At 30.9% G+C, this 72,089-nt stretch overlaps 7 protein-coding genes across 10 annotated transcripts; 4 read left to right on the top strand and 3 right to left on the bottom strand.

Moving 5' to 3' along the window:
• Positions 1-5,076: 5,076 nt before the first annotated feature.
• Positions 5,077-10,698, top strand: LOC114407082 (diaminopimelate decarboxylase 1, chloroplastic-like). Its single transcript, XM_028370046.1, has 8 exons — positions 5,077-5,652; positions 5,780-5,954; positions 7,046-7,195; positions 7,413-7,574; positions 8,689-8,874; positions 9,468-9,590; positions 9,727-9,816; positions 10,445-10,698. The coding sequence occupies exons 1-8, from the start codon at positions 5,153-5,155 to the stop codon at positions 10,523-10,525; spliced, it is 1,467 nt and encodes a 488-aa protein (XP_028225847.1). The 5' UTR covers positions 5,077-5,152; the 3' UTR covers positions 10,526-10,698.
• A 9,190-nt stretch (positions 10,699-19,888) lies between these two features.
• Positions 19,889-21,238, bottom strand: LOC114407081. The gene has a single exon (XM_028370045.1). The coding sequence runs from the start codon at positions 20,782-20,784 to the stop codon at positions 20,233-20,235; it is 552 nt and encodes a 183-aa protein (XP_028225846.1). The 5' UTR covers positions 20,785-21,238; the 3' UTR covers positions 19,889-20,232.
• A 16,438-nt stretch (positions 21,239-37,676) lies between these two features.
• On the top strand, positions 37,677-39,472 carry LOC114407080 (aquaporin PIP2-7-like). Its single transcript, XM_028370043.1, has 4 exons — positions 37,677-38,032; positions 38,239-38,534; positions 38,671-38,811; positions 39,112-39,472. The coding sequence occupies exons 1-4, from the start codon at positions 37,729-37,731 to the stop codon at positions 39,229-39,231; spliced, it is 861 nt and encodes a 286-aa protein (XP_028225844.1). The 5' UTR covers positions 37,677-37,728; the 3' UTR covers positions 39,232-39,472.
• Positions 39,473-43,310: 3,838 nt separating this feature from the next.
• Positions 43,311-45,463, top strand: LOC114407079 (V-type proton ATPase subunit G-like). Its single transcript, XM_028370042.1, has 4 exons — positions 43,311-43,456; positions 44,388-44,476; positions 44,744-44,844; positions 44,985-45,463. Exons 2-4 carry the CDS (start codon positions 44,389-44,391, stop codon positions 45,126-45,128), a joined length of 333 nt encoding a protein of 110 aa, XP_028225843.1. The 5' UTR covers positions 43,311-43,456; position 44,388; the 3' UTR covers positions 45,129-45,463.
• Positions 45,464-53,722: 8,259 nt separating this feature from the next.
• LOC114407078 (putative serine/threonine-protein kinase) lies at positions 53,723-56,460 on the bottom strand. Of its 4 annotated transcripts, XM_028370040.1 has the most exons (7): positions 56,147-56,460; positions 55,902-56,061; positions 55,557-55,773; positions 55,191-55,428; positions 54,942-55,089; positions 54,458-54,767; positions 53,723-54,053 (listed from the first exon to the last, which is right to left on the bottom strand). In XM_028370040.1, coding segments are annotated over exons 1-7 (1,326 nt in total). In that variant the 5' UTR covers positions 56,398-56,460; the 3' UTR covers positions 53,723-54,051. The 4 variants fall into 4 exon arrangements, with proteins under 4 accessions (XP_028225841.1, XP_028225840.1, XP_028225839.1 ...); XM_028370039.1 differs by lacking the exon at positions 53,723-54,053 and having other exon boundaries at positions 54,160-54,767; positions 55,557-55,767; XM_028370038.1 differs by lacking the exon at positions 53,723-54,053 and having other exon boundaries at positions 54,160-54,767; positions 56,147-56,459.
• A 4,860-nt stretch (positions 56,461-61,320) lies between these two features.
• Positions 61,321-64,782, top strand: LOC114407077 (probable E3 ubiquitin-protein ligase LOG2). Its single transcript, XM_028370037.1, has 3 exons — positions 61,321-62,266; positions 63,638-64,115; positions 64,393-64,782. The coding sequence occupies exons 1-3, from the start codon at positions 61,812-61,814 to the stop codon at positions 64,483-64,485; spliced, it is 1,026 nt and encodes a 341-aa protein (XP_028225838.1). The 5' UTR covers positions 61,321-61,811; the 3' UTR covers positions 64,486-64,782.
• A 1,367-nt stretch (positions 64,783-66,149) lies between these two features.
• On the bottom strand, positions 66,150-68,215 carry LOC114407076. Its single transcript, XM_028370035.1, has one exon. It carries the CDS (start codon positions 67,784-67,786, stop codon positions 66,404-66,406), a length of 1,383 nt encoding a protein of 460 aa, XP_028225836.1. The 5' UTR covers positions 67,787-68,215; the 3' UTR covers positions 66,150-66,403.
• Between the last annotated feature and the right edge of the window lie 3,874 nt (positions 68,216-72,089).

Here is a 72,089-nt window from a genome sequence, read left to right as displayed (position 1 = left end):
GATTCAAAGATAAAGTTAAAGGGGGTCATGTGGCACATGCATCCGAAGACATTATGATGGCCATCTTTGGTCCCCGGTTTCGTCTAACAATTGCCGGTGGTTGGAACAATTGCTTTGTACATTTGGGGCTATTGGCTCTCTGAGATATCTCCAGAAGTTTTTGAGTGGTTGTGTAGTAGTAGTCATGAATTCTTCTCATGGATATTCCTTTGAAATGATGTTAAAAGTTTGTATATGGCATTGCAAAGAGGTATTAAAACCAACAGCTCACATCAAGGTCACATATAACACCTTTCTTGGGTGAATATGGGATATCCTGACCTAGGAGACAATAACTAATCCTTCAAGATACTTATATTTATTTAAGGAACTGATTACTTTCAACAGATGTTTTAGTACACACAATGACACAACCTCACCCGACAGATGTTTCACATATAACACCTTTGATTCCTTCAGAAGTTGTTGGTTGTTACTTGAATTATCTTAAGGAAAAAAAATGTCTCCATCAACATGGTGTGTGACATGATTATCAGTCAACTTGCCTAGTAAGAATAGGCCAGAAATCCAATTCTTAAACTCTAAAAAAACATTTGTTCAGAAAAGTTACTCTTTATTTAAATAAATCTTAGTACCGTACTTGACTTTCAATTGAAGGATATCTTGGATTAAAAAGAAAAATGCCTCCATCATTATCTAACAGAATAAAAGGAGGGAGGAGTTGACAAAGTAATGTATTGAATAAATTCCCATTGTATGGCCTCTCTCTCCCCACCTTCCCCGGGGACGTTCAAATCCAAAATGTTTGAAAATGAAGGATGAAAACAATGTCATAATAGATGGAGGAAAAAGTTACGTGGTAGTACATGAGGACTGGGAAAGCTCTTTATCTTTAACCAAAGAGTAAAAAAAAGGGAAAAAGATAGGGTCATGGGAAAAGCTCCTTTCTAAGTGTTCAGTCAACTTGTTTAAATTAAAGAGCTAGTCTTGGTTATTGACTATAATATACACGGTTGACTGTGCATTATGTAGTGCTAGTTTTGGCAAACATCTACGTCTAGGACCACTACCTTGTGAAAGCAGCTATCACGGAATATTTTATTGTTATGTTAGGTAACATGGTTTGCATATTATGGTTCAACGTTTGTTTTCAGTTTTCTCAAGTTAAAAAGGACACTCATTACATTGCCAAATTTCCATTGTAACGATCGACAACAATTTCTTAAACCGTGTCTGTTGGATAAGGAAAAATTTGATATCAAATGATTTTATTGGCAAGTTTCACCATATACAGAAATTTAACTTTGCATGTGCAAAAGCATTAATCTAAATTATGTCGACAATTATCCTTCTTTTTCATAAGTCCTTTTCTTTTAACCGACAATGGGGCCCTTTTTTTTGTTTTCAATAAAGAAAAGGTATATGTTATCAAGAGTGTCTTAATCATGACCTTGGCGCTCTTCATAATATTTGTACCCAAAATTGGTGCCAATGTGAAGACCAAGTTTAATGACATTAATTAGCCCATATGCCTGGGCACTTTTGTTCTTTAAAATTGCATATAAAGTTCTTAAAATTATCATGAACCTATGATTGGCTTTTTTTTATTTAAAGGAAAATCATCTTAAAAGGCTAATACATACAACAATGTCATAACAACTTTATCGCTAATTACTTAACTGATAACAGGACAAGAGAGTAAAGAAATTTTATGATTCATTTACTTCTACAAACAACTTTTCTTATCAAACACTAAGCATGCATGAAAAGTAAGATCAACGTGAAAGAGAAGTCAGCAAAAATGTTTGAACTAAAGTTGTCTTAGTTTTACATAAATTTTGATTCACATATCCTGAATAAAATGAGGAGAAATTGTTAGGTGGAGATAAATCTAACATCTCATCCTTCCCGCACAACTAATAAAAAAATTACAATTAATAAATAAAATTAAATCAATCCAACCTGTAAAATAAAAAAATAGTATTTAAAACAAATAATCAAAACCCACGATTTTCCCTCTAATATTTTACATTTACCCTATCTCTTTCCTTTTATTTCTCTATATTTCAAAAGTTCTACCATGTCTTGTGCTTCTCTATTTTTAAAGATTAACACCGTAATACTTTGCCTTCAACGGAGACTATTTTTTTCTCTTTTACTTTTTGGTTCAGTAAACACATATAAAATAAATAAAAAATCACATGAATATTATAATAAAAATAAAACCAATACATATGATTATTATACCTTATAAGATCTATAAATATATTTCAGTCAAAATAAAAAAAAAATCTATAAATATATGAAAATTCTTCTATTTATTATTTATTCATAATTTCGTAAACTAAATATTTTTTATCATATTAAGATAATAATTCTTTTTGGCAAAATAACTTTGTAATTAACTTACAGAATAAAATAGCTTATAGCATAGATATTTCATTCCCTATCATAACTCATAAGCTTATTTTTAAAAAATTATTATCATTTTTAACATGACTAACTCACGTAAATTTTAAATGTCACATTTTGTTTATTTATTTGTTTTAAATGTCAAATTTAATCAGAAAAATTTCAAATTTATTATGTGACAATGATTTTGATATAGAAACAAAAGGAAGGAGAACCAGTTACCTAAAAATAGTGAAGAGGAAATTGGGGATTTTATTTATTTGTTAAAATGTTAGTTTCTTTGTTTTATTGGTTGGATTTTTTCATCTAATAGCTGTAAATGTTTGATTGGTTGTGTATAAGAATGAGGTGTTGGGTTTGTGCCCGTGCAATAATTTTTCTAAAATGAGAGAGATCATTTATGGCAATAAAGTAAAGAAATATCTTAAGTGCAAGTGTCTTAAGAATATGCTATACTTTATTAAATATTTTTAATTGTTTATAGAAATAAGTATTAAATCATTGATGTATTTTAATGTAATAATTATTGAAAAAATGTATTTATATTTTTAATTAGTGTCATAAAAATATTTTGTTAGTATTAAAAAAAAGAGAAAGAAAAGTTACCAACCTCTTGTTTTATTATATCACATAAAAAAAAATCACGTTCAAAAAATGGTTCAACTAATAAAGTTGAACTTAGGATGAACTTTTAGGTCTTAAAAGTTTGAACTCATAGAAAAACACTTGTTGACAAAGAATAGCTTCAATATCCCAACCAAATCAAAGTAATGTTAAACAAATCTATTCACGTGAAAAAATCAGACATGAAGGAAAGAAAATATATGTAGCCCACTTTCGGGGCATACGTAAATCTTGATATGTTTAACCACTTTCAACACCAAAACAACACTCTTAAATATTAATCATAATAAAATTATAGAAGTGTAATAGTAAGGCATTTTCAAAATCACTCTTCTTAATATATATTTTGAAGAAAAGAAAGAGAAGGAAAAACCAAAAGGGAAACTAATATGCATTCCTGTTCATTTAATCAAAATAAAAAAGGGTTAAATAGGCTGGCAAAATCAACATGTTCATTTAGGGTAGCAAAATCAACATGTTCATTTAGGCTATAAGAAAAATAATAATAATACACTCTCTAACATATTTAGTTGAAATTTATTAAAAATTATAAATTTTTTAAGTTTTATTTTTCATTTAATAATTCTCTCTCTTAATTTTATAGTTTGCAACAACTTTCAACTAATGAAAGTGTGTTAAATAGGGGTGGGTAAGCGGCCCGATCCGCCCCGCGTAAGACCCGCTCATATAAGCTCGCATTAGTAGTGGACTGGTCTAATCTGCCCCGCTTCTTACACAGACCAAATAAATTGGTCCGCCCCCGCCCTGTGGACCCCGCGGGTCAAATGAGCTGGTCCGCGGGCCTAGTTTTAAAAGAATTTTAATTTTAATAAAAATATAATACAATCAAATTAAGTTCAATGCAAATATAAATAAAATCTCAATAATTAGTCAATTACATCAATAAAATAAATAATGTCTTAACAAAAGAAAATCCAAGCAATAAATCTAAAATATGAAATTTAAACATCTCCAACAACAAATGATTTCATATTTGAAGTAGTTTGAACCTTCTCTATCTCCATATCTTCATCTTCTTTTTCCTAAAACTCGAAATAATAATAAATATTAGAATGAAATCAAGTTAAGTGATTAAAAGACAATAATTATTACATATTATTTACCCTGCATATCAAATACTAGAAACCAATTTTTAGTATATATTGTCAACAAGAAGCCTAGTTCGATATTTGTTAAGCACACGCGAGGAGAAAAAATATTTTTAGCCTGCTGCAACTACTAAATATGATATGAGCTATTTTTTATAATAAAAATACATTGAAATATCTTTAAAAATATTTATTTAACAATTATTTTTGGTTTAAATGATAAGAATTTATATTTTTATTATTTATGACTTTCAGATATGAAAATATGATAGATTAAAAGAGAAAAAGATCGAAAAAATATCAAAAAAGAAGATTTTTAGCAGGTTATCACTTATCTTTTTTATCTTAATCTTTTATTTTTGTTATCTTTTATTTTTCTTATCTTATCCTTTTTTATCTTTATCATCTTTTAATTTAAATATTTTATTTTTATCTTTATATCTTTATCTTATCTAATATATTTCTTTATTTATTATTTTAAAAAAAAAGTTTAAAGTGAAAAAGAGAAAATCAAACCTAATATAATTGGATCAGGATCACACAAATTAAACCTAATGCAGGTTGCGGACCCGCGGGCCAAACCCGCATAGTCCGCGGGTTAAGTGGGACGGACAAAAAAATATGACATAACCATGGACCGTTTAAAAAAATTGGTCCGTAACCTGCGCGGACCGCGAACCCCACAGGTCAGTACATGAATCTGGGCTCATTTACCTACCCCTAATGTTAAAAGAATGTGTTAAATACTTTTCTCTAGAATGTAAATATTGGACCAGAAAAAATTCTATAAAGAATGTAAACATTTAGGTCGTGTTTTTTTGCATGACATTTTTTTACATGACTTGAACACTACAGTTTGGGCTTTCTAATGGACCAAAAAGTATCCTCTGAAGCCCAAATTCTAAATTGCTAAAAACAAAAACACAAATTAGAACATGGACGAGGGTTTTGACTTGTGATTTTCCTTCAACACAGTCGGCAAAATCTTTCACCACCAACACACAGCCATGGCAGGCTCTCACCTTCTTTCTCACTCACCCTCCCTTCCCAAAACCTATAACTACTCCTTAAACCAAAACCCTTTATCCCAAAATCTTTTTTTTCCACCCCTCAAATTCAAAAGCACCACAAAACCGCGTGTTCTCAGAGCTGTTCTCTCCCAAAACGCTGCAAAAACCGCGGTAGAGGACACAAAGAACGCTCATTTTCAGCATTGTTTCACCAAATCCGAAGATGGGTATCTGTACTGTGAGGGCCTCAAGGTGCATGACATCATGGAATCTGTTGAGAGAAGACCTTTCTATTTGTACAGCAAGCCCCAGATAACTAGGAACGTTGAAGCCTATAAGGATGCATTGGAAGGGTTGAGTTCTATAATTGGTTATGCCATTAAGGCTAACAACAATTTGAAGATATTGGAACATTTGAGGCACTTGGGTTGTGGTGCTGTGCTTGTTAGTGGGAATGAGCTTAGGTTGGCTCTTCGTGCTGGCTTTGATCCCACGAGGTTTAACAATCTCACTCAACCATGAATTTGTTTTTTGTGTTCTTTTCCACCCACGTTGCATATTGTTTTGCTGTTTTTTTTTTTTTTTTTGTATTTTCTGTTGTTAATAATTTTATGTGATTCTTAGGTGTATCTTTAATGGGAATGGGAAAATCTTGGAGGATTTGGTCTTGGCTGCCCAAGAAGGTGTGTTTGTCAACATTGATAGTGAGTTTGACTTGGAAAACATTACAGAGGCTGCAAAAAGGGCTGGAAAGAAGGTCAATGTTTTACTTCGGATTAACCCTGATGTTGATCCACAGGTATGTTGTTGTACAAGTTTTCTACATGAGTAGCCAAGTTTGGACTCATGCATCTTGTAATTCACTTAGAGGATAAAGGCTTTTGTTCATATTGCTAACTAGTAAGCAGCTGAGGTGTGCACAGATCCAAAGAGGCTTCCAAGGAAGAAATTAATTGTTTTTTTTTTTGAAAAAATATGCATTTTCTCTTATAGGATTAGTGGGGCTAAAATAAGTTTTCAGCTTTATAATAAACTGAAAATTGTCCTTATAGTATGTTTCGATGTCTGTTTAGAGAACTGGAACTGACGTTAAAGCCTATCCAATGTGAGACAAGCCTTTTCATTTTGTTGTATTGGAAATTGTGCTGTCAATAAACCAAGCACACACTAACACATTCATCTAAGTTCTACTTGATGCATTGCTCAGGGCATTTGATTGAATACAACTTTGCAATATTTCAACAATCAACAACGTTCACAAGCAGTTACATATTCCATAATTTCCATTCGTATGATATCTTCCTTCCACTGACATTATAAAATCCTCCATGTTATTAATTATAGTGGTTTCGCTCCCTCTTCCTGCATTTACCTTCATTGTCACTAAAACTTTACTTTACAAGTTGTGATTGACTGGTTAGTGCACAACTCACCTGATAGGTCCCTAGTGCAGGATGCGGCCCAAGTAAATAAGCCCAAAGTGTGGAGAGTGTATGTGAGAAAGAATAGGAGAGCGGAGAGACAATGATGAGGTGGCAATGAGAGAAAGAGAGTGAGGATGGATGGTGAGGTATTCTGTTATAGAGGGACGTGGGGTGAGTGAGGGGATTTTTATGATTGTGCGTATCATTCTGTTAGGCAGAGAATACATCCATTCTATGAGAGGAGCTAGGCTTTGTGGGTAGTAGGTATTCCCCTACTGCTATTCCTCTTATTTCATCCTTTCCTTTTTCTCTATTTATTCTTATTTCTGTTCATCTATAAATCTGGTCTGCATCATCACCATTGCTAAACTTGAGACCTCTAGATTTTGTAGCTCTCATGTGCATAGCTGTTTATATTATGTTTTATTATTTGGAATATTTAAACTTTTATCTTTGTCGTGGTTAGGTTCATCCTTATGTTGCCACTGGGAATAAGAACTCTAAATTTGGCATTAGAAATGAAAAGCTGCAGTGGTTTTTAGATGCAGTGAAGGAGCATCCTAATGAGCTCAAACTTGTAGGGGCCCACTGTCATCTTGGTTCAACAATTACCAAGGTCAGATGGAAATTCTTTACTTTTTCTGTTGCTTCTTTTTTGCTTTGCTACTTTGAGATATACCTTTTTTTTTTCAATTTATGTTTTCTTGCTTTATTATGCGTTCAATGTTTCTTAGCTCAATTTGTAGTTCTGCACTACTTTATGTTGATTCTCAATCTTTATCTAAATATAAATGTTGAAATAATTGTTGCATTCTTTTTTCTTTCTTTTTCAGGTAGACATTTTCAGGGATGCAGCCACCATTATGATCAACTACATTGACCAAATCCGAGATCAGGGTTTTGAAGTTGATTACTTAAATATTGGTGGAGGACTTGGGATAGATTATTATCATTCTGGTGCCATTCTTCCTACACCTAGAGATCTCATTGACACTGTGAGGACTTCATTGTTTCATTTTTATATGTTATTAAGTTTGCAATTGCTTACAAGCATAATGAATATCACTAATGAGTACAACAACAACAACAACAACGCCTTATCCTACTAGGTGGGGTCGGCTACATGGATCAACTTTCGCCATAATGTTCTATCAAGTACCATACTTCTATCCAAATCATTAAGTTCGAGATCCTTCTTGATAACCTCTCTTATAGTCTTTTTGGGTCTTCCTCTGCCTCGAATTGTTTGCCTTCTCTCCATCTGGTCTACTCTCCTCACTACAGAGTCTACCGGTCTTCTCTCTACATGCCCAAACCACCTAAGTCTATTTTCCACCATCTTCTCTACAATAGGCGCTACTCCAACCCTCTCTCTAATAGCTCCGTTTCTAATTTTATCCTGTCGAGTCTTACCACACATCCACCGCAACATCCTCATCTCCGCTACACCTACTTTAGTCTCATATTGGCTCTTGACCGCCCAACATTCTGTAATATCACTAATGAGTAATGACTCGTAAATGGGCGTTCTTAGTATTGCAATGTTACACAATTAAAAATGTAGCATTTACCATTTTTTGGAGTTGTAACATGCATAGAAATGTGGTAAATAAGTCCTTTGAGAACTATAACATTTTTATAAATTACACAATATATGTTTTGTCACAGTATTTAAGGAACTAGATCAATGTCATCTATTGAGATTCATGTTTGCTAATTATAATTGATGAAAGAGGCAATAGTTCAAAGATATTTATCACACGAGAGGCAGAGGGGGGGAAAGGGGATATGGGCAGTATAAATTGGCAGATTTGAACCTGAGTACTCATTTTATGTCTCACAGCTCTACCAATCAAGATATTTCTAGAGTATAACTACATGTGGTATTTATTTGAGTTCTAGAAATAGCATATACTATGAACGGTTTTTGACACATGTTTGTACATCTCATAAATCATAGAGGAGCATCTGCTGCTTCTTAACTGTCTATTTATGTCATAGGCTTGGACTTGTTATACTACCCCTTTATCTCAGAAGAAGTAATTATACTATGTTTTAACTGTGCACTCGGTATCCCTGCTAATTCCAATTTTTTCATGGTTGGAGTAGGTACGAGATCTTGTTATTTCGCGTGGTCTTAATCTCATCATTGAACCAGGGAGATCTCTGATCGCAAACACATGCTGCTTAGTTAACCGGGTGACAGGTGTTAAAAGTAATGGATCTAAAAATTTTATTGTTATTGATGGAAGTATGGCTGAACTGATCCGCCCTAGTCTCTATGATGCTTACCAGGTAAATGTTACAAGTACCCTAAGTTTGTTATGACTTATCATCCAATACATCAATATTGGACAGTTTTTTCTTAAGAGAAATTTGTGTCTGATGTCTCCTTTCTGCTAATATTGCATTTGAAACCAATAAAGAATTCTAGACCCTATGAATGCATGTGCTTTCTAAATATATAATGCACTCTTAAAACTTGCTCAGCATATAATGGCTTGGCTGGGATGCCACAACCTCCACCCCCATGTGTTTGCTAAATCTAATGTATAGAAGAAGAAAAAATGGGTGTTTGGGACTTGGATCTCTCCTTGCCAAAGGATGCAATTACTTTTTTAGTTGTTTCCCCAGTTCTGGTTGAATGTTGACACTGTCGATGGAAAGAAGATGAAAAATAATTTAAGTTAGATTTAACATGGCATTTAAAGCTGTTATGATGTTATCTAAAGAACAAAATTGCATTCTAAAGAAACTGTTTGGAATTTGGAAGTTGACAGGGCATAAGGCCATAATGGTCACCTGATTCTACCTTCATGCAACTGGGTTGTATTGTATCGATTTTCATTTACATGAATGTTTAATGGCATTTCATTGTATGGTTGCAGCATATAGAGCTGGTTTCCCCTGCCCCATCAAATGCTGAGACAACAACTTTTGATGTGGTTGGCCCTGTCTGTGAGTCTGCAGATTTCTTAGGAAAAGGAAGAGAACTACCTACTCCAGCCAAGGTAATATATAATATATTTATCTTTTGTTATATAGTTGCTTAAATAATAATAATATACACGCATAATGTATGCAAAACCACGACAAAGACAACAATGCCAACTTGTTTAAACTGTCTCATCTGAATTTTAATGGCAGGGTACTGGTTTGGTTGTTCATGATGCTGGTGCTTATTGCATGAGCATGGCATCAACCTACAATCTTAAGATGCGGCCTCCTGAGTATTGGGTATGAAATCGCCTTTTTCCACTTGCTAACATTGTTCAGCAGTCTTTTTTATAGCAGTGGTTGAGTGAAAATGCATTTTGATAATCATTAGTGGAAAAAAAACATATTACATATTAACAATACCTTTTTGAGTAAGATATTGCTTAGTGTTTTTTCTTTTTGTTTACTTAGGTCTTTAGTAAAATCATTTGAAGTTTTACATGTGTATTTGAAAAAATAAATTGGACAAAAAGGATATTGCATGTTACAATTAATGATTGAAAGTTATTATATTTTTGGTTCCTCATCTTTTTTTGATTTCCATTTTTAGTCCTGCAAAATTTTTTGTCCGTTTTAGTCCCTAAAAAAACTTCATTTTGTTTTTAGTCCCCGATATAGAATTTTTTAGGGACTAAACATGGAACAATTTTTAAGGTACTAAAAATGGAATTAATTTTTTCTTTAGGACTACAACGAATAAAAAAAGTTTACGAGGTACTACAAACGAACACCCACAAAAGAAGAGGGACCAAAAAGTTTATAAACCCTATTTAGTGGCTCATTTCCTTTTGTAGAATACCGTTCAAGTTTTACCCAAAAAACAATTTTAACTTAATCTTGATTTGTTATATTTTGTAAAATATTTTAGGTTGAAGATGATGGATCAGTGAGCAAAATAAGGCATGGAGAGACTTTTGAAGATCACATTCGGTTTTTTGAGGGGCTTTGATGATTTATTTTGTAAGAAAGAAGGGTGGAGAATTATTGTGTATTTGGAGTTTGAATCTTTCCTTGTCAATGAATGCATGACTCTTAGCTCTGTTTCTTCCGTTCTAATTGAATGTTGACACTCTTGATAGGAACAGAGAATAAAGTTGATTTCAGTTTAGTTTTTACACTGCATTTAATTGCCTCATTCCAAGTTCAATTTAATCAAAGCGCGAATATATTTACATTGAATTGTGGAGCATAGCTTATGTATGGTGATTGTATATATTTGAGTCTGACTGTGTTTTTCTTAATCAACAAATGTTGTTAGATTTTGTTCGGAAAAAGATTCGAACTCGTGGTTTCTCTTTTTTTTTTTTTTTCTTTTATTATCATCAAGTCAATCTTATAATTTCATTTTGAGTCTCATAGTGTTAGTTGCTTTAGTGACCATTTTGATTCATGTAGGCTCATTTTTCAACTCGAGTTCTCGGGGTAGCATCATGAAATCTTAAATTTTATTTGTACGTAGACTTGCTGGCTCTTTCTGCATCTGTAGTATTGCCTGAATCTAAGACTTCAACACTAGCCTTTTTGTTCAAGAGACATTGATTGATGCAATTCTATTGCTATTCATCGTGCTACATGATACTGGTGGCTCACCATAAAAGAAAATTAATCTGATGGTCCAAATTGCCATTCATCCATTGAGTAAATCCTTAGGTTAGTTTGAGATTGTAACTTGGCAAGTATTGGTTTGATCTATTTTAAAAAGTTTATGTTATAGTCCTTCATTTTATGAAGTGTCGTTTATTTTATTTTTATTGGTAAAAACTACGGCAAAAAAAAGGATAAAAGGGAATAAGTCTCAGGAATTAAATAAAGATTTAAAAACGTTAAAGATTGACACTGGCAATGTCTAAACTTAACTTAGGGTTTTACTTTATGTCACTTTTTTTAGTAAATCATTAATTTGGTCCTTGAAATAAAATCTTCTATCCTTGATGTAATCCTTAAACTAATGAATTATATTACTAATTCCTAATGTATTAGAAATCATGCTACATAGTCATTCAAGTATATTTTTTTTTATAAAAAAAGTCTCTTAATATATATATTTTTTTAAAGATTAAATTACTCATTTGGTCCTTATAGTTTCATGATTCTTACTTTTTTAGTCCATATAATTTGAAAGTGATTTTTTTAGTTCATATAATTTAAAAGTATTCTTTTTAGTCCTTATAATTTATATTTTAATTCTTTTTTAGTTCCTGTAATCTGAAAACTATAAGAACTAAAAAAAGTAAGAATCATGAAACTATAAGGATTAAAAAGAACACTTTTAAAACTATAAGAAAAAGAGAATTAAAATGTAAATTAAAAAAATCACTTTCAAATTATAAAAACTAAAAAAGGAAAAATCCTGAAACAATTGGGACGAAATGAGTAATTTAATCTCTAAAAAGTCAAAGATATTATTAATCAACAAATGTCAAGGGTACAAGCTGTAATCAAGACAAACAAATCCAATACACCAGTGCTGAAACGAAAAAATCTAACACATGCTAACAAATACTGATGCCAAATCCATGTAAATAGGCAATTAGTAGAAACATCCTACCACCAAGACCTGCTAAAAGACACGACTTATCCCCCTCACCCGAGCCAAAATACATGTTCCTTTAATAATGTTAACGTTTTCAATTTGCTGCCATTCACGCAACAGGGTTGTTAACCCAAGCAGACAAGGGATATTAGTCTCTTAATGTTAGTAAAGTATATCAACCAATGGATTAAATTGATGGAACTTATATAATTTTATTAGTTTAAAGATTATTTAGAAGAGGTGATACTTCATGGATTAAATTGATAGTTATTTATTTGTAGTTAAATTATAATTTTAGTTTCCTATAATTTTAAATTCACTTTTTTCGTGGTTCCTTATTTTTAAATCAAGATATTATTTTTTATTTTTCAAAAAATAATTTTGGTTCGTGAAAAATATTTTAATAGGAATTGAATTCCTTTTATTCATAGACAAAGCAAGAAATCACTAAAAAACTTGCTTTATTTAGATAACTATATTAATATTATTTTTAATGTATCATTAATTAAGAGTTACTATTTTTTTCTTCAAATTATCAAAAATTATAAATTAAAAGATATTTAATATATAATTTTTTTAATTTTATTTTTATATCATTTTATATGCTTTTATTTGAACAGTATTCATATTTTATTTTTATTTTACCAATTTATAATTAAATTTCATTTAAATTATTGACATAATTTTTGTAAATTGATTTCAATATACATATTATTTTTGTTTTAATTATTTACGTAAAATTATTCACAGACAATACAATAAAACACTTGTTTTGTTTAGTTAATTTTATTACCATTATTTTGTGTATCATTAGTTAAGAATTATTGTTTTTTAAATTATTAAAATTTATAAATTAAAAAATATAATATATAAATATTATTTAAAATTAAAAAGATTTATATATTCAATATTTTAAATTTATAAAATTTGATAATTTAAAAAAAATTAATAATTTTCTGCTAATGATACATAGAAAATAATGTTAATCTACTTAATCAAATAAAACAAGTGTGTTAGTGATTTATTGTGTTATCTATAAATAAAAGGTCATAAATTCAATTCATATTAAAGTATTTTTTTTCATTTTTTTCATATAAATATTATTAAACTTAATGTTTAATTTTAGATGATTAAAATTACTTATTTAATTTAAAAAAACAAAAAAAAACTGAGTATCTTAATTTAGAAATAACAAAACAAAAATCTTAAATATACATTATAAAAAAATAAAAATTACAATTTAGCACTTATTTATTTATTTATTATGATTACTTTTCGTCAATTTCACAAGTGTATGAAATGAAACCTCTTAAATTTTACTTTGACTTTTAGCGTTTGATGTGGTGCACTGAAAGTAGTATCAGTGTCTGTCCTTTTACAGCAGTTTTAACCATAGTCAGCACGATGGAATCGAGAGTTGCTCGTGTTTCAACCAAACATTTACACATATGTGCCTTTTATTGTGTCGACCCGATCAAATGGCATTTTCAAGTAGTTGCACACTGATAAATGCGAAAATAACTAATTTCTTTCTTTTTATCATCAATGATTTAAGTTATGATACATTCAACAAAACAACATCTTTATTTAGGATAAAATTATTTGTAATCTTTTAATTTATCGGTGTAACGCAATTTTATATTATCAACTAATAAGAAATTATAATTAATATAAATTTCAATATAATTATTATAAATATTAATAAATTAGACATAATGGTGTCATGACAGAGAATCTATAGTGACACAATGAATAACCTACACAAACTTCAAAAGAGATTAAAACCACACACAAGATATTAGCCATATTAAAAATAACTAAACAAAAGATAAATAGTGGAAGTCAAAGACTACAGGACGGTAGAACACGATCCAGATTGTGTGGGTGTGGTGGAACAATTAAGGGGTGGGGGTAGGGAGGCCAAACTAATGAGGGGTAACGACGAGTGAGACAAAATTAATGACAAAGGGAGGAGACATGGGGAAAGTGAAGAAAACAATACAAAACATAAGGGGAGTAAATAACAAGTAGATTTAATCAATGAGTAACCACATAAATGAATTTGACACCACACTTTACCTCACATTTGTATTCCAATAATTTTCTTCTCAGATGTGAGTCTCTTTCACATAGTAATCTCTCATTGAATGGAAGTCATAATCATCCACGAGTATAGTCATGCATGACGAGTTTGTGGCCATATCCACACATATATTAATGGTTTAGCGTTGTGATTGTCTTATGATTTTAGTTTAACGTTCAATGGAGATTGAATTATATAGATAAATTGGCCTCATTCATACAGATAATAGCAGTCTTATAAAAAGTAATTGAGATAATACATTTGTTCACACATAAATATTTAGGACAAATTTTAATGAAATAATAACATTTTTTTTAGTTTTTTATAAGGCTAATTTAAGACAATTTATTTATCTGTTTTAATAATTAATACCGAATATTAGACAAATACTTAACAGTGTTCTAAAATGTAAATATAGAGATATTTTGTTAGAATGCATAAAAATATATTTTTCAATGATTTTTAAATTAATGTATTTTTATATGATTTTCAATAAAAAAATTATTTTAATTTCTTAACCAACGAGATGTTTGCCAATTTTGAGGGATTCACTGCACGTTTCTATGTACGTATGAATTAATGTATGAAGTAGTAATTATTAAAGCTGCTTGTTGTGGATATATGAAACTAATGGAATGTTTATATATGGAATTAGATTGAAGAGACGTCTAAATCAGAGTGATTTAGGCTTTAGAGAGGAGAGGGAGCATTTTCACGTTAATTATTACAATAAGGGTTCTGGAAATTAAAGGATGCACAGAAGATGGGACAGAGATTCATTTCACCCCCGTTTTCATGTTGTCTCACATGAAATGACGCTCTCCAAAATCAAAACAGTACTCCTCATACGTATATGCATATATCACAGTTGCCGGTGGTTTTGTTCCCCTAATTAAAGTTGTGAATCTCTCTCTATTACATAGGGACATATAACGAACACAAATGTTTTATTATAAGAAATAAGAGGATTAAATAATAATTTTTAGATTAAAATATTTAGATTTAATTATTAATTAAAATAAGGTGAGAGAATAATTATACGTGTATTTAATATTGGCTCTTTCACATACAATATTTTTCTCTCATCTTATTTAAGTAGCAATTAAATCTGAACCTTTTATTTTAATTTTATATATATATATATATATATATATATATATATATATATATATATATATATATATATATATATATATATCTTGCATTGCAGCCCTAAGTCCTCTTAACCATTATCAAACACACAGGGTTTGTAGACCTAACTCATTAAGGATTTCTCAAAAAGAGAATTTCTAAAAGGTGATTCAACCCCTAAACAATATTGGCGATGATGCAAAACAATATACATTTTAGGTATCAGTTTATACATATCAATATATAATTGTTTTAAATCAACCTTAAGCCATAAGAAGACCAGGAAAAAATATTGTGCCACAAATCGTTGCAATTCATCCTTTACCCCAACTTTATAAATAACAAAACCTCAATCAAACCATGTATTATTGTTACTCTTCTAGAAACTTTACTGATTTAAATGTTGACTTAATAAGTATACCCATTCTCTATTGTAATCATAGCAGTCAATAGTAATGTTTTAATTCACAAAAAAAGAGAGAGAGTCTATAGTAATGTTTTTAAATTTAATTTATTGATTCTCTTGAAAATGTACGTACTATATAGCTAAGTATATTCCCTTAAAAAAATATAGCTAAGTATAATTACTGTGCTAATTATAAAACCGAACAAGGTAACATTTTATAATCAATTTTAATCCTTTAAAATGACCCTACTTACCAATAATATTATTATTATTATTATTCATATTTATATTCATGTGAAATTAAATTTAAATTCTTTAATAAGTAAATTTTCGTATTCTTCAAATTTTACGAATAAAAAAATAATTAAGAATAAAAATCCTACTATAAAAATAGTCAATTAGATTTATCAACAAATATCAATCATCGACAAATTTATTAAATATTTTTTCGTCATTAAAAAAAAAAGTGTTTCTACATGCCACTAAGTGTTTTCTTTTCAAAGTTATCTGTCTTGGAAATTTATTTTGATGAGTGAGTGACAAGAAGGTAGAGGCATACATCGATTATCCTCAAAGAAAAATTTAAGTTTGGCAATGAATTAAATCTTAGTGAATTCCGCCTGGAGGGAGGTTGAAGAAATGAAGATTAGGTGTTATATATGTTAGCATCGAAATGCAGACAAATTCATGTATTAACTATTTAGTGTTGGTGGGCTGGGTGCCTGTAATATTGGGTACAAGTGCACACAGCATGGGTCACCCAAGTTTGAAGCCCAAGTGCCTATGTTTGATGTATGCTCCATGTGTATCCATTCTCTTGCCCTCTTTTTGATACTACCCTTACGTGGATATACTTATTCATTTATATATCAATTGATTCGAATGAAATTAAATTCAAATTCTTTAAGTAAATTTTTTAATTTTAATCTTTGTAAATAAAAAAAATAATTCATTGAAAGTTATTAATCTGCTTTTCGAGTAAAGATTAGTACGAAATAAAAAGTCATGCCGGTGAAAACCATGCACTAATGTCATACTGACTAAAATATTATAAATTATTCAATACTGCGGAAATATATATATATATATATATATATATATATATATATATATATTTCCCACTTATTTTCTTTGAAAGGGGAAAATTTTAGCGCCGCTACATTTGGCAACAGTTTAGCCACTAAATTTGCTCAACTCACCAGTTTTGCGCTCGACCTTTGATTCTAAACTTGCTACCAAAGCAATCAAACGTCCATTAAACCAGGTCACATATATGATAACTTATATTTTCCCTACACTAATGGAAAATGAAAGAGACTTTCTAAGCATAGTAGTGCCAACGTTTTTGGAATTGAAGAATGATGGGGTGAGATAAATTAGAGTTTAAAAACACGTGACAATAATGTAAAAATATATATTAAAAATAAAATATTAAATTAATAGGTCTTTTTATTTGGGTCAATAACTAATAGATTGTTTAGTATCCCACTTGGCACATTATGAACAAGTCAACAATTATTTATCTCTATTTGGCTCCGGTAAAATAGTCATGTCAACATTTAATAAAAATATATGACCTTGATTTATTGCTTGTAAGATAATTAATTTGTATTGATTATCAGAATATAGATGCCTTTCTTTTCTTTAGTTTACTTAAGAGAATAATGCCTCCTAATATTAGTTGTTTTTTGATATATTTTCTTTCACGTAATTACTGATAAGCGATTAAATTCTAATTTAGATAAACAAAAGGATTTAACTCATTTAGTTAAATAAGTATATGAGTGTTATAAATCTTTCGATTTTATTAATAAAAAAATTCTAAATGCTTAAAGAAACACAATTATCCCCCAAGCTATGTTAGACTCTGATATTTTACAAGCCATTCTACCACTTGACAAAATCAATGTTGTACGGTCAATGAAACATCATCAATCACTTTTAAAAAAACTTAAATGTAGGAGCAAATTTAAAACTGATCTATTCCGATTTAATTTTAATATGCGAAAGAATAATGTATTTTCTCTCTGATCATCCATTCATTCTTAATATAAAAATGTTAACAATATTCTTTTCAAGACTTCTTGTCAGTGTATATTTTTCTTTATCGTTGAATAAATTTTATGAGTTTTGTTAAACGAAGAGTGGATATAAGTAATTTGTCGAACTCGTATAAAATTAAATCAATAATAAAAAATAGAAAAAGTTGGATAGTATTCATCTTTTCAATATTTCGTTTCAGTTGTGCCATTTTCTCCATAAAAACGCGTCTAAATTATTCCCTCTGCCATCGAGTCGCTCGTGGCTAATGGTCGATGAGCTACTTCAGCAAGCAAAGGTAAATGTTTGTGTCCTTTGCGAATATAAAATATTTCTTGCACACAACCTTTTCAGTTTTTTTATATAAGACTTTCTTTATTTTTATAGGAGAGAGAACGTGTGTTCAAATTTAAATTTTTTGTTCTATTATATTAAAAAGATAAAATATGTTTTTAATTTTTTTTCTAAAATTTTCCAAATTCACTTTTAATGCTCTAAAAATATTTTGTATCAGATTAATCCTTTTAATTTGAAAATCCTATACTTTTAATCCTCAAAGTATATTTTCTAATATTTATAACCGTCATTAATTATTAATTTTCAGAACAAAAAATGTTTTTAAATTAATGAGACGAATAGAATCATTTTTTCTTACAAAAAGTAAAACCAATATTTTTTTTATAAACACCAACCTATATATGTTATTCTGTTTTAAAAAATATAAAATAGTATAGTAAAAGAACAGTGTCAGTTAGAAATACGGAAAAGAAGTGACGTTGGAATGGCTGTAGTAATACTGTAATACTGACCCGTATACTACTTTGTTAATATATAAAAATTCAGATAAGGGAGAGTTGAAAATGTTACTTCTTTACCATTTTATATATATATATACTACATTACTTATGATAATAATATTAATATTTTACGTGATTTATGTGAATTTTTTTAACAGAATTTACATGCAAAAAGGGAAAAAATTATCTAAAGAATTTCTTCATTTTAATTATAAGAGATAAGATATTACTTCTTTCTATTTTTTCTTCCTTTATTTGTCCTCTTTTCACTCAACTCACCTAGGATAGAGTGGACCTTTTTCATCACTCTTATCGATTCTATATATGTTTGTCTAAAAATATCACAAATCTCACAATTACTTTTATCCTACGTAAGTACATTTTTGGGAATAATTTGTTTTGAGAAAATCAACATTTCATAAAGTTAATTTATTAAAATAATAAAATAAATTATTATTTATTTAAAGTTAAAAAGAAAAGCCTCATTTTATCAATTTTCTGATAGAAATAAAAAAAATACTTTTGTAAGAAAATTACTCCAAAATATAAAAAAAGAAAATATTAGAGCATATACTTGCAGAGAGGTTTCCTCTCTAGTAAAAAAAACTTGAAATAGTTCGCTGTCATGACTTTTCTGTGTATTCTTCTGCTCCTCTATTTCAATATTATTATAAAAACATATTACATTAATAAGATTTATTAAGAAAAACTAGAATCTCATTCAACGGTAAAGTCACTTGAAGATGATTCATTCCCGTACATACACATATTATTGTTTCATTATTATAAAAGTGTAAAAAAAATGTATAATTATCACTATTTAATTTATACTACAACAATCAAGCAAGGAGTTTGTGTTGATAAGAACCTAGCTAATAATACCTTGTTAGTTGCTACGAAGGATAATATGTATAAAATAAAAATATTACACTTGTTAACAAAACAGATATAATAGAAAGTAGTACACAAAATGTTTTAGAAAAAATAACTTGTAAACGACGTAACTTATTTATGAACTGTTGCTTGGTATAACCTTTCTCAACAACTGGTGCGTTAAGCCGTTAACAATATTACCAACAACCTATTACCCGCGTTTTCCGCAAACGTCTTCCATTTCTTACATTACATGACATCGTCTGCTACTTTGTTTTCTTCCCGTTCCCATCAAAACTTCCTACCATTCATTCATGTCTTGCCCTTTTATCTCTTTAACGCCATGCCCCTTTTCTCATCATTCTAACCCAAATGTTTCTAACAAATGAAAAAATAAATAATATAAACAATGTAACGCTAAAATACAATAAGGAAGTATAAGATGAACGTGGAACTAAAATGATCATAAGTAGGCATTTAAATAGTTGAAAACACGTAATTACAACTTACAAGCATGATTAGTGATCCCTTCTTCTAAACATCCAAAATTAAGGAGGCTTCACATATCTCCTTATATAACCTAACAACCAAGAGTCATCCATCCGAAAAGAAAAAAAAAATTATAAATATAAACCTTTCCTAACAGAACTACTAGGTTGCATTTGACTAAATCGATCACCTAAACCAAAAATTAAAAAAAAGTTATGGAATCAGATCAAATGTTCATATCCGTGTGACACTAGTACCAATTTACTCTATAGTCTATACTAATATAATCTAATTAATGAATGAATCAATCTTCAAACCCCAATTTCTTCCAAATGGAATTTCTGACACTGCGCAAGTCCCTACCCTTGAGGGTCCTTCCTTTCCCTTCTTGAACTGAGTGAGAAGCTTCTCTGGTTCTAGCAAGATACTCATGAGGAGGCACTGGTTCTCTACGATCGTGGTCATGATCATCGTCGTCGTCACTAACAAAGTCTCTCTTCTCGTGCTCCTTGAAGTCCTCCTTCAGAATCTTGGACCAATCAGGAATAGCCACTGGCATTGAGGACGAGGCCACAGGGTTCACTTTGCCACCACCACCCTCCACCTTTTTCTTCTTACCAGATCGTGGCCTCTTCTTCGACTCTGTCACAGTGTTCTTGTTGTTGTAGTCATTGGACATGTTCCAGTTGAACACGTCAGCTTCATCCAATTCCAAGTCACCATCTGTGGATTTGGGCTCCAAATCGGTGCTTGATGATGCAAACATGGAACTCACTTTCGAAAGGAAGCCCTTCCTAGACGCCATTGAATGTTGCTCTGTTTTCTTTCTCTCTCTGTTTTGCGATTTTTCTTTCATTCACACTCTTTGACTATTCCTTATTGTCATTTGTTTATATAATTGCTTTTGGGTTGGTTATGGATAAAGCCAATCCTATTTTTCTCTACTATACGCGTTACAATTAACAAATTTTAATAACTATAACTAGTAAAGGTTCAATTTCAATGCGAGGGGCCTCACGTGCTTTAACATGAACCCCCCCTTAATTGGGTTACTTCTGTTAAGGATATGATGGGGATGCAATGCACTGCACCGTTGGTGACCACACGCAGCTTCCCTTTCAATCTAAAAATCCTTGCACATCAAGAAGGAAAAAATGACACACTACACGTTACAGAAAAAGGAGTGAGTGATGCCTGCACCTCATGAAAACATTCACATTCTACACATGAGATAAAAAATAATCGCTGTTTAACATTCAAAAGTGTAGCATTGTCATGAAATCGCTCATTGGCATTCTAGTGACCCATTCTTACCAAGTATAATCGTTTTAATTGAATGTTTATTACTCTGATTATGATATATAATATATTATTCCTATAAAATTAAAGACATATTTCTATTGTAAATGTGTTTTCTTTTAATTTAATTTAAAGAATATCATAATCTTTTTTCTCGTTAAATTTTGAAATTAATATGTTCTTTGCTTATTTTTCAACTAATTTTCCCGACATAATAGTCACGTGATATTGAGCCGCAGAACAAAAAATCCTAGAATTTTCTCCTTTCTTGTAACCTCCTTTTTTTTCTTTCCTTTTTTTTTTTTTACTAGTCTGGATAGGGAAAACAGATAGAGAAACAAGAATAGAGTTATCTACCGATAAAAAAAATAAAAAGAATAGAGTTATCGGATTTCCATGAGACGGACACTTGGACCTATGGGATATTTGTTCGGCGACTGAATACAATTATATTAATATAAATTAATAAATAATAAAACATTTCTAATGCCTTTTAATAAAAGTTAAGACGGCAGCACACGTTTTCTCGTGGAAATTCTTCCTCCTTACCTTGTGTAACTTATCTTGAACAATGATATATGGACATTTTTATATTTCAAATATCAATTTAATATAATTTTGTTATCATTATTTTTTTTATTGAGGGTGTCTACCATTTTTTTATGTAGCTTTCTTACCCAAACTAGACCACCATTATCGTAAAAAAAAAAAAAAAAAGACGACCATTTATCCAAGAGAGAATATAATTCGAAAATTTAAATCCATTTAATCAAGAAAACACATAGAACTTAACAATTATAAATAATATACACAAGAAACAAGGATCCCTTTAGTTACGAAGAGTTGAAGTAATTTAAATAAAGTTAGATTTAAAGCTGCGGGCTCCATCCCATCACCGTTTAATGATGATCGGGATGTCCATATCTTGACACGTTATCATAGACTTTTGTCACAACCTCGTCATTATTATTATCTAGTTGTACAAAGAAGGAAATATTTGATCTCCACTTTTGCATTGGACGTGACTACATCAAATTTGCTCATGCAATGCCGATCGAAAAACAAATGTTCATGCAAAGGAACATCTGTTTAGCCCTTTTTAGGTATCCTTTTAATCTTTTATGTGTTCAAAGATAAGGTTTACAAATTAGCGCGATTAGAGAGAAGATTATATTTTAAAAATAACATTCAGTTAAATTTTAACACATTAGCTTTGAGATAGTATGCTGTGAAGTGTGAATTATTTCGGAGATTATAATAGTATAGTAACAATGAAAGATGCGAAAAAGACAAAGGTGATTTATATTACTTTTATTGGTGTCTCGAAAAGTACTATTAAACAATATGATTTAGTCATTTTTTTCTATATATTTGTACAAATCATAGAGAGTATCGTGAAAAATATTTTTTTTTATTGTTTGAAAACAATTAAAATATATGATTTAGAAGCTGTTTTTCTCTATGGTTTGTGCAAAGAAATGCCCATTCATAACCTCAAGGCGTGAAGGGTTTTGACAGGCAAATAAGTTGCTCAAATTAGTGCAATAGAAAACAAAGAAATCAAAATCGGTGGCCAAATTAGGCTCAAAATGTCTCATAACGCAGTCGAATTGTTGGTTTGCTTTGAAAAGAACTGACTTTAAATACGTGTTCAATGTTACTTGGTTTGACAGATAGTTAAAAATCCACAAGAAAACTTTGACCTTCTCAAGTTACAGGTTTGAATTCCTTTGAATTTTGTTCGACAGAGATTTCTCTCCAAATAAAATTATTTGCAGTTTAAGCATGCATTAGGAATTTAGGATTACGAAATCGACCTCCCTTGCTAATTACAACATATTAGTTATTAACATTCTGTTTGATATATATATATGATCTTTTATCATTTTACAAACAAAAAATTATCCATTTTCAATCGGGTGTTTGAAGATGTAATTAAAAAATTCAAAAGCATATGTAAACCTGATGACATCGCTACAAGTATTGATCGAATTGAGCGAGGCATGTAAAACTCAAACAAATATGAATTCATACTATTAAAATTTTATGTTGTGTTACTCTATAATTTTATAATTTTATGTTGTATAATTCTGAATTTTTATATTATTCATTAGTTTTTTTTATTATATTATGATTTCCTTTTTTTTTAATTTCTCTTTGTTTTTTTTTTTTTAGAAGGTGATCTAACGATTCGATTCAAGCCAATTCGAATGTGACTGAGTTGCCTTTCTTTTCTTCTAAAAAATCCAATCCAACTAAAAATGATTAACATTGATTATTTTGATCTAAAAATCTCTTAAATCTGAACCAACTCAACCTGACCGTGGCTATTCCTAGTATTAGCTAGGCATTTTGCTAAATTCTTGCAAAACCTCATATTATTAGTTGTTAACTATAAATTTTTTATTAGTGAAAAGCTTTGAATCCGCAATTTTTTCTTTTCTTCTTTTACCATCAAATCAATTTGTAGATTGAAATTGAACAACTCAGGACAACTACTGAACAAGATAAACAAACATATTGGTTCAGGTTTTTGAATAAAAACAATATGAAAATTCGAGTAAAACTCATTCGAAATCTTTTTAACCCGACCAAAAAATATAGGCTGGGGTATCAGCTATCAAGTTTGTTGTCCTTCAACCAGCTGATCCAATGAATTATGGGTGTTTATACTTCATAATTAAGATGAATATATAAGTAGAGTTGAATAATTAACTACGGACAAGAACTAAAGGTTAGTTCAGGTTTTTAATAAAATAAATATGAAAAATTAAGTAAATTAATTGGTAAAGTTTTAAATCTTATTAGTTTGGGTTAAGTTTGTTATCCATCCAATAATTTTAAAGTAATTACGATAAGATTTAATTTTTTTAAGATGTGATATTTTATAATTAATTGACGGTGTAAAAAATTTTATATTAATAATATATAGCAATTAAAGTATTATTATTATTATTATTATTATTATTATTATTATTATTATACGCACATAAAAATTAAATAATTTGAATATTATCATTTGTTAATTTAAAAAACAAATAATAAATAACTTTGAGAGTAATTTTTTTTCAGACCTATTATCCAACTGTTATTAGTCCAGTTGGTTCGTTTAATCTGAGTCATAAACTCAAAATTAACCAAACTCAACATAACTCAACTCTTTCTATTTTATCTATAAAAAAAATCTTTCTATTTTAATCGATTTCAGTGATTTTTTTCTTAAACTCATGTGTGGTCCCGGAGAGAAGGATTCCTTTATTTCGTTAGCTAAGGGAGGAGAGAATAAATTAAAGTAATATATTGTTTTTTTACAGTAAATTAATATATCGTTATATATCCTTACAAGTTATAAGTATTAAACAAATTTAGTCAGTACAAAAAAAAAGTCATAAACAAGTTTCCCTCCCTTTCAAATTTCTTTCACTGATGAAGAATAGACAAGAATAAGAAGAGAAAGATTTTAAAGTTTAAACTAACCTCCTCATTTTTCTTTCTTCCTCTCCAATTTCCTCAAACCATACTAACAACGCAATTAAATTAAAGGGTCTTTATTTGAAATGAAAAATAAAAATGCACATCTATTCTATAAGTTTGGATGCTTCAAGTATAATAATAGTACTTTTTTATTATTAAAGGAGTTTAACTTATTAATTGAATAATATGTATAAATTATTTAGTCAATATATTTAATGGATATATTTCAATTGACAACACGTTAAAATTGTGAGAAGGAAATCTAAGTTCAGTTCTCACATAATAAGTCATTGGAGATGAACAAAAAACTTTAAATATTACTAAATTCTGAATTTAAATTAATGTCATAATCATCTGAACAAAAGGTTGAAATTTATGAAAATACCTCACAGTTTTATTGGAGAGCTAATTGTTCTAATTACAATGATTAAGAAAAATATATTAAATCAATATAATATAAAATGATAATTGATAACTGTTAATTATAAATATATTTTGAGGGTTAAATTATATAGGAATTTGTAATTTTTATCTCTTAATTTTTTTTGAGCAAATAATTGTCGAATTAACATCATTTTTGGAAGACAGAAATAATAAAGGAAAGCGAGCTAATTAAGGAAAGTAAGGTTAATTAAGAAAAGCAAAGCTAATTAAGGAAAATAGGTTAATTAAGAAAAACAAACTAATTAAGGAAAGTTTGGTTAATTAAGGAAAGTAAAGGCGAGTTTAATACAATAAGTCCACTAATCTGCACCTATAAAAGAAGAAGAGAGAAGAAGGAAAAAACACACAAAAATTCCAAGAGAATACAGTTTCTTATAACAGACAAAGGCCAGAAGAAGATAATGCACCATGTTTGACTGAAGAATTACTATTTTTCACATAATGTAAAACATCAACATACTTCCAATAAGACGGATCACACTTTGTTGATCTTTGATGTGTGGTCATCGGTTTCTTCTAAGCACCTTTAGTGTTGACCTTTTCTGGAGGAGAACACATAGAGTTCAGATCAGGCTAGGCAATTTCTCGGAGTTTACTCTTTAGAGTAATTTTGCCACAAACATCAACCTCTTCAAATTGTTTGGATATGGTTTTTATCTCTTCGGTTATGGTCACTTGAGGCTCAGATAATCCTTGGTTTGAAAAACTTAGTCTCTGCCAAAATATATGGATTGTCTCAAGTGGTATAATACCAAGAATATATTTGGATAGCTCACATGCACATGGAAGACTATGAGTAGTTCTCATGACACATCCACAACGAGAAAGATTTTTGCCAACATAATGTACACGCTCAAACTCAACAACAATCTGATTTAAAGCATACATTGATACCATGCCAAGTAGCCTCTTGCATAAGGTAACTTTAAAAACATGTCCAACCACACGTGTATTTGTCTCAAAGGATGCCTTAATTTCAGTGTGTTGCAGTGTGATCATGTTGTTCCTAGCATCTCAAACACTACATAGGTCTCCAAGGCTATTTTGTAATAGTCTTTTTAAAGTTCAATGAGCAAATTCAATCTTACATTTGAAATAAAAAAAAAAATAATAATAAACAAATACAATAATTAAAATCCATTAATTCCTAAACCCTAATAATAAAAATGAAAATTTTCATACCTGTTTGTTATTGTGTTTCCTAAGTGCATCACCTTACCCGTCCAAACTTTAATAATTTTTTCTTTGTGAGGAATTATCCATGTTTAGTTGACATAGTCAACAAACATTAACCATGGTGAACAAGTAATTTCAAACTTCTTAAGGCAATCATCGAACTAATGCTCGGAAGGACAATCAACCAAACTCCCCCAAACATTCATGACATAATCCCATGCATTTTTTTTATCAATTAGGGATTTACATTTTGCCTTGACATTCTTGTCGATGTGAAACCTACACAACAAGTTGATACACTCAGGGAATACAGTTTTCACTACATTCATCAATACTAGGTCTCTGTCAGTAACAATAACTCCAGGGAGAAAATCCCATCTTAGAAAAAGACCTTGAAACCGTTCTAGAGCTCAAACCACACTATTTAAACGTTCTCCCTCCAAATAGGCAAAACCAACAGAGAATGTCATCCCCGTTGGTGCCACACCAACAAAGTCAAGTAACAAGAGCATGTACATGTTTGTTTTGTAGGTACTATTTATCAAAAATACCAAATTACAAGCATTGCATAACTTCACTGCATCAAGATGACACTAGAAGATATCACGTACAATGTCTTCATCCTTTAAACTATGCTAATGAATATACTAATCTCGTTCAAGAAGTTTCATTAGATGTTGCATTTTAGTATCAATGCCTCTTATGCAAGAATGATATGCACTTCTTGCATTGTATATTTGTTTGATTGTTGTACAACTATTGACATTGTTCTTTTTTAGCGTTAGTAAAATATTTCTTAGTTTTACCATTAACTTTGTCATATCAGCAATAATTGTCTCTTCATCCTTAGTCAATCGACCAGCGTATGGATGTTCAACTAATGATTTTGTCATTTCATGATTGTGACTCTCACACATTAACTTCAACATCCAGCCTTGGCCTCCAACTACTGGTTTCCCACGAAGTTTAAAGGAACGCCCACATTTCCTACTCCCAGTATCTCTTCTTACAAAATCTTTCTTCCTAAACTTATACTGATCACTCCTTTCACAACCAATTAAAACAAATAAAGTCTTTTCTCTAATATCAGTGTTTGTGTCTGACCTCATAATCACTACCACAAATCCAAATTCATAAGCAACAGATCGAGCCCACTGCAAAACATCATCTCGTGTAGCAAACACATACAATGCAATCCACATAAATTTAGTCTTCAAAGGGACAATAATTTTATTAATTTAATAACAATAAATCACATTAATACCTGAGAAGTATTGAATGCATCAGAACAATCAACATATCCTTCATCTACACTAGCTCGTCTTCATTTTATTCATTCACATGAACTTCTTCAGACATTATACTCTCATACATCCATTGATCTTTGTTTATCTTAACAACACATTCAAAAGTTTGAGCATCACAAACAACCCCTAACCGCACCATACATATATTATCACACAAAACTCTACGTAATTTTTTATTGCATATAATATTACAAAACATTAAAATTGATAACCCTATATATTAAAAACCAATAACATCAACTTTTTCTACTTACAATTCATAACCATATAATACATAAAAAATTATAATCGAACCATATGTAGTAAAATAAAATATTTTATTCAACTTAATTCTAATTCATGAAATTATGACCACACAAAACAGTCAATTTTAGACCACAACAACTCAAATAAATTATCTATAAATTACAAGTGTAAATTATCTTAAAATTATTACCATTTCCAAAATATAAAAATAAGTAATTACAAATTAATTGTAAATCTACACTTATTTAAAAATATTTAAAATAATATTACGGATTACATTTCAAATAAATAAATAAACAAATAAATTTTTTTACACACTAATTTAATATTTTTAACAATCATACTAACATATTTCTAATTTTAAAAAAATTAAAAATTTGATATTTCTTTTAATTTAAAAATATTTGAAAATCTGTATGTCATACAAATTAACTAATCCGTATAACTCATACGGATTAATTAATCTGTAAGTTATAATAAAACTTACAGATTAATCAATCCTTAAGTTTTATATAACTTATGAATTCTTTAATCCATATGTCACGCAAACAAGAAAAAAAAAAAAAAAGAGAACGCTAATGTACCTTCAACGTATCTCCATTAACAATCAAATCAATCACTGTAACAACCACCATTGACGTATCTCCGTAATACTTTTACCTCGACAAAAACAGCACAATGCACCTTTCACAATAGTAAAAAAAACCAAGAGGAAACCGAGAACACGAAGGAAGCAATGCGTTAGTGTAAGAAAAGTCACTTAAAAGGAAGAAGAAAGTAACAAGGACATTTTTTGGAATCAAATTATATTGCTGGGTGCTCAAATAATAATGCTGGTGCACCTAGGAACACCGTACTTTGTGGTCGAACCAATTTATGGGCTCATTAAACCGGGCTGTTATAAATTATTCGAAGGAGTCCAATAAGGGACCACAAGAAAACAAAGGCTCAAATCCAATCTCAAGTTGGATAGGACTTTTAATGGCTTTGTTAAGGACATCGTTGCTTTTTAGTCTGAGCTTGTTGGGCATAAATAGTGGATAGGACCAACTACCAAGCACCTGTAAAAAAATAAAAACTTTGAATGCCTTAAGGAATTGTTAAGGTACATATTAATTAGCAACTTGCTTAAAAAATTCTACAAAAAAACAAAATAAAAAAATAAATTGGTAACATGTTGTAACCGCTTCACCATTAAAGGAATTACTAATTTCAATTCCAAATTTCCCATCCTTTCTGTTTCTCTGTTAAATTCCAGTATATTCTAGAGGCTATACCCAAATTGTCAACAAATTAGCTAAGAATATACGAATATGTCATGGACATGAGAAAAATGAGGTGTTGTTGATATTTTCTTTTGCCTCTCAAACAGGGAATTCGTTTGGGGTACTTAGTAGCGCATTAGCAACCGACAATGAAATGATTCTAGGGACACGTTTGTGGTTAGATCATTATTCGCGCTATTCCTGGAACTTTTCCTAGATTTTTAGTTTAATGTTGCCATAACCGAAGCTTCCGAAGAGTCTCTCATTTCTCCACGTGTATGACCTTAAAACCGCCCAGGTATACGTGTCTCCTATTAATGTCTTCTCCAAATATCTCCTTAATTTTATCTTCTGATTTTAGCTCCACTACCTATAAATATGTACACGCACGTTAGGACTTTGGCAATTAGCACATAACAACCCAAAAAAATAAATCTGCTTCTTATTTGATTCTCTCTCATAAACAAATTAAAACCCTTGTATAAAGACTCTTAGGAAATATCTCTCTTCTTTCTAAGCATATATAGGAGGAGGAGAGAAAATATTTTGCTAGCAAGACTTGATTTGAGATTTGATCAACATCAATTGTTGTTTGTTGTCGTCGTCAAAATATGCCAATGGCTAAGGGAATCAGAAAGCTAAGTTCCTGGATCGAGGTTGCCCCAGCACCTATCATTTACCCAAAGAAACCTTCTAACACACCCACTTTGGAAACAATCACCGAAGAAGAAGAAGCTGCCGCCGAGGGATTCGAAAATGGCGATGGTCAACTATAATAAACGACCTTCTCCAATTTGATGTAACTTATTGTTATAAGTTGTTTATGCATGGTTTGTGACGTGCGATATATATTCATCGATCAACCATGAAACATTTAGTCGGTGGTAGCCGATGTCTAGCGTCCAACCTAGCTTGAGTTTGCAGGAATGGTTAAGTAGTAAAGTAAATGTTGCAAGATTTTGTCCCGTAAACATGTGAACGCCAAACATGTTTCGAAGTCTGTAGTTTTAGGAAGAGAATCCTGTTGTGAGCTTGGTCAAGAGCTCGCAACTATTTGTGCATTTGTAAAATATGCAGTTAATTATGTAATTTTCTTTTTTGAGTATGTATATATAAATAATTTTTTTTAAAAAAGATGTGTATGTGCTCCCCCCCTCCTTTCTTTTCTTTTCTTGAAGTGGGTAGTTTTAAATTTTAATGTGTGTTTGGCGTATAAATCTACATTTAATATAAAATCATGGTAAAATTATCACAAAATCAACATTTTTTGTTTCAGAAAATTAGGGTGATTTCAACTCACCTGTCATCAACTTTATAAAATTATTAAAGATACATTGATGCTCTCTATTTGACTATGGATGTGAGTGAATAGGATGTGAGCAGAATCTTATAATATCATTTTCATATTCAAGTCTAAAAATCAATCTTAAAAAGAAATTGAAACAAATTTAAAAATTATGCATAAAAGTAAATAATCATTCAATATTTTTAAATAAAATTTAATACAAATTTAATATAAGATATGTTGAATTAAAATTGATTGTTCTTTGTTAAGTTGTTACTGTTAGTCATATAATTAGAAAAATATAATTATTTTTTTATAAAAAATATATATAATATAAATTATTTACTTAAAGGCAGAATGAATATTATACTAGTCCTATCCGCACTTATTTCCCCAAAAAAATTACGGATAAATATTCCTCATATTCAATAAACAAATAATTAATCTCACCGCTTACGAATACCCAGCGGATCCGGATCCATTTTATGACAGAAGTTAAACTAAAAAAAAATGATAATTAAACTCAATTTATCATATTGTTTTTGCTGAATTTATGAGTTTTTTTTATGAGTTAAGCTGAATGCTTAATCTAGGGCTGACATCAGGGACAAAGCTAGGAATAGACCGGAGGGGGGGCAAAACAAATATACAAATATTATAAAAAAATATTTGAAATATCAATTATAATAATTATTTATCAAAAGATTATAAATATCAATCATCATATCATAAGATAAATTAAACGTTTTTGAGATCCAAGATTGCAAATATTGAGTTAATTTTTTTTTTTTACGAATATTGGTCACTAACTTCACATGTCACAAGAACTTTCACAAATTTATAATAAAAAGTGATATTTACGTTAATCCAAAACTTTTAGAAAAGTATCTCTAAAATTCTACTAAACTAGAACGAACTATATTATTAACCAAATGATTGTATTAAAAAATCATTGAAAGAAAATATACTTTCAAATTATTGAAAACTAGAAGAATAATGTTGTGTAATACAATAGTCATGCACTAAAAGTAATTTTTAACAGATAACGGTGTGTTTGAATTCATGTCCTCATCTCAGAAAAATATTGGAACATCACAACAATGCCCCCCAAAAAATAAAAACGAATATACAAAAAAGTGATAGAAAAGAAACAATATTTGTTTGTATGTTTCAATACTAGATTAAATTTAGTGTAAGAAAACACACCAACCGATAAAATTTTAATATTATACGAGTTTATTATAAAGAAGTCGAACTCAAACACTTCTTTAATTTTGATGAATATTAACAAAACCAATTTTAACTTTAAAGACATAATCATGCACCTCATAGAAACGTAAAAGTAATGGACGTGAATCGTGATACTTACCAAAAATATGTGTGACTAGCAAATGAAGTAATGTAAGCATATTTTTCCTTTTTCTAAAAAAATATATACATTTTCCTTTTTTGTGTGTCGGTGGGTGGTGATTTAGACGTAAGCATTAAGTAATCACCACGTTAGTTGTGAGTTTGTGGCCATCATTTAGGTATATGCTAAAAATTGCAATGCGTATGTGTGCCAATATTTTTCACGCCAATAATACTAAAAGTAATATTTTTCACGTGTGCTACATGAATTAACATTGCCATCACTCCAATCCAACCCTTATAAAAAGGAAGCCTCGCTAGTATCCCTCTTAACTCCATTTTCAGCCACAAACACACACATTCTTAACTATAATATACCATTAAACAGTTTTTTCTGTATTCAAAAGTTAATATTCTAGGAAATTGTTGGAACTGATCAACTTGCAGTTACTGAAGTGAAAGGTGAAAAATCTTTGCATGTGTAGGGTACAGTCAGTGCCATGGCAAAAGACACCAAATTCTTGGTACCCTATGTTGAATTTGCTCCTGCCCCTGTGATTCCACACAAAAAGGTTTCACATCCTCCTCACTTAGAAACCATTGCTGAAGAAGAGGTTGAAGAAGAACACAATGAAGAAATTTTGTCCCAACTAGCCATTTCTTTTCAATTCTTCTTGTCCAGAACAATTTCACATCCCACTGGGAGTAATTGTAGTAAGTTGGAGAATTTTAGATATTGATGTTTATGCCAAGGCCTAAACGTAGTGTACGAGTATCATATCATTAGATTCCCATCCCATGCCAAAATTCAGAACTCTATTTTTGTAGTGAGATATTCAGTACTTTCTGTAATTTTGCAATAGAGGATTCTTTACATCTGCTTTTAAGTTGCAGATTTGTGCCAGTGGTTTGTACCAAGTCTATGCATGACTTGTCTACTCTTTTGTTTTGCCTTCAAGTATCTCAGCTCATTAGTAATTTTAGCACATGCATTTTAGTATAAGACACAAATTCGTAAGTGCTTTTAGTAATTTTAGGGCATACTAAAATCCTTTAGTTAAAGAAAAGTATTTACCAAATAAAATGGTAATTTATAGGTACAGGATGCATGGTACCATGAAACTCAAATTACTTGGACATCACTGAGTATATGTTGGGTCGTTTATAGTTATTTCAATGTAACTTGATGTTGAGAAAAAGTAAGAATATGTTATATCATGATTATAATATGTATTTAAATTACTCAATTACAAATTTTACATTGAAATTAGCATCATGGCTAGTTAATCAAATTGTTCTTCCTAATATGAATGAGATTTCAGGTTCGAATTATATGAATTGATTTGGTATATAGCATTGATAGTTCGAATTTTGAAATGATCACTTGACTTTGTAACAAGAAATTTGGTTGAATTAGCTTATTCTAAATGGAACTTTTCAGAAATTCAAATTGCATAATAACTTATTTTTTATTCACAAAGTGTTAATTGTTAATCGTTAGATTTTTGTTAACATAAGAACTTTGATATCTACAAAGACAGCAACACTCAAAATATATTATAGTATCTACAAAGGCACTCTCACATTTAAGTTGATAAAAACATTTTTGTGTGCATTCATGTGTGTGTAATTTGGACTACCATCTTTGGCACAAAACCTAAGATTTGGACGATTATTCTCTGTTTCAGTGTGCATTTGTAATGGTCTTAGTATCAAAAGTCGACAACTTTCACAGAGGCTTTTGAATTTAACAAAGATGACCAAGGATTGGGCTCACGTGCATTCGGTAAAACAAACAAAGGTGTGCTTGGATGATGATATTGTAATCATAATAATAATTGGAACATGGGAGTGTGCAAATTAAAAGACAAGGAGCATAAATGGTGCAAATTGATGGCTGGTTTGGATATAAAATGAAGGATAATAGGAAAATTTGTGCCTAAAAGTGTCATGTGATGATGAATTAGTCCTCAAAAATATGAAAAATATAAATTTAATTTCTGAATATATAAAAAGTGTGATAAATTAATCATGTTAAATTTGTGAGATCATTTTATCATTTTAATTATAATATTGAAGGATTAATTTAACAATAAATTATATTTTTTATAACCAGTTTGATATTACACTATAAAATATAGTGATCAAATCGTCATTAAATTAATTGAAAGATTAATTTGATGCACTTTTCATATTTTTATATATTAAATTTGAATTTTTCATTTTTTAGAAATTAATTTATCACACTTAAAACTTTCAACATAAATTTAATTATTTATCCTAAATGAATAAAAGAGAGATCGATTTTTTCTTTCTTTCTCAGAGAGCCGGTCATACGAATAAATTAACAAAATTGTTGCAAGCCCCGAAGCCAGCTCAATGTCAACATACAATAAAGAGCACAAGGGACAATGGAAAAGAGGCTTTGATGCGCACAAAACTTTGGCCCATTATGAGTAAAATTGAAGCCCATCATTAGTGGCTCAGGCCTGTAATTAAATTATGACTGTGAAATTCTCCCTACCTTTATAAACAGAAGAAAATGAAGACATTCTTCCTATTAATATATGTTATAATTAACATTAAAAAAATTTAATCCGTTAATCATACTGAAATGACGATGACTACAACAAATTAAAAGACGACGACTTTTTAATCAGTTTAAACTCTATATATACATTTAGATGAATAGTGAATTCTCTTGCCGTACAAGTCCTTATGAAAATAAAAAATTTAGATTTAATTCCTTATTTACATCTATCAAGGGATCGATGAAAATGTACGTATAAAAAAAATGAGAGAGTGATGTAAAACTTGCATTTCCCAGGTAATGGTAGTGTAAAGATATTTTGGTAATAAGTTTTTTTTTTCTCAATGGATTAGAAGTTAACAAACTCTAATGTAAAATTAAGAAAATGGAGTAAAGTGTTATATATTCAAAATTTTAAAGAAAAAACTGTATATTTTAACATAAGAGAGAAGAGAAGCATAACATATGCATATCTTAAGAGAGCTATGTGTAATTTAATTGCATGTTAGATAGTCAATTAAATTATAATGGGTTTTTAAAAAAGAAATGTTATTTATATAACAAAATTTACAAGAGAGGGAAAAAAAGAAAATATAAAACGTAATGAACGATCATGATAGAAAGATAAAAAATAATGAAAGTTTTTGTATAAATTACTGATATAAGTTATTATATGAATAAAATATATACAACTCTTTAAAAAAAATGTTTGTTTGGAAATTTTTCACGCATATGGTATTGCCTTCAAGAAAGAAAAGAAAAAAAAGCAAAAGAGGCAAGTTAAATGCGTATAAATTATGTATTTTGGTGATGACTAAGGTGAAGTCTTTTAGAAAGTGCACCACCCGTGAGGAAGTCAAAATGACCTGCAATAACAGATTACTTACCGCAAGAAAAAATAAAAAAAATTTAAACAACACCTTTTATTTAAAATGTAGACTTGTTCATTAAAAAAGAGACTTGTTATTTAGGTATCAGATTTGTTCTTTGAAAAGGGAGACTTATTTAATCGGGTTTTTTTATCATTTCATTTGAAATTTTTTCTGATAATAGAAATTTTTTTTTTTTCTTTCTAATTTCATCAATCCATCCTTACTCTGCTGATGATTTCTTTTGTTAATTCTAAATTGGGAGCAACTGAGATTCAAGAAATAATAACAATAAAAAACAAAAAAGCCCATAAGATTAATAAACAAAACAAGCTAACAAATAAAAGAAAAGTCCATGATACAGTTGTGAAGATTGGAGAGGATTGTGAGCGTGGTGGGGTTGCTGGCGAGGAGTGCATCTCAGATCTGGAAAAATAAATAATGTTTATGTTATGCTCCTTTCTCCTTCTCAGCTGATTTTCCTTAGTTTGCAGGTCTGCACTACATGAGCATACAATGTGCTTTGATGGCGCTACATACCAAACATCGTCCATGTGTTGTATTTCTTGGAGAACTTTCCTAATTGTGTTTTAATCACACTTTTGGTTACTAACCAAATAACACAATGCTACACTTTTAGTTTGCAGGACTAGCAGTTCAGATTTCAGAAGTAGGTGGCGGCGAAGAATGTATTTGTGAATCCTCATGGTCTTGGGTGATGCAATAAAACGCTCATATATACCAGGGGCTAGAAATTGACAAGACCAAAACAAAAAGAGACAAAGGGAATATAAGAGCAATTATTGCGTCAATACAAGTAATAATTAATCCTTCTATTACGGTAATATTAATAAAAAATATATTATCTTTTTAATTATTGTCTCAATATACATCTTAAATAGTTTAGTGATTATCTACATATCTGTTTATTTCAAAATTAAATATAATCAATTATGAAAAAGTTAATTTCAAATTATTAACTATAATTGAGATATATGCATGCTTAAATTAATTTAATTACAAATTTAATACTGAAATATTTGTAAAAAAAAAAACATTTGTTGTTAAAATAAGAATGTTGCGAATTCAAATGTAGTTAAGGGTAAACGCTCAGTATAATAGATTATAAAAAGTTGGGTTATTTATAAGATGAGTCGTGATGAGGTTTATTTTAGTTTCTATTTGTACATAAAATTTTGGTAATTTTTTTATTTAGTATATATTTTAATTTAAATTTAAGTAAGATTTGACAATGAGATAAAACTTAATTAATTGTTATGATATTACCACTTTTAACATTATGTTTAATTAAATTATATAATTAACTTAAGAGGCAGTATAAAATTAACGTAGATTTTACAATACGATTAAAAATAAATAATATAAATATACTACTATCTTACATACAATATTATTTATGAAAGTTTATCATAATATTGAATTGTCTTAGATTTTCTAGCCAATATAGGGTTTAACGCTAATCCAGTAAGTAATTAGTACTAAATCACATTCTTTAATCTTTTGGGTCAATACTAATTAATGGGGGGGAAACCATTTTTGTCATCTTTGTGTTTTAAATTGAGCTTGTAAGATTATGAATTGACTTGATCTATATTTGTGTTACCGTTCCCAAACCATCAATGTATGTTTACCAAAGGATATGTATCCTTATTTATGGCATAGCAATTCAAATGAGAACACAAACATGCACTTGGACTTTTAGGCTGAACTTAGGTTGAAAGCTAACTAAATCGATAATTAGCAAATCATATTTACTATCCCCAAATATTTACAGTAATCATTGATGATGTGTAAGCCTCTTCTTTCCTTAAATTTAGCTCAATTCATTTCCTAAATATCTCTCAATTAAAAGCATTTTTCTTATAAGAAAACCTTAGATAATTGGTAAAAGACATAACACAGTTACCCAGAATAAAAGAAGACATGACACAATTCAACTTTAGGATTGATCGATCTCTTTCAAATTGGCCATCACTGAAACAAATATAGTTAGAAATATATACATACATATATATATATATATATATATATATGTATGTATAAAAGATATTACTATTAGAGCCAATCGAATAACCAAAATAAAATCACACTAATTTAAATCCATTAATACCAAAAGGATGTTAATTGGGCTAGTGAAGTGACAGAGAGAAGAGAACCGGAGCAGAGCAGAGCATAGAAGCCAAAAGGTAGGGTCAGTGGGCCTGAGTAACAGTTGAAAAAGAAGCAAAGTGATTATCATCATCAAACGGGGTTGGAAAAGTGTAAGCTAATTTTGATAGAATAAAGTTTTATTTTGAATTAAAATAGAGAATAAAAATATAAATTTCACAAAATTATATAATTTATTTTTTTTTAATTTTTTTTCCTACCAAACAGAGCATAATTAAGCACCAAATTTCACTTAACCCGTCAAGCTCAAGACAGAACAGCACATCGCATGTCTGTTGTCCGTTATATATATATATATATATACTTCATTCCCTCTGAACCTTATCAATGAACAGAAAACCCTACTGAGTCTCACTCTCTCTCCCATGGCGAAAGACATCGAAACTGAGGTCCAAAGTGGGCTGCCACACAAGGACTACCACGACCCACCCGCCGCCGCATTCTACGACCCCGCCGAGCTCCGCAAGTGGTCCTTCTACCGCGCCCTCATCGCCGAGTTTGTCGCCACTCTCCTCTTCCTCTACGTCACCATCCTCACCGTCATCGGCTACAATCACCAGACCGCCACCGGCAGCCCCGACCTCTGCAATGGCGTCGGCGTCCTCGGCATCGCTTGGGCCTTCGGAGGCATGATATTTGTCCTTGTCTATTGCACTGCTGGGATATCAGGTACATTAATAAATTTATCATATTTTACATTAACAAACTTATTATTTATTATTTTATAAAAAAAATGTTAGCCGTTAGTTCTTTGTGAGTGAGAATTTGAATTTCTCACTTTTCCTTCCTTTCATTTTTCTTTATTATTATAATTTATAATAAATTTATCTTATATGATTAAATGAAAGCTAAAAATGAATATGATGTGGATGCAGGGGGACACATAAACCCGGCGGTGACGTTTGGGTTGTTTCTGGCGAGGAAGGTGTCGCTTATAAGAGCAGTTGGGTACATGGTGGCTCAGGTGTTGGGGGCCATAAGTGGTGTGGGGCTAGTGAAGGCTTTACAGAAGAGCTACTACAACAGGTACAATGGTGGCGTGAACATGCTCGCTGATGGGTACAGCAAAGGAACCGGTTTGGGAGCTGAGATTATTGGCACATTTATTCTTGTCTACACCGTCTTCTCTGCTACCGATCCCAAGAGAGTGGCAAGAGACTCCCATGTTCCCGTATGCATCTTCACTTACCCTCTGCAAATTAATTCTTTTCTACTTTCTTCTTAATTACACACCCAAATTTGATTGCATCTGAAAGAGTACTACTTCAATTTCATATTATTTTATTTTATTTTAATTATATATGCAGGTGTTGGCACCACTTCCAATTGGGTTTGCGGTGTTCATAGTTCACCTGGCCACCATCCCTATCACCGGCACTGGCATCAACCCAGCCAGAAGCCTAGGGCCTGCTGTCATATTCAACAACGAGAAGGCATGGGATGACCAGGTATCTACCTAATAGTGTGTGTGTATATATATATATATGCATGCATGCATAAATTTTCCTGTTCCTCTCTGTTAATTTTTATATCAATATTTTAGTTAACTTATGTACAAGAAAATTAAAAATTAACGACGAAACAATTTCTATGTACTACTAGTCTACTACTGCTGCCGTCCCGACATATATAAGACTTTCAAATTAATTTTTGAGACTTAATTTTGTTTCTATTTCTTTAATTATTGTAATAGTTGGTGTAGAAATTAGTCATTTGGGTTCTGAAAAAATTGCTTTGTATTTGTTTAGTGGATCTTCTGGGTTGGACCCTTCATCGGTGCTGCCATTGCTGCATTCTACCACCAGTCCGTGCTGAGGGCCCAAGCAGCAAAGGCTCTCGGGTCTTTCAGGAGCTCCTCAAACCTGTAATTCCGGCCAGGCTATTTAGCTACGAGACATGCTTCATTTAATTGTGTTCTTAATTAATTTGCTTATACATGGTGGATTGGAATCTGTATATCCTCGTCACTATGTGTGTATTTTATGTTTACTATTTGTGGCAGCAGATATGTTCATGTTAATTTCTGTATGCATTTTTAAGTGTTACGATATTACATGATCCTCTATGTTACATGTGCGTTAATGTCTTGTGGTTGTGGTTTTCGTGTTTTCTTGCCAATCCATGTCGTTTTACTTAATTTCTTTGTCATTTGTTTTGGGAAATTTGGAACGATATATATCGTGTGATGTTGGAATATGATAGGATCACGTGTAGTGAAGAGTTTATGAGAGCGAGATGGTTGTGCTGTGTGTCTATTTAGTTCTGTCGCATTTAATGGATTTATCTATTGGTGTGGTCACTGCGTTACTCCAAGATGGTCCCATGGTTGTTTAATTTTTTTTCTGTTGTGAAATTGAAGGGGGTGTGGTCCTGTGCTGATATTTCTATGGGACTTAAGCGTATCCCCTAGCTCAGGGATGATGATGTGTATTTACTTGTTATGTGGGGGACCAAAGTACATGGGAGAATCCGAGTGTGTGTTTATTACAGGGGTAGGGTGGCGAAGAAGTTTCAAACCAAATGTGCAAAACTACAACTTGATGCAACATTAAACTTTTCAAAATCCTTGTCTTCATATAAGCCGCAGGAATTAGAAAAAACAGTGATGCTTAACGTACGAAACTTTCCCTAGCTAGCTAGATGTCTGATTTGTGGAAATTAAAGGTGTTTTTTAATTGGTAAATATAAATGGTTAATAGTTAATTTTTGTTAGTGGAGTTAAATTCACAACCTCTCACTCTTTTTATTATTTTTTTATCAATAAATCAATCTTATAATTAACAGCTTTGCAATTTTGCACGAATAGTTTTGGTATGAACTTTTATCAAATTCAAAACCAGCCATTCAAAGACTTATGTCTTCTTATTTTAGAGCTTCGAAGACATATGCCTTAAATAAATAAAAAGAAAGAGGGAGAGAAAGAAAATTTAAGAACCATAAATATTCACAAAAAATGTGAAACATGGATGATAAAAATGTGTAATAAAGTATTTTATTTTTTTACTATTAAACATGTTGTTATATTCATAAATTTGCACCAAAGCTTCATATCGTGGCCCCTTTTGCCATTATTTAAGATGGAGTTACAGTACAAAGGGGTAAGTATCTGGCAGGACAAAAATTTTAGTTTCGTGGACTAAAAGCCTAGCTTCGATAAAAACAAAACGTCTCCGTCATGCAACTTATGGTGTCTCTAACGAAGATTGCCATGCGATGCGATTGCGACTATTTGTTGGAAGATTTTTACAGCGTGTGAAGGATTTGGGGCGGCCATATCCTTTTCTTTTTCAATCGAGCACAACGATTTTGGTCGCATGCCACGAGGACAATATTAAATAATAATGGATTATAAATTATAATATTTACCTAGTTTTTATATATTACACGGTATTAATTAATACATTTCAATTAAATTCTATATAAACATATATAAATGATTTCTCCTTTCACCTATATTATCTCATATAAGTTTTATTATTGAACTCGGGGAGAGAGAATTGGGCATGCTCCAGCCATAAGAAAGAAATTAGTAGCGGTTCGAAAGACAAAAAGCTCCCATCTTTTAACGGGAAAGCAATAAAAAAAGTGTTAAAGATGCCATGCATAAAGTAGTAAGAAGATAAGAGGTGGAGACGAATCGGATAATATTTTTTCTATCAAATTGCTCATTTTTTTCCTTTCTAATCTCTTAATTATTAGAAAATTATACAATCTTATCATACAAATGAAATTTCTCTTCTTAAGACAGTTGGGTAGTGAACCCACGTAGCATTGAGCTTACTTACTCATCAAAGATGATGGATGAGTTGCAACTCCTTTCCAGCTTAAAAATTCGCTGTCCACAACGTGGACAAACTAAAATTTTGTCATTTGGCTTGAGACAACAAAACTTTGGATAAGAAAGACAGGGAAATGATGAGAAATATGCAGGTTATTCTTATTCTTTAAGAACAATTTCTTAAAAGTGAATTTGAAGCTGCTGCTGTCTCCGTGAAAATTGATTCTGATGACCACAATGCCAGGGATGACACTTGGCGCCAAAAAAGCCAAGTGCCCTAATTCTCATTCCACCTTCTTCGTTCTCATTTTTTTTACTAAAAAAATATTAAAAAGTAATTTACTAATATATGATAAGTTTAGACACATCAGATATGTAAATTGGGGAATAAAATTTCCGTTGCGTGTAAATAAAGACGTTTAGCATCTGTTTGGAATGAGGGGAAGAGAGTAAAAAGAAGAAAAAAAAAATTAATTTGAATTGAAAGAAAAGTGAAAGGAATAGATAAACATGCACATGGTAACCATGTATTATAATAATTTGAGTTTATTAAAATAGATAAAAGTTACCTTAAAAAAATAGATAAAAGTTACAGTTGAAGCAATTTATAAAATATTTAGCAAATATTTCTTTTTAGACCGAAATATTTAACGATAGATAGAATTAGAAACTTATGCATTTATTTTGTTATGGAAAATTCATGCATTTTTCAATACAAAATAAACAAGAAAAAAACATTTTCTCGGATTGAATTCTTCGCACAAATAGCTGCATTAAATTCTGATATATATATTTTTTCAATATTTAAAAGTCTAAAGTATCATTAGTTTAGTCTTTTTTTTACTGAATTAGTTCAGTCTATTAGAAATTAAAAGTTTGTCAAAATGATCCCAAAGTGTTATATATTGTCATCAAATTAGATTTTCGACATCATTTTCTCACATGAAATTATTCCTCAAGTAAAAATATACTTTATTTGTATGCCTAGGATTAATTGATTAAAAATTATTAGCACAATAAATATGCTTGTTTTGTTCATATTTTTTTATATCAGTAGTGTATGGGCCTCCACGTCAGAGTGAAAAAGGCCCCATAGGGAATTAATTTTGGATAAACTGGGCCAAGAAATCAAGGATTGCATCCTGTTCAGGACTTCCGAATTGGGCCTACCCAAACAGAAGATGCATTGCATCAGAGCTGAGCCCGAGTCATGCTATGTATGATGATAAAACGAAGGTTAAATTATTATTTTTTCTTCTAATTTATTATTTATGTTTTATTTGATTTTTTAAATTTTTTTGGTTCAATTTAGTCTTTTAATTTTTTATTTTTTTAGATCAATTTGATCTCTAGTTTTTTTTAATTTGATTTTTTAATTTAATCCAAAAAATTAAAAGACCAAATTGAACCTAAATAATAAATTAAAAAACAAAAAACTAATTTAACCTAAAAAGAGAGGTTTCAATTTTTTTGTATAATATTTTGCATAATTATTCAGGAAAAAAATGCATAAATATTTTTTTGGATTAATCGAGTTTTTTATCTCTCAACTTCTTTAAATTCTAATTTTTAGTCCTCAAATTTTATTTGACAACTTTTAAATCTGGAGCATTTTTTTCATTTATTTGTATTGTTTAAAATTAGTTCAAAATATATATAAAAAATGAGGGGTTAAAAATTTAAAAACAAGAACTAATCTTGAGTAATAAAAATAATTGAAAAAATATTAGAGGACTAAAAATGCTAATAGAAAATTAATGAATGATTTAAAAAACTTTTAAAAAATAAAAATGGAAATCTCAAAAAGTGGAGGACTAAAAAATTAAATAATTCTATTTTTTATATATAAATATCATTTGAATTTAAAGAGAGGATTTTTAATTATTTTTTTATCATTCAGAAATCTAACAAAAAAGAAACAGAACTAACTAGGAAGGATGTTCATGCTAAGGACATCAACGAAGAGTGATGATCTGATTTGGGAAGGACAAACATCCCATTGAACCCGACGAATGAAGAATTAATTAAAAGAGACATTATCACATTCCAAAATGTATAAATGTTACAACATGAATGATTTGAAAATTGAAACTGGTATTGTCATTATTATTTATGTCCACACTTTGCGAAAGAATATGGTTTGTGAGTAAAATTAAATTATATATGTGTGATTTATTTATTATTAAAGAAATAGGTGGGTTGTGTTGATTTGATTGGGCGAAGACGAAAAGCAAATCAGCGAAGCAGTCCTCCAGTTTTCGTTAGAGACACTGTGTCCTGTTTTCTCTGAATCTAACACAGACCCGATTGCTACGGTACCTTCCAATCTCTTTATTTCGGTTTTCTCCTTTACTTTTAGATCTACCATTTTCACGCCAATGCAGCCCTTTTCGGATTTCACGCGCTTTCTTACTATAATCAACTCGTTTTCGCTCCCGTTTCTCACGATTTCCTTTTCTCATTCACCGTTTTTGTTTCTCTATGCTTTCTTTACATAATCAACGATTGAATTTTCATCTGCTTGTGATCGATTTTGTTGTTTTGTTTCTACTTATATTTACAGCAGGTTTTGCTGCCAATTCGTTTGAAATTCCTACATCGTGTTTGAGTCACTAGTGTAGATTGTTGATTTTGCTACTGCAAACTGTTCATTCTTTGTAAATATTATGATTCTATTGGACATGGCGTTGGGAATTGTTTTTTTTTTTATTTATCTGTTCTTGGAACTGATTGAATGTATAATCATGATGGATTATTTCTGTATGCTGCCTTTCAATTTGACAGGGTGTGCATTTTGATGCATTTGTTTGATCTGCTTTCACCACGATATGATTGTCTTGAAAAGAAAAAGAAAAATAAAATTAGGTTTTCATCTTCAAGTTGATTGGCATTATAATAAAATTGAATCACTGCAACAAAGAAAAACAAAAGGAAATGAATACATACTCTACTCTAGTGTCTAAAATTGAAATGCAGTACATAATTTGTGTGGTGATGATTCTCCTCCTCCTATTGGAGTGAGAAGAAGATTGTACAGTGGAGTTATTTCTCTAATTTTTTGAGCTTAAGGTTTTTGGTGTTACAATATAACAATAGACCTTTTCTTGTTCTCTTTCCAAGTGGTGTTTGCAGTGGCTTGTTTGCAAAAGAACTTGTTTGTGTTGCTTAAGGACCTGATTTATGTTTACTTTTCTATTAATTTTGATTTAACCACTTGTTAATAGTTATCAACCAATTTTATCACAGAATGGCATCCAACAGGGGTCAAGGTGGAATTCAACAGTTGCTGGCTGCTGAACAAGAAGCGCAAAGAATTGTCAATGCTGCAAAAAATGGTATTTCCTATTTTTGTCTCCCTTTATCCCTTTGGCATTGGTCTTTTCATTTTCATATATGGGTCTCAGTTATTGTTTTATGAGGGGTATGGGCTTGCTTTGTGTCCTCATGCATGTGAGAGCAAATTCTGAGCTATTGCTATGATAAACTAGTCTCTTTCCCCTCCCTACCTTTATTGTACTATTGTACTCCTATTAGGTAGAATCTATATCGAATATCTTTATTGGTAAACTAACCAGTATCAGTATTCTGGATCTACTGTTAAGAAAAATTGGCTAGACTGAAGCAAGCCAAAGAAGAGGCTGAAAAGGAAATTGCCGAGTATAGGGCTCAGTTGGAGTACGAGTTTCAAAAGAAAGTGTCACAGGCAAGTCTATGATTGATTACGGTAAAAAAAAATAATTAATGTCGCTGTTGTACCAAAATAAATAAAATGCCTCATTTTCTCCGTTGGACTACCACTACATATTATTCTTAGTTTGTATGCATTCATTCTTATGAGTACAGAGTAGTGGAGATTCTGGTGCTAATGTGAAGAGACTTGAGCAAGAGACAGAAGAAAAGATTCATCACCTGAAAACTGAGGCTGAGAGGATATCAGGGGATGTTGTCTCCATGCTCCTCAAGCATGTAACAAGTGTGAAGAATTAGAGAAATATTGGTGCTGGGGAACTCTTAAGTTATGCAGAACAGTATATCTCATTTATATTGTGTTTATTGTTGACTCTAGATCCTGGCGCTGATAGATTCTTGCTTTTTTGTTGGCTATAATACGTGGTACCTTGCTGCCATGTATTAAAAATAATTTCTGAGTTTTTTAAAATAAACAGTTAAGAATTCATAGGCATGCCTATATGTATCACCGTTTCAATAGAGGTCTGAGGATCACTTTGTCAGTGTATATTGAGTAAAGCCGGGACGAATGGTTTATTCTTTTGTAAACACCATCTTATTCTCCTACCAAATCATGGCTTTTGTATGTTTAATTTCATGTTGGAGAAAATTTTATAATTGATTGTGGGTTAAAATAATTTTAAGTAATTTCAGTATTAAATCTAAAATTTTATATTAAATTTTAATTTTAATTTTAATTTAATTTTATTATAAAAATATTCAAATATAAATTATACCACTTTAAAATTAATTTTACAATATCAATTTTATTCAAGAATCACTTTTGTAGATGTTCTTCCAATCAAACACTTCTAGAGTCATTCTAACAAGGGAAATGCCGCCGGCAATCTCATCTCATGTCATCGAGATATTCTTACGGTCTGCATACTTTCCTGTTCTTGGGAACAATAAATGCAGGAAAAGCAATATTAAAAATTTGAAGTAGCGTTAGTCTCAAGCAACTTTCTCACATGCAGTAACTGAGTTATATCAGTCTTACATTACGTATCATTTTCCTTAATTTTATATTGTTGTCCTGTGTTTCGTTTAATGTCGCATATATGCATACTAACAAACTTCACTTTAGTATAAATAATGATTTTAATGTTTCTTCTCACATGAGAAACCAAAAGAAAAGAAATACTAATAATTCACTTTCTTATACATTATTTTAAAATTTCTATTATTGATTAAAATTTATTAAAAATTATAATTTTTGTAAGTCTTATTTCTTATGTAATAGAAAGTCTTTCTTTATTTTTGTAATTTTTAACAAATTTTAATTACTAATAGAATGTGTTTTATAAGAAATCTATTAATGTGTTGCTAACATGTTAAAAATAATAAACCTTAAAATCTGTGTAAAAAAATTATTTTGCAACCTAGACATTTATTAACGGGGTTAGTCCATTGATTATGGTGACTATGTTAAACTTAATGAAGTAATGCTCATGGTACTTGATAGCATATCTAAAAGAGTTATTTATCTTATGTTGATGAGTTCCTACAATGTCACATTATAGTTAAGCATTTTATATATATTTTACTCCAATGATATAGTTTTAATTAACTCTTAATTTATTTTTTAAATAATTCTTAAATAACAACAAAATATTTTTTTTATTCATAAGCAATTGTTTTTTATATAAGCAACATAAACTTAATTTTAAGCAATCCAATATGAGACGGATCATCTTTTAGTGGTAAAAAAAATTAAACAACACTGTCTAAAAATAAGCAACCAACATTAAAGATGCTCTAACTAGAAATACATATCACTTTAATACTTTATTTAAATAGATTAGTTTGTTAAACTTAAAAAAAATCATTAAATTAGTTTATATGAAAGTCAGTCTAGTTTAATAGGTATTTCCTTATAGATTATTTTTTATTTAAAAAAATCAAAAATTAACAAAACAAATAATTTTTAAAACAAAATTAAATCAAAATATATTTTCTAATAAATAGATTCAGTTTGACTTAAATTTAGTGCAAGTTAAGACTTATGCCTTCAATATGCTTAACTTGCTTATCATGAAGTAATAGATTCAATCAAACTAATAGAAGTAACTAACTTCAAAGCTCTAATTCGATAAACTTCACTTCAATATATTTTTTCCTCTTATTTTACCCGTTAATTTTGGAAAATGGTAACTTTATTTTCTTGAAATTAATATTCCTTTTCCAAAAAATTATATGTGCATGCTTAGTCTTGTTACTTTTTTAATTTTTATAACGAGTTAGTTATACAAATTCTAATATAGAAATTTGTTAAAAAAATTAATTAACGTGAAAGGGATATTCGAAAGATAGATGCATATATAGAGGATAAGTCGCAACCTTTTTGAAAATGGTGAATTTTATCCCCTTGCAATACTGCAAATCTGCAATAAGGTTGGCTTTCACAAGAAGACAAAAAGTGATGGTGCAGGAATGAGAAGAGAGTATAGGTGTGGATAAAATGGTGATTTGATCGTTGCAAAATTAAAAAAATAAATAAAAAATCTTGACTTCATCTGATACCTTCAATAAATTAGAGGATAAGAAAAATGTGAGTTTCATATGAGATGAAAGGAAATATTTTTCATTATATACTATTCCATTTTATTCTATTCTAATTTTTATTTATCTAAAGTCTAAACAATGGAACAAGTAATAAATTCATTTCATTCGGCTTCATGATTTCACTTATCTTCATCAAACTCAAACAACCTCGAGATTTTAAAAAATTCAACAAATTTTTAAGTATCAGTTACCTACCAAATGCTACAGTAATACTCTAGGTGTCTATTTTTTTGTTTTTTGGTGCAAACTCTGGGTGTCTATCCTTCTTGGCCCACGCAGGAGGAAAATAAATGAACCCACATGACACAAGTTTGGGCAAAAATATTGGAAGTTTTAATAAACCGGTTTTATGCGTATGATGTAACATGTTATATTCCATGTTGCAAGACAAATAATGCTAGAGATTTCTCCCCTTCATATCGTTGTTCAATAATTTACTATTGGAGTAAATGTGGTGGTCGGTTGTCCGTATGCACATTTAACTTTAGCACCACTAGCTAGTAGCTCCTCATGATTTGAAGTACCAATCACTGTGCTGCTTTCATGAAAATCAAAGAGGACCACTCCACTCACCCCTCATTGTAAATCATACTGTTTTGTTTTTGCCAAAAAAAAACTGTCTCCACAATTAAACGATTTACCAAATTTAAGTTACCATTGCGTTAACTGTGTCGGGTGCCTGTTATGGAAACTAGAGAAACTCAAGGAAATAATAGAGGCAGAGCTTGGAATTAGAAAAGAGCAATGTGAACTTGGTTTTTATTTTTATTCAAGATCAAGAGTATTTTTCATAGAAAGTAATTCTATTAGAACTGTGCAGGATTCTTATGGAAAACAAAAACTAGCCTATGAATATTTAATATAGTTGCAAATCAAGACTCCAATTCAATATCGCTTATTAAACTTAAACTATTTCTTACCCGTTGATTTACGTGAACTAAGGGATAGTAACTTAGTTTTTATTTTTAAAGTTTACATATTTAAATTCTCATTTAAAAATAATGATAAAGTACTAACAGCATGATTCTGAGTAAATATATTCATATATTTGATTCCACGTTAAAAAAATTTTTTCTTAATCCATAAATAGTTTTCAGTTAAAATAATTTTAGGTAGCTTTTATTATAAGAAAAAAAAATCTCAGTTTTACAACTGTTAACTTATTCAAAATCAAATTTCACTGAAATGAATTTGATTTAAAGTCACACGCTTAACTGCATGGTTTCCCGTGACACGTTCATCTAGTGACTTAGTAGTGTCTGTTTGCTTTAGATTTTAATAAAGTTGATTAATAAAGAATTAACTTTAAATGGTTGAATGTAATTGTAATTAAAATATACAAGTGCAAGTTAGTGTTGGCCACAAATTTTACATTGGAAGGAATGTAAAGTAAGCAGAATGCATGTGCACAAGTCCTGGTAGTAAAGCAGAAACAAACAAGAAGAGCAGAGAGTATAAAACCTGCAAAGGGAAGGGTAGCAAGGTTATTCCAAACACACAGATGTTGCCAAACGAGTGATATATAGCTCCTACTTACTTGATGCAATAAGCTTTTGTAAACATTTGTCTTGTCGAGTATTCTCCACAAGATTCTGGGTATGAAAAAATCTGCAGCTTTATTTTGCAACTTGAACGTGTTTGTTTCAGGATTGGTTCTCTGGTCCTACTTGAGATTCCTGTCTAACTAGAAGGGAACCCTCTACTTTTGCTTTGCATAATTGCATGTGCCTTTGCCCGTGACTTTTGTTTTCTAAGCACCATCCCCCCAGAATGTTTCTTTATTTCTATCATGATTCATGCATGCAATTCATTCAGCAGTTTAAACAATTTATATAATGCCTTTGAATTTGTCTTTTCTTTTTTTTTTCTTCCAGGTTGAATAAAGTTAATTAAGTTCTATTCTATGTTATATGGTTTCACTTTTAATAATTTCATTTTGGAGTTTATCACTTCTTGCATCCGAGGATTGAGGGGCAATTTGAAAGCACCCGTGTATGTGTATGTGTATGCAATGTACCACAATAGGTTTATATAGTGTGGTACTAACTACAAAGAATTCTGATTCAAAAGCATATGCAACCCAAGTTCACAAGAAATTGACAGATAACTGAACATTTTGTTGTCACAATTGTTGTTGCTCTAGAATTTTAATTAATAAATCTAATGTGTATTTTTTTTTAAAGTTAATGTTTCAGTTCATGTTCACATAGTGGACCACACATGTTACTGAATAACGAGAATCTAGATATAAATAAGCCGGAGCAACAAACTAAGAAGATGGTAGTGCTAATTTGCAGTTCCATGATGAGTTAAAGAAAAAACAATATTTGTGCAGTTTTCTTAGCTGAACTGCTCTTATCTTGCAACAATTATAAGTGATCACAGTTTATTTGAAATGCCTGCAGAAGTTGGTTCAATGAAAAAAAGGGGAATAAAGGGTGGGGAAAAAAAAAGAAGCAAAGAAAAGAAAAGAAACAGGCACCTAAGTGCTCCCTAGCTTGTTAAAATTCAATTCTAGGTTGTATTCTTACATCATGTATACCATACCAAAAGAGAAAGGGAAAAGAAACACCACAAAGTGTAAAGGGAAAAGGACAAGAGGGGGAAATATCTTGTTCTTTAAAGAAACTCAATGGTGGGGGAATAGGAATCTAAGGGGATCCAAGCACTTGTAGACAAATTAGTTTCTCAAGATAAAAATGACTATTGCCCTTTATGCAATGGAAAAAGAAGTTGAACCCTGAGACATCCCTAGAGCCATCCCAGCCAATAGTAAATAGGACAAGACCTTCAGCCCCTCCTCACTCACTCATATATATGTAACACTATTTCTCTTCATCAATAAGCTTCAAACTCTCAAGAGTTTGAAAAAGTAAAGTAGGGGAACAGAAAAAGAGAGAGAGAGAGAGAGAGAGAGAGACAAGGTAGGTTCAGGTAGAGTTATTTACAAAGCTAGCTTTGCTTCATGCCAAATTGCTAGCTGCTTGGTTGTTTCCCAAGTAAAAACAGTAGCCAAAGTAGCCGAGTGGTGTTTTTGTCTTTTGGGGGGACATGGAAGGCCTTGTCTTCCTTCATGCTGTATATATTATGCTGCTTAATTGCTTCTACCTCCTCATAAATAATTCTTGCAGATCACTTCTAGTCTCAGCACCACCAATTATCAAGAGCACTCATGATTTGGTCATATCTCTGTAAAACTTACCGTCTTCCATGGTAGAGAGATAAATAGGTTAAGTTTGCATTTAGTTATTGTGTGTTACTATTAGCATACTTGGCGTGCCTGGCTCCCTGTATGCCATTTGCAGAGCCCATCAGGACAGTGATGGCCTTAACGAATGGCGTGCGAGGAGCCATGCATGCTGTGTGTTATTATTAATCAAGGGAAAACTAAATTAACTAGTTTCTGTTTTCTACAAATCTTTGTTCATTATGTCTCTCTTTAATTCAGTTTTGATTTCCTATTCTCTTTGTTTCTTTCCATCTTATCTGTTGGGAGGGATGGAAAGAAGAGGTTTGAAAGGTCTCCTACTCTCCTTTGGTATCTGATAAATAATTAATCTATTAATTGTGCTTAATGTTGTGTTAGGTTGTGAATAGCCTACTTGGTTCAAAATGTTATTGATTTGGCTAAATAGTAGAGAGGTAAGTATCATTAGCTACAAAGAAAATAAAATAATATTTTTTGGTTTTGATATTTGCTTTTCCTTTCTTATCATTTTATAGGTTAATTGGCATCTTCTGTCCTCCCTCAGTATAGATCATTGTCACCTTAAAGTTGACGCATCCACCAATCGTTTTCATCATTGTCTTGTCATTTTTTGTTGCAATTGACCAGTTAACATCTTGGCTACATTTACATTTGTTTATATTCAGTATACATTTCAACTCAAATCAGGCGCCTGGTTTTGAGATATATATTTCATTAGTTTGAATTCGTTGACAATTAGTGGCATCATATTGTCTTTTAATTATGATAAAGAAAATGTTGACTGTGAATTGAGTACCTATCAATATATGTACCAAGCTAACAAGCTTTATAGAACAAATTTATTATGTCTTTTAGTTACTAGATTTTTTTAAAATTATTTTCTGTCTTTTTCCAGCTTTTATTTCCCTTTGAAGCCGCACAGGTATACACTCTTGAAAATTCGACAAAATCCATTATTTGTTGAGCCTATGCTAGTAAATGCTGGTAGGATCATTGTTGCAACAGCCTTGTGTAATAGACGTACTTTGTTCATTCAAGTCGTGTGTATTAGTGAGAGGAGTGTTGTTTAAGCAGCGATGTGTTCTCATTTTTCACTTTGTACAATGCACATGATGCACACTGATATTGGTAGTGCTCTTCAAGAAGATTTGTATAGCTACCAAAATCTTGGTTATTGAACTTTTACAATCCAGTTTGCAGCTAATGATCTACAAACTTCAAAAGAGACGAAACCATAGGTGCAAAGCTTGCTTATTAATTAATATCAGTTTTTGCTTTCAGTATGTTACATATTTTAATTTACGAAGAGTCTGAAGTAACTCATACATAAATAATTCAAAGAACTAATCAAAAAATAATTCAAAGATTAATAATACTAATTCTATTCACCCAATTCAGAAGGTATATATCCAAAAACAAAAAGTTGAATAGGATGCACACTTTTGATCTATTGATTGTCTATCAAACCAATAACTTGTAAAAGATATTTTTTTTGGTTTCTTTCATTTTGGTTGTTAGAATTTAGATAACTCGACCAATTAATTGAGAGTTGAGACTAATGTTCCTGTGCATTTTAGTTTACTCACGCAACAGTATAGTTTTTGCACTGATACAAGTTAATTACTTAATAATATACTGTTGAGCAAATGGGTAATAACCATTTGTAAATATATATGACTCGCACGTGGGTCTGGAAAAGATGCGTTTGTAGTTACATCTCTTTTTCAAAACAATTACTGATTGGTCAACAATATATCTAATAGTAGTGTACTACTGCATGAAAAATAGGACGAAAAGGACGTAATATATATATGAGACGCGCGTGATGATACTTTAGATTTATTCGTTATGCAATAATCACCAGGATAAAATAGGGAGATTTACTGATATAATACTTGGGAAATTACACCAAAAAAATGTTGTGTTAAAACATATTACCATTTGTCGCCATCAATCTACGCCAGAAATTTCAACTTTTGACGATTTGAAGAATTCTTTGGCCTTTTGGCGATTATATATAGACTGTGACTAATGTTTCAAAAAAAAAAAACTTTATTTAGTAGTTTATTTTTAGAAAAGTATTATTTTAGTAAATCTCCCATAGAAAACACGAAAGCAGTAGCCAACCCAATGCAAATCCATCAAAGGCGTAATAAGTCAATTTTAACGTATATAAATAATTTCTCTAAAAAAATGTATATAAATGATGTTCTGACCTTTTGGCTCCCCAGAAAAACAAAAATAATATTAAAAGGAATTATATAAATACTTTTTAAATTAATATAAAGTTTTATAAATATGAATTATAAAATAAGATCACTCAATTGAGGTTGTCAAATAGATATAGATTAGGTCAAATTTAAATTAAATTATAATAGATGAGTACAAAATAAATCATTAATCTATTTATTATGAATTATTAAAAATGTACTTTAAAAAGGTATAATTCATACATATCTCATCTAATTAAAAAATTGTCTTACCCATCTATATATTAACCAATTTTTATGGATGGATATTTAACTCGTCTATTTGAATTGAAGAATATTATATGTTGATATTACATTTTTTGGTGTACAATAATCAATATATATTGAGATTCACTTACTAACTTTTTCTTTTACATGTTGGTTACGCATCCATTTGGTTTCTAAAAAAGGAATTTTATTGAGCTGATATATATGCTCACATCCATTATGACTTCCCCTGATGATTTGACAAGCAATATACCAAACAATCATAGTCATTTGAATCAACGCTTGAAGGTAGATTAAAGTGCATAACTGCATATAAAAAAATTCGTATTTTTTTAGACCTTCAACCTGAAGGTGGGAACAATATGGATTGACTTTCACGTCCACGCCAGCTTAAGTTTGAATCTGGCTATGGCCGATTCTCCTCGTTGCCCCTACCTCTCCTACCATTACCATGTTGTAAAGTTTTCCATGCCAATTTGCCTTTTTCTTTTGTTGCTTTTGTGTCTTCTCTAGAAGGCAATGCTAATAGATTTGCACGATAACTTAAGAAACTTCACTGAGTGAACCTTCTAGGTAGCTAGTAATCATGTTATTTAATATTTATACAAAGACATTATTATTGTCATATAAAAAATCATGGCCCTCATATATATCAATCTCTCTTTTTCAGTCTGATGAGTGTAGTTCAGTTAGCTCAATAACACTCTTGGAGAGAAAAAACAATAAACTTTTAAATGTAACTAAATTCTAATTGTGGTGGTATGTACCAAATAAAAGAAAAAAAAAACCTTCTTTTTCAACTAATGACGTCAATCAATCTTAGAATGATGAAACAATTCATTGGACCACATGATCCGCAATCTCCTCTGCCTATTGGAGCCCAGTTGGGCACGGCCCCAAATGACTCCGCCGCACATCCAATCAAGAAATTCTCTGCAGAACCAATATAGTTTGAATTATGGAATATCAACAAATTGAGGACATTCAAATCTCACGGCACATACTATATATAATCATCTCTATCTCTCACTTGGTTTTCTTTTTTTGGTAACATCTTCTCATTGTCCCACTTTCATGTTAATAGAATATTCTCCAACCTTACATGCAGGAAAAAAAGTGATGATTGTATAATCTTGAGCAAAACTTTGATCAATCCCAATTAATGATATGAACAATTTGGCGTGATCCTACAGCATAACCTAAGCATTCTTGTAATAACATGTTTGAAAACACGTTAAGAATAGAATGATCAAGTTTAAGACATGAAAGCTATAACTATTAACTTTTAAAAATCACATTCGAAACGCTATAAATCTAACGGACAAGATTGGTGGTACACCATCCAGAGGAGTCTGCAAAGGTTGCTGCAGTAGCACTTGATTCTTCTGATGGATTCATTTGCTTCCTTATTCTGGCGCTGCTGAGATCAGCGACAAATCCTGGTTGTGAAACACTAAACTCTACCGTCTCAACATTGTTGGTCAGCATGTCCACAACCTCTGGCATTCGTGGCCTAAGCCTCGCCATTTGTTGCACGCAACGCAGCCCCACCATTAGGAACCGTTTCGCTTCTTCCACGGGATAGTTCTTATTCAGCACGGGATCCACCATTCTCAGAAGATCATTAGCCTCATATGCTGCCCAAGCCTACAAACATGTTCACACAATCATAACTCACATATCATTTAACATAGACATGCATGTCCAAACTATAAAAACACGTTAACCCCATTTCGTATATAGGCTTGTTTATTTGTTCAGCGTTATTTATTGCATGAATTAAATGAGAGAAATATATGTTTTTCGCTCCAATTTTCTTACCTTCTCAACTATGAAACGCTCCCCGTTTTGAGACGAATCTACCACGCGTTGGCCACTGACAATTTCTAAAAGTAGAACTCCAAAGCTATAAACATCTGATTTTCGTGTCAAGTGTCCAGAACTAGCATAGTCTGGTGCAAGATAACCGCTGTAACGTTTTTATTTTTATGAAAACAAAATAAACCCCATTGGTCTCTGAATAAAAAAGGATCCAATTTTAATCTATATAGCCAAAGGGTTTTCACTCACAATGTGCCAGCAACATGGGTAGTGACGTGGGACTTTTCATCTCTTAGTAGCTTGGCCAAGCCAAAATCGGAGACTTTTGGTGTAAAATTTCGATCAAGAAGAACATTGCTGGATTTGATATCTCTATGCACAATATGGGGTTGATGTTCCTCGTGGAGAAAGGCAAGCCCACTTGCCACACCTATGGATACATCCCTCCGAGTTTCCCAGCTGAAATTCATCTTTTTTTGCTCTGAACCTATCAATTCAAATTTCAAAACAAAATCTTTTCATGGCCTGCTTCTATATATATTCCTCTAGTACAATTCTAACACTTAACTTGGAAATCAATTAACATAAAAACTTAGAAATGAATCTAAAAGTCACCTAAGAAAGTGTGGCGAAGGCTATTGTTTTCCATGTAGTCGTAGACTATGTATCTGTGGCCTCCTTCTACACAACACCCTCGGAGAATGACAAGATTTTGGTGCTTGACATTTGCTAGTGTATTCAATTCTGCCACAAACTCCCTCTCTCCTCTCAAGGAATCTAGCTCAATCGAAAGCACTTTCACGGCCACAAAAGTTCCATCCCGAAGCTGCCCCTTTACAATTTACAGAACCCTTTTCAAATTCAGCTCTCAATTAAATGTTAGAATTAAAACACAACATCAAATTGTACATTTCTTCAATAGCCACATGAAAATAATGATAGTATATAACTATTTATAACCTTGTAGACAGTGCCAAAACCTCCTTCTCCAATCTTTTCCGAGGGGTGAAAACCTCGTGTGGCAGAATTCAATTCTCTATAAGTGAATATGCGGAAGCTGCCATCATTGTTATCTTCATCTGGCTCCTCTGTTGGGTAATAACAGATGCAATCCATAATTCTATGAAATTAAGATCAAATGTGATGAAAAAACAAATGAGTGTAGATGATAGGGAGAAGGAACACTAATTAAACATGTGTTATACCGTGCTTGGTTTGTTCTTTGACAGATGCTGAGAAACAAGTACAAAAAGAACACGAATTCTTCATGGCTCGAGACAAGCGTGAAAGTTCCTACGATGTTGGATTTGGGTGTGTGGTTCGTGAAGGTTTTGGAGATATGGCAAGAAATTGAGGGAAAGAAGAGGCGGCACACCGAGGTTGTAATTTGAGCTAAGCTAAAAATCTTTATTTCTCTGTTTGACAGATTCTCTTGTCTACCATGTTGCAATCTCATTCCATTCGGAAGTTTCTTTGATTTTGTTCATGGATTTAGTGGATCACGGTGAAAATGATACAAGGTTTGCCACGCTTTTTAAATCCAAAGCTTGACTTTGCATTATTTTTAAAATTTACAAGTTGAAATTGATAATTTTTTTAAGTCAAATCTTTCTAAAAGTTTACTCAAGAACTTGTTTTATTATAAAGCTTTTTGTTTAAGTAAAATTATATTTTTAAATAAATAATTCTAAATCTTTTTTCCGTTACTTTTTTTAATTAATTTTTACTTGCTAAATAAAAAAGCATTTAATATTTTTTTTATAGAAAATAGTTTCTAAATACAAGATCAAAGCTCATATTATGCTTCAACTTTTGTAAACTGTGCAGTCCATTTGCTCTCTCTGTATTGACCCAACAATTTAAAATTTTAATTAAATAAAATAAATTACATTGATATACCCGAAGTTTTTATTTTTTATTTCGACAAGACCTGAAGTTTTTATTATTACACATAATTTAATGTTCTTTCAACGTTTACACAGTCTTATAGGGGTATTATATAGGTGTAATATTTTTCAAATAATTAATAGAAATTAATTTAAAAATAGAAAAATGAGAGGTATAAAAAAAAGTTGATGAACTTCTCATAGAAGATTTCCATCATGAATTCCTACATCTTTGAAATTAGAATATCTCTACAGCTAATTTGAGTTAAAAAGAAAAAATTAAAAACATAACTATATCAGCTTTGTTTCTTCTTCGTGCTTTTTTACTTTTTTATTTTCATGTTTATGATTTATTATAAAAAAATCTGAAGCCATTTAGCAGAAGGACAAAAGAAAACCGGATAACAATTCCACTTTTTGTTTTATAAACGTTCTTATAAAATAAAGTTTTAAGAACTGCCATAATTTTGGGTTATTTTGACTGCACTCTTTTATGTTTAAATAAATTTTTCATACCTAAAAAATAAATCTTTTTTAGATTATTGTGTAATATTTATTTATTTTAACTAAATATCTGAAAAAAAATATGATCATAATTTTTTTTAAATATTTAATTGAAAAAAATGAATATTAGATAATAATTAAAAATAATCTATTTTTCATATATAAAAGACTTAATTAAGTTATGATTTATACTTCTTTATAATTTTGTATCATAGTTACTTAAAGAAATATTAATCATAAATTTAACATATATTTGGGTACTTCTAGCATTTCTATTTCATTCTTCGTTTCATTGCATATATCATCATCCATAAAGGCTAGAATAATGAAACATAATAACAAATAGGTCCATCCCCCAAAAATAACAAATAAGTACATTATTACTATATTTCTCTGTATTTAAAATAAAGCAAAAATTACAACGATTAAAGAAAATAGTAAAATTGAGGCCTATGATGAAGTTAAGATCCTTTTTTATATGATATAAAATAATATAAACTGAAATTTCCGTATCAGATTGAAAGATGTGTTATCAATTTTAGGGATATCTTGATCCTCGTACTGAAACTTACTCAGCCTTCTTGTCTGCACTGCTTACTTCTCTGTTTCAGTCTAATACTTTGGATCTCTTGCATTACCCATCAACCCTTCCCTTTCATATTCAATACGTCTCTCACCTCATTTTGTATTTTCTTCATGTCCTGCAAAGTAATGATATCCAAAGAGATGGTTATGAATTTGACTTTTCTAATGTGACGAGTGTATTTTAGAGTATAATAAAGTGCACTGTTGATTGGAAGGTCAACTGTTTAGATTGTGATAAATTAAGTACACATAAGACGTGTATAACAAACCATGAAGTTGTTAAAATATACCAACAGATTTTCCCATTAGTAGTTATAACTTGGCACTAATCCACTGAAGGACACCTCTCATTTTAAATGCGTCAAAATCAGAAAGCATCCAATGAGACAACACGGAAATTATCGCATATTGCATAATTTTGAAGAGTGTTAAACATTTTTGTAAGTTGTATAGAAAGGAGTGATATTATATTCTTACCAGGAGTTTGAGGAGAAGACGTTGTTCTGTTTGACCCTGGCTTTTTGACTCTGCCTCTCTGTGTTCACTGATAAAGGTCTTCTAGAGCATAACTAGGAAGCCATAGTCACAGGCTTAGTTTGCAAATACTCCTCCGGCACCCACCACAAGACTGGGCACAGATGTTAGTTGGTGAACAGGTGTGGTGATATTATAACTAAGGATGACTTGAGAGAAAGGAACTTGAATCCGCAGCAAATTATGTATGCACTTTGCAGGGATTTGCGACTCTGTGTTTTGGCATTTATACTAAACTAGAGCTTCAATGGTCCCTTTATGTCTATGCACAACCATGCCACGTGGCATCTGTCGATGAAATTTTTTACCTTACACAACCACTTATCTCACTTTTTCTTATTTTTTAAGTGTTTATGAAAAAATAATTATCCAGTCTAGAGTCTTAATAATCATTTTCCTTCCTCACCAACTTGGCTACTTCATTTCATTTCGTGGCTAGGATATGGTACAATAAATTCTCCTTTCTTGTTTTAATCTAGAATGTAGTAATGCACGGTTTTAATATTTTTTAAATTCTATATTTATATTATTTATTTATTAGTTATTATTGTCTATTATTATCGATAGTTGATTATATGTTTAGTAAACTTTTTTTTAAGAAAGAAATACAACGAGAGAAATAAGAATTTATTATATGTTAAGTATGATAGCAATTTAAATAATTATTATAAAACAATATTTTCATCAATATAAACTGAGAGTTCCCACTTCCTAACTACCATAAAAAATCAAAACAAAATATTTATGAACGGATATTTTCACGTATATATTTTAAATTAAACTTAAATTCAAATTACGCCGATCATTCGTAACATATAGGTAGTATCTTGGTTTCTGAAATTCATATGAAAGGACTCCAATGCACTTAAGTTATATGTGGTTAGAACTTTTTGGTAAAATTGTTGACATTAATATAATTTTGTTAATTAAATATTATTTTTTATGATTTTAATATTAAGTAATATCATTCTATTTATTATATAAATTTGTTTTAAATTAATAATTAAAGAAAAAAATTAATAGTAAATTACGATGAATATTCATCAATGTACTTTATTTTTAATTTAATTTTATTCAAATCTTAAATAATATAATAATAATATGCCTTTTATTATTTACCAACAATTAGTTTTCAAATGAAAGTATATTTAATGTTCATTATTTTATTTTATTTTACTTAGTATTTATATTTTTTCAATGTATCTATTTTAATATCTTTATTTTTAACTTAAATTTGAATATATATTTTAAAATTTTATGAATAATTAAAATTAATAATATGTGACAATATAAATTATTTATCATAAATCTAAAATATAATTTATAAGTACAGAAATATTTATTTATTGTAGCTTTTAATTATAATATTGTTAATTTTTTGGCGAGCGTACTAGTTTGTCCAAGTATTAATTAAAATGATAAATTTGAACGTCAAATCCACATAAACTTTGATTGTACTCAGAGTTTGTATATTTTTAATTTTAAACGGATAATTGACTAAATTCAATATTTGTCTAGTAATTATGCATAAAATGTAAAATTCAACATAAATAAAGATAATTAAGCATAACACATTAAAGAGACCAAACACAAACGCTTTGGGTGGTAATTGTCGATTGATGGAGAGTTTCGTGATGTGTTGGGTGTTCGACCTACTGAAGCTACTATCGAATCAATGCTAGAGATTTTTCACCATTTAACGTTAGTTCGACTATTACCTTCACCTACTAACCTATCTTAACTATGATTCCTCATGTGAAAGAGTCTAAATTGCCTAGTTTCACTTCTAATTCATTAAAAGCTACATCAAATAATTTGTTTTAAGAATAAAGATGCATAACTAAGGCTAAATAATATCATTCTATCCCTAGACATAGATTACTAAGATACTCTTTTCAAGTTCTCAAGTGCAAACATTTTCCAACAAGTAAACCCTATAACATACATGTGCATGGTGATCAAACCATAAACATGACAATAAACTCAAAAAAGAAGCAATAATATTGAAATAACATTAAATGAATAGTGAGAATCATTACATCAAGAGTATTTGGTTGTTAAGCTTCCAACAATAGATGGTTTAACCTCTCATTGTCATGAGAGACTTACAAATACAAAAAGGAAGCAATAAGAATGGAAGAAAATGAAAGAAAAACTCTCAAAGTGAGTAAGTTTCCTTTATTCTCTTGTGCCCTAGTCCTATTTCTATCTAAATTTCCCATTTGTCATAATGCTCTCCCTCTTTTTATCTTTAGAACGTTGTACACATGTTTTTCAACAATGATTATGTGCTAAGTCTGCATATATATGTCGAGCGCACATGCAAAGTCTAGGTGGCTTAAGTGATTGTGCGCTAAGTCGCTAGATGCACGCTTAACGCACATGCACATTATAACTAACCTCCAAATTGGCTCCTCACGACGCTAAGCGGTTGTTGTCACACTGCTCCAATTCTTCAACATCTTTTAGACCTTCTATTGTGTCACTTTCTAAACAAAACTAAATTTGAGAATTGAATTTTTGATTTATGAAAATTGAGTATATAATATATAGTTGTATTTGAGTAATGATATCAAATTATCAAGTACTTCCTTTTTTTATTTTAAAACTATTGATATTTTATAAATTACAAGTCTTATTAATTATTTAAAATAATTCCATCCCATCTTTACAAAAAATACTACACTTACAATTCATTGAAAAGGTACTTCAACAAACAACAATTATATTTATATTTATATCTTACACTGAATAAAAGTATTTTAGGTTAAATACATTAATAAGTGCATTTTTAAATCTATTAAATGCTCTTTAATTTTTGTATAGTAACCTTAAACATCAGTTTATTTAATAAGATAAAAATGAGAGATGTTGTTACTGTTTAAGGATCTAAGATTTACAACTCTTATTGATGTGTAGCTTAGCTTGCCTTTTCATCCCTCATCAATGGTGCTCTTCCTCTTGGGTGGCAGTTTCATTATGCGCGCCATCTAGTCTCTCTCTACAATTTCTATTCTTTTCTTCCATATCTTGAATGCTCCACGCATTCATTATTCTTACTCTTCATAACACCCTTTCGCCTCTTAACTTTTCGCTTCAGCCTTGGATTCATTCATTCTCTTCCCTCTCTTCTTTATTTTTTAATATAAACTTTACTTTCATAGTTTTCATTTTTCTTCAAGGGAAGCAAAGGCCGCAAAACAAAACAACAACCACCACCACAAACACCGGGGGTGTACGGAAAATCAAATCAAACCAATTCAATTCAATTCCCCCCACCCCTCCAAAAAAAAAAAAAACAAACACCGAAACCCATAATCGTTAAAATTAGGGCTTCGGTTTGGTGTTTTTAGTCCTTTTGATGGGCAACATCTCAAGCGGCGGCAATCCCCGTCGCCGACACAGCGGAGCTTCACGGCGGAGCCACCCGCCGCCGCCGCCGCGGCCCGTTACGCCGCAGCCTGAGATCGCGGCGAATCCATTCGTGTACCATGGTGCTGCTGCACCGTACCCGAACCCTCCTCTGCATTACCCTCAGTACCATTACCCCGGTTACTACCCTCCGGTGCCACCCATGCCTTATCATCCTCATCAACATCAACATCATCATCGACACATGGACCCGGCGTGGATTCAGGGGCATTTCCCTAGTGGGCCCATGATGCCTAACCCTGCACCTTTCGTAGAGCATCAGAAAGCCGTTACAATAAAGAACGATGTCAACATCAGGAAAGAGACCCTTAAGCTTGAACCCGACGTAGAAAATTCTGGCCACTTCCTTGTTTCGTTTTCCTTCGATGCCACCGTTTCTGGCAGGTGTGCTTTGTTGCCAATTCGTTAGTATATGTTTTGTGATTGTTTAATGTGTTGTTGTCGTGTGAATTGTGGAATTAAGGGGTTGCTGGATTCAAATTGGGGACCTGTGTTCCTTGTAATAAGCTGTTATCTGTGTACGCTTTATGTTGCACGAAGAGGAGGTTTGGTTACCCAATTAGCTTATAGTTATTCATTTGATTATAGATTGTCAGAGTGATGATGTATCTTGGTTTGATTATATTGCATATAAAAACTATGTTTTGAGCCACTAGGATTGGATTGGTGGTAAAAGGATTGGGTAGTTTGCATGAGGTTATATGCTCAAACATCAATGCCACCGTTATATCAGAAGAAAAAAAAGAAGTTATTTGTTTACTTATCATTTCAATGTATTCTTTAGAGTGGCTTTCTAATTCTTTCCTTTTGGGGGAGGTTGGGTGGGGTTTGGGGTTCAAGAACTTGTTGTCTTGTGAAAGTTATGCTACCCTTTTAAGGATGGTTAAAAAAGTTGAGAATTAATTGTATGTTCAGAAATATAGTTGCCATTTGCAAGTAATGGTGGTCAGTTTGAAAGCCAAGGTTCTTTTTGTCTGGACAGTAGCTTAACAATCATATAGTTGCCATTTGCCAGAAATATAACTTTATGCTGTAATTGCTGTAAAACCAAAGTCGGAGTTTTTGTTATTTGTGTTATTTTAATTTTAACTTTTGTTCAAGAATGGAAAGAAGTCATGTCAAAGGAGGAGGTGGTAGCTCCCCAACAGTTTGACTGTTTAGGTTTTTGTCCTGTTAGGGATGGTTTACAATACTAACATAATCTTCTTTAATTTTTAAGTTTTGTCCTTTTCTATCCTTATATCCAAATTGGAGTTCTAATTTAAATGCTTGGGAGATAGAAGAAATGGTAGACTATGGAGCTACTTCCATTTATTGCAGCTCTAATATTATGGTAGTAGCTATAAAATAGTGACCTATATTTTAAGGTATAAGTAGAAACAATACCTATTTTTCTCTGTTAGGTGTCTGAGTAGTTGATTCAGTGCATGCTTCACTTATGCTTCTTAGTTTTTACCAATGTTGCATAAGAAACTGGTTTAAATTTTAAATATGTGAAAATGCCATCAACTCACTATCAGTAATTGTAAGTACTTTGATTCCTATATTTAAGATTTGGAACATTGTGAGCAGCTTAATGGGTATACCATTTGCTTGATGTTTAATATTTTAGTGCTTTTAAATGCTAATGTGCATTTGTGAGTGTGAGGGTTGTCATTGAATCCCGATGATGGTTATGAATGTGAACATTTTGTGCTATAATTCTTCATTTACTTGTCCTGAAGGTTGTGTTGTTTCTTTATATCTGTTTAACAGCATCACCATATATTTCTTTGCAAAAGAAGGTGAAGGCTGCATCCTCACACCAATGAAGGAAAACCAACTTGCACCAGTGTCTGTGCATTTCGAGCAAGGCCTTGGCCAGAAGTTTAGACAGGCAGCTGGAACTGGTATTGATTTTTCAGTGTTTGAAGAGTCTGAGTTATTGAAAGTGGGTGAAAAGGATGTCTACCCTCTAGCAGTAAAGGCAGACGCATCCCCTGGTAATCATGATGAGTCAGATAGATCTCCAACATCTAGTAACACAAACTCTCAGATTACGCAAACGGTGTTTGAGAAGGAGAAAGGAGAGTTCCGGGTGAAAGTTGTCAAGCAGATCTTGTGGGTGAATGGAATGAGGTATGAGCTGCAGGAGATATATGGTATTAGAAATTCAACGGAGAATGACCAAGGAAAATGTGTTATTTGCTTGTCAGAGCCCCGAGATACAATTGTCCTTCCCTGCCGGCATATGGTATATTTGCAGCTTCCCTTTTTGAATGATATTTTGTGATTAGTTGATAGAATGATGCTGATGTGATGGTAGGCATCAATATCATAACCAATTTTATCAAATATCTTTTTTCAAACCGTTTCCTATTTCTTCTGCTTTTAATTTATTAGGCTGTTACCTTTTGGTCTCAGGCTCTTTGCAAACTCATGATCATTTATCCCAATTTAGCTGTTAAAAACTAATTAGATGTTATTTGAGTCCTTGATATGCATTGGCTGGATTCATTTTGTATTTGCAGTGTATGTGTAGCGGATGTGCAAAGGATTCTAGGTTCCAGACAGATAGATGCTCAATTTGCAGACAACCAGTTGAGAGGCTGTTGGAGATATAGGTAGGGTCTGAGGAGTGAGGAAGATACACTGTTAACTCCTCAAGCTTTATGTACAGCCCAACTGTTATACTTCAACATTTCTCCGTGTCTTCTTTTCATGGTGTCACCTTACTTTTCTGTATTTTCCAATAATCAGAAAAACAAAAGAAAATGTAATTTATATAGGACTTGCGTTTCAACATGAACGACAGGCTGGCATTGCACATAATTTGTACAAGACAATGCCTCCAATTAGCTTGTTTGTCTGTGCTTATAAATGGCTTCCATTCTATATGATTAAGTATATTTCTCTTGGGATGATGGCATTTTTTTAACTGTGATAGAAGGGTTGGTATGTAATAATGTAACTAATATCTTGCCATGCTGTAATATGTAAAAGTCTCGACTCTCGAATCCTATATAGTACGGATAAAGTGGGTATGTTAGGAATCCACGGTTAAGGGAACTAAAATGGGGTGTCCTTTTTTTGTGTGTGGGCATGCTGATTCTGTGGTTCTGATATCTTTACGTGGAAATTTTTCCTATTTTCTGTATACCAAACAGATGGTTTCCTATCAGGAACACCTATTTACTTTTAAGCCATTTTCAAATCATGGATTAGTCGCTTGCTGAAAATTTAGTACCCAACCAAATTAAGGATTCCTCCTTCTCATCAACCTCAAAGACATTTCTAATTCCACCGAAGTACAGAAAAAGCAAATGATTAACTAGCTAGTGTATCACATGCATATGCATGCAACCGTCAAAGATTTGATTCCTCTAGAAAGTGAATAACTGTAAAGTAAATAATGTTTTAATTGTTAAGAAAATTAATAATTGATATTTAATTTATTTGAAAGTGAATAATGTTAAGACTTAAAGAGTTCAATTTATAAGTATTTTTACATGACATTTAATATAAATTGACTACATATAATTCAATAAAATAATGAAATCTTATCAGATGTCTGTATAGTTTATAATGTTATTCAATAACATTTCGATAAAATTGAGCTTAATAGTTCAAGTCCACTATTAGGCCTCATAGTATGCATTACTCAAGAAACTAATTACAGACATGAGACATGTTAATATGCAACAAATGTAATGGCAAATTTCTTGCCCGCAAGGGCATTTCATATTTTATAAATTGGTTTAATAAATAGTAGTATTATAATATATATTATGGATTATGGAAAAGTTTGACCTTAAATTTTATAGTCACCCTCAATCATAAATTTATGACCGAATCTAATTTTATAATTGACCACCTAGTGCCTGTTCACAACACAACACTGACGTAGTTGAGAGTTGATCCAATGGACCCATATTACTGTGTCTTTCAACGCTGCTTTCAGATCGATGTTCAATAATGGTAGAAAGCTGAAAATTGAGTGAAGCATAAACCATACCAGTGACATCACCACATTGAAAATGAAGATTTTTCATAACATTTTTCTATTTCTTCATAAAATATAAACAAAATACAGTGAATCAAAGAGTTGCTGATTTTAAATTATTTGTAGTGGTATGGCAACGATGGATCAAGTAAGGCAGAAATCCTTGATCCGATCTAAAAAAATGATTCGTTCTTTATGAAATTTATTGTAGCTTTGTGCTTTGTCTGCCAATTCCTGCTCGCCATTATAACCCAAAACCAACCAACGTCAACAAAAAGAAAAAACTTAACACAATCATCACAGATTAATTTTATTAGCAAACGACAACGACATTGGTTGTTTATTTAGAATTAAGCGCCCAACCATAAAGCACTCGGATGTTCATAGCATCCTACACACTTTCACAGACAACAAACACAGCACAACAACAACACAGACAAAGTTGGACGACTAGAATCCAAATACATCAAACACAAGAGAAACTTGTACATACACAGGTTTCTCTAACACCACAATAATCATCAAAGGTACAATGCAGTTCAGTCTCCCCACCATTGATGCACATAGACACCATTGCTTCGGAGATCCTTGTAAATATCCATGCAACTTCCCTTGCTGGCATCACCTCCCCTCTCGGGACACTTGAGAAACAACTCATCAACATAGCATATAGCTCCATTCTCAAATATATCAGAGAGGAACTTGAGTTCAACACTGCCTGCATTCATCTTGAGGACCACAAAATCAGCATATTGCACAGTTTCTTTGAACCAGGCAAGGAAATCAAACTTCTCCTCCTCCCCAAGTAAAGGATCCATGTCATCATCATCATCACTACCAAGCTTAGCATTGACCTTATCAATACCAGACAAGCCAGGGTGGTAAACAAAGGTAATACCAGGTTGCTTCACATGGGACAACATAATCGAAGTGTTGTAGTGAACAAAATAAATATTGAAATCCTTCTGATCAATGGGGTACGATGGTAGGAACCAATCACTAACATTGGCATCAAGAAGCTCCCCTACCCCAATGTCAATATACACCAACCTCTTCCTAGTGGAAACATCCACAAATTTAGGCAAATAGGGAATCCTCTTGTGAAACTCAAGAGGTGGTGGTTTTTGTTTCTCACTCACGAGAGGCTCCATCAACTCTATGAGGGATTTAGTGAATGTGAGACTGGGACAATCAGCGGGTAAATTACCATGTTGGTAAAATGAAGTAGCGTTTCCAACTCGTTTCTTGAAAACAACAAGGTTAAGCTCGTTGACAGAACCAACATGCACAACATTGGAAGACCTTAACAAAGAGGAAACGGGTGTGGCTGCTCTTATCAAATCATTGGGGTGAGAACTAGTGGTGCCTACAAGAAAGGCACCAATGCCACGTGGCTTAAGGACACGCTCAACCTCGAGCACCAGCAATGCTGGGACAGAAACCTTGTCTAGGTCTCTGGAGAACACGAAATCGAAGGAGTTATCCTCGTACAGGACGTTCCTCTGCACGAAACGGTGCGTTTGGACGGCGCTGACGCTGGAGAAACCTAACTGTTTCATTGCCGTGACGGCCATTGAGGAGCCTTCTCCGACGCAGAGGCTTTTCGCTCCGGTGTAGAGTAAATTGTTACCAGTTAGGTCGGTGACCACGGAGAGGGTCAAGTTGGCGTCTTTCTCGCAATTGGCGGAGGCCCAGAAGCGGGTTCGGAGCAAGTGGGAACCAGGGCGAAAGGTGACGCCCTCGAAGCCGGAAACGCAGTCGAAGTACGTGGCGATGGGAGCGAGGGTTCCGAAATCGAAGAGGGATTGCGCGCGGTAGATGGAGACAATTGAGACGGCGCACGCGAGTAGTATTGAGCGAATGACCACGCGCTTAGCGATGGAGCCTTGGAGGATCTGGAATTTGAATACCTTGGCATCCATGGAATAATGTGGCTGAAGTTGTCGAGTTAAGTAAGAGAGTGAGAGAGATGCAGCACTTTGATGAACAAAGATTGAGAGAGAAAAATCGGAAGCCGAAGGGGGGAAGAGAGGGGGATTAGCGAGTGCAAAACCTGGAGGAAGTATGGTTTCCACCCACGAGGACACCCATTGATTTTTGGAAGCTTAACCAGACCCTCATCGGAACCCTCTTCCTCTTCAGCGTCGGTTTGAACCGACCCACACCCATTTTTTCCCACTTTAGATTACCTCATTACTTGATGTTTATGGATGCACATGCACTGTGTCTGTGTGTGTAATGAGATTTGGCAGGTTTTATTTTTGGTGAGGGGGATCTGAAGCAGAGTCTGTGATGAGTGGTGTGTTGGGAGTGTAGATCTAATCTTTGCGAAGAAGATAATATAAAAGTAAGACACAACAATGCCGCAAGGCAAAATGCGTAGCCAGTGAAGGTGCAATCTGTGATGTGATTCCGTAGGCCCATCAGTAATTCTTTTTTTTTTTTTTTTAGAGGAACAAATAATTAGCAATTCTCACATTAAATGAATATAGTAGGACAAAAATATTTTTCTTCTTCTTATTTTTTTTTTTAGTTATTAGTATTTTAGTTTGTACAATGTATATAATAAATATTTATTTTATATAATAACAATTATATTTTAGATTTATCATAAATAATTAATTATAATATAAGATTTTTTTAATTATTAATATTCTTTTATAAAAATATTAAAAATTAATTTAGAAATTAATGATAAAAATATTAGACTGAAGAAACATTTTAAAATTTGTTGTCCGTAAATAAATTGTTATCGTTAATAATAACTCCTAAAAATACTTTTATTCAACATAATTTTTCAAATTTTATATATAGAATTTTCAGTTTCAAACATATTTCTAATATGATTGCATTAAATAATATTTGGAGAAATTTTTTTATTCTCTATATATATTTAATTTGAATAAAATTGTCTCATAAAATATATCTGTAATCTTAAAAAATGTTTTTTTTTTTTATGTATTTAAAAAAGACGCAATGTTTTTCTGAATGCTGTTTCTGTTAAAACTACTAATGTGTTTTAATATGCTTGTCTTTTACATTGCCATTATTGATATTTGGATTCTTATTTCTTAAGAAGATAGCTAATGGAAATATGGAATTAACAGTAGAGAAGATGTACAAAGTTATTACTCCGTAAAAAAAAAAGTACAGAGTTAACGCTTTTATTTAGCGTAGATACAAAGTTAACCTTTGAAAAATTATTATGTTAATTTAGACTCTTAACTGTTTATGTGAATATTTAAGAGAAATTAAAAAAAAATATTTGTGAAAAACAAGAGAATTTATAAAAATATATCTTTAAAATAGTTCAAGAGAATTATTTTTTTTGTGTCATGGTACATAAGATTTTCTTGAGCTTATATTCATAAGCTGTCGAATATTGGTGTGTTTTGTATTCGAAGAAAAAGACATTACACCTAACAAGTTAGTGTTTTTATTTTTGGTGAGGTAGATCTGAAGCAGAGTCTGTGATGAGGGAGTGTAGATCTATTCTAGCGAAGTAGATAATATAAGAGTAAGACATAATCATATTATTTAAAATTGATCCTGATTCAATCATATAATTAGATTATTGGATTAGTGTCGATGAGTTATTAATTGATTTGCAAAAAAAAAATGTTAATTTTTTATATTTATCTTTAAAATATTTAAAAATAACATAACAAATTAATATAATTTCATAACATAGATAATTAGATATCAAAATATTAAAAAAAATATTATTACTCAAATTCAAACAAATAAGTAACACAAATCACCAATATAAATAAATAGCCAAATAAACTTCTAAAAACTATCATGTTTTCCTACTCAAAAAAATGAAACTTATGTAAATTAATAATTTGGAGAGCAATCTGGAGGGTGTGGCATGATGACATAATGGTGGCGAGTGACAACATAGACTTGTTAGAGTTGGATAAGTGTGTTGCGAGAGCGAGATTGCAAGATAAACGAAGAAGGAGTTGAGACTCAAAATTGAGAGGATTTCTACTTTCTAAAATGGTTTGAAATTGAAACGAGTCACCAATTTGATCACAAAACTGGACTGAATCACTCGGGATCAAAAATACATTAAATCAAATATAAGATTTGAAGATTTGAGCCAATAAAAGTTATCAAATCGTAGTTTTAAAACTATGGACAAAACAATGCCACAAGGCAAATGCGTAGCCAATGAAGGTGCGATCTGTGATGTGATTGTGATGGAGCATAAAATCGTCATCGTCATAGCCTTTACGTGTCAACACATGCAAGTTTCACTTCTGTTTCAATCATACACACGTACTCACTTTTCACTTTTTTCATTTTAATTGCATCCTAAATTATTAATCAATTCTATAGCCAATAGCCACTGCTTTGCGAGTTACAGTCAAAACCAGGAATCAAAATATTGTTATTGGAGTTTAAATTTCAGACCAAACTAGTAAGTTTAATAAGAACAGTTAAAAATTTAATCATTATTAGTAAATAGAAGTAACAAAAATTTATATCTTATTGTTTTGGTAGAAAATCATACAAGTCCTCAATAATTTTTTTAGAGGAACAAGTCCTCAAATAATCAAGGAATTAGCAATTATGACATTAAATGAATATAGTTGGACAAAAACATTTTTCTTCTTCTTATTTTCTTTTAGTTATTAGTATTTTAGTTTGTACAATGTACATAATAAATGTTTATTTTATATAATAAAAATTATAATAAATAAATACTTTTTAATATATAAATTATATTTTAGATTTATCATAAATAATTAATTATGATATAAGATTAATTTTAATTATCAACATTCTTTTATAAAAAATATTAAAAATTAAGTTAGAAGTTAATGGTAAAAAATAATCGACTGAAGAAACATTTTAAGATTTGTTGTCTGTAAAAAAATTGCTATCGTTAATAATAACTCCTAAAAATACTCTTTTTCAATATAATTATTCAAATTTTATATATAGAATTTTCAGTTTCAAACATATTTCTAATATGATTGCATTAAATATTTGGAGAATTTTTTTTATTCTCTCTCTATATTTAATTTGAATAAAATTGTCTCAAAATATATTTATAATCTTAAAAAATGTTTTTTATGTATTTAAAAAAGACGCAATGTTTTTCTGAATGCTGTTTCTACTAAAACTACTAATGTGTTTTAATATGCTTGTCTTTTACATTGCCATTATTGATATTTGTATTCTTAAGAAGATAGCTAATGGAAATATGGAATAAACAGTAGTAGAGAAGTAGTAGAGAAGATGTACAAAGTCATTACTCTGTAAAACAAAATGTACAGAGTTAACGAATTTTTTTTTGGGGGTAGATACAAAGTTAACGTTTGAAAAACTATTATGTTAATTTAGACTCTTAACTGTTTATGTGAATATTTAAGATATTTTATAAAAAAAATATATTTGTGAAAAAAAAGAGAATTTATATAAAAAATATCTTTAAAATAGTTCAAAAGATTTTTTTTTTTGTATCATGGTCCATAAGATTTTCTTGAGCTTATATTCATAAGCTGTCGAATATTAGTGTGTTTTATATTCGAAGAAAAAGACATTACACCTAACAAGTTAGTGTTTTTATGGGGACAAATTATTTATGGAGGATTGAAAATGATCTTGTTCCTTAGAGCATGGATAAATGATGCGAAGGAAATTTGTACGAATTTATCTGAATATTTTTTTTAGTAAATTAATATTTTTTCTATTTATTAAATAGAATAAATATTTTATATATAATTAAAATTTATTATAGCAGTAAAAAAATATCATAGATATTTTTAATACATAAATTATACTTTAAATTTAAATAAATAGTTTGAATTATAATATAAAATTATTTTTAATTGTTGATAATTTATTTTAAAAACATTTAAATTTAATTTAAACATAAATACAAAAGTTGATAATTGAAAAGATCAAACATACAGATAGAAATAAAAATTGAGGAGTTTAGGTCAGTATATAAATTTTTTATTTTTAATTCTCATATATTAAAAAAATACAAATAGAAATAAAAGGAAAGTAGATAAATAATTAGGATAATTTTTTTCTCGGGATTAAAAGACTCTTTTTTTTTTTTTTTTGTAATGATCACATCTATTCTGAAAGCAATCCTATTAGGTCGGACAATACCATTATAAGTGACACTAGTTTATAAAACAATGTCTGATATACATATCCAAACAATAAAAGAGAGAAAATATTGAGAATGCTAATTGAGAGAAT

Source organism: Glycine soja, chromosome 3 (genome assembly GCF_004193775.1).
Source record: "Glycine soja cultivar W05 chromosome 3, ASM419377v2, whole genome shotgun sequence".
In the NCBI taxonomy this organism is placed as follows: domain Eukaryota; kingdom Viridiplantae; phylum Streptophyta; class Magnoliopsida; order Fabales; family Fabaceae; genus Glycine; species Glycine soja.
The sequence above is the reverse complement of the archived record's forward strand: the minus strand, read 5'-3'. Positions and strand labels throughout refer to the sequence as shown.

What these genes read in the sequence shown, in the direction of transcription:
- LOC114407081 (XM_028370045.1), bottom strand. Translation starts at nt 20,784, where the DNA reads ATGAAAGAAAAATCGCAAAACAGAGAGAGAAAGAAAACAGAGCAACAT.
- LOC114407080 (XM_028370043.1), top strand. Translation starts at nt 37,729, where the DNA reads ATGGCGAAAGACATCGAAACTGAGGTCCAAAGTGGGCTGCCACACAAG. An exon ending in TTGCACTGCTGGGATATCAG is followed by an intron (nt 38,033 to 38,238) that starts GTACATTAATAA and finishes ATGTGGATGCAG; the next exon opens with GGGGACACATAAACCCGGCG. An exon ending in CAAGAGACTCCCATGTTCCC is followed by an intron (nt 38,535 to 38,670) that starts GTATGCATCTTC and finishes TTATATATGCAG; the next exon opens with GTGTTGGCACCACTTCCAAT.
- LOC114407076 (XM_028370035.1), bottom strand. Translation starts at nt 67,786, where the DNA reads ATGGATGCCAAGGTATTCAAATTCCAGATCCTCCAAGGCTCCATCGCT.
- LOC114407079 (XM_028370042.1), top strand. Translation starts at nt 44,389, where the DNA reads ATGGCATCCAACAGGGGTCAAGGTGGAATTCAACAGTTGCTGGCTGCT. An exon ending in TGTCAATGCTGCAAAAAATG is followed by an intron (nt 44,477 to 44,743) that starts GTATTTCCTATT and finishes TCTACTGTTAAG; the next exon opens with AAAAATTGGCTAGACTGAAG. An exon ending in TTCAAAAGAAAGTGTCACAG is followed by an intron (nt 44,845 to 44,984) that starts GCAAGTCTATGA and finishes TTATGAGTACAG; the next exon opens with AGTAGTGGAGATTCTGGTGC.
- LOC114407082 (XM_028370046.1), top strand. Translation starts at nt 5,153, where the DNA reads ATGGCAGGCTCTCACCTTCTTTCTCACTCACCCTCCCTTCCCAAAACC. An exon ending in ACCCTGATGTTGATCCACAG is followed by an intron (nt 5,955 to 7,045) that starts GTATGTTGTTGT and finishes TGTCGTGGTTAG; the next exon opens with GTTCATCCTTATGTTGCCAC. An exon ending in TGCGGCCTCCTGAGTATTGG is followed by an intron (nt 9,817 to 10,444) that starts GTATGAAATCGC and finishes AAAATATTTTAG; the next exon opens with GTTGAAGATGATGGATCAGT.
- LOC114407077 (XM_028370037.1), top strand. Translation starts at nt 61,812, where the DNA reads ATGGGCAACATCTCAAGCGGCGGCAATCCCCGTCGCCGACACAGCGGA. An exon ending in GATGCCACCGTTTCTGGCAG is followed by an intron (nt 62,267 to 63,637) that starts GTGTGCTTTGTT and finishes TCTGTTTAACAG; the next exon opens with CATCACCATATATTTCTTTG. An exon ending in TCCTTCCCTGCCGGCATATG is followed by an intron (nt 64,116 to 64,392) that starts GTATATTTGCAG and finishes TTGTATTTGCAG; the next exon opens with TGTATGTGTAGCGGATGTGC.
- LOC114407078 (XM_028370038.1), bottom strand. Translation starts at nt 56,397, where the DNA reads ATGAGATTGCAACATGGTAGACAAGAGAATCTGTCAAACAGAGAAATA. An exon ending in ACCCATGTTGCTGGCACATT is followed by an intron (nt 55,090 to 55,190) that starts GTGAGTGAAAAC and finishes AAAACGTTACAG; the next exon opens with CGGTTATCTTGCACCAGACT. An exon ending in AGCGTTTCATAGTTGAGAAG is followed by an intron (nt 54,768 to 54,941) that starts GTAAGAAAATTG and finishes ACATGTTTGTAG; the next exon opens with GCTTGGGCAGCATATGAGGC.